The following is a 60,948-nucleotide window of genomic DNA, read 5'->3' as shown; positions in this document are numbered from 1 at the left end:
CAAAATTGTACTTAGGTGCAGCACGTTTTACTTCTGTATCTCTATCCTTACGATGGACCTAAAAATGTTTCTATTTAAAGAAGAAAAGCCTGTGTATTTTCTCTCTATTTGAATACTTGCAATATGCGCAGTCCATGGTGCACACTGATCTGTGTACAATCGTGTGAGACAAATGCATCTTTGAAATTCCTGCGTATTTAATGTTTTCAAAACTGCAAACCCAAGCAGATGAAGACATGAACACGCCTCGGTAGAGTCAAAAGAAAGAAGCTTATTTTCTTTCTCTTAAATATGTGTTTAGACACCAGTAATTAAAGTGAATCGACAGTGCCGCTGTTGTAATGAGGTTTATGGTACAACGTTAGTTTGATTCTCAGTTGTTTTGCTGGACACAATGTCAGTCCAACGAAAACATTTAGCAGATGTCTGAAATTTGAAATGGCTCTTTGTATGACGGCTTTGATGACCAGTGCTCTTTCCACAGGTGTCATTGGGTGACAGCATTTCAATCGTCGCCAAGCCAGGTAATATGGAAACACACGAACCACAGACCTTCCAGTGTACACCTGGCATTTTCACTTCGACAGCAACACAAGAAAAACACAGTTTCTACTTGACATGAGAGCCTTTCATAGCCACTCCAAATGACCCTTCAGCCATCTTTTCCATGTTAGAATATTTATAATATTTCGACATGGGACTTGTTCTTGGCAGGTTAATGCTCACAGATGTCTGCACTGCTCAGATGGCTTGAGGGGGCAGGTACCATCTGAGCAGTGTCAGGGAAAGAAAGTCATTTTAACAGCACCTTACACTTAGCCTCACACATCATTTCATAGTACCAATGAATGTGTTAATGAGACAAAATGTTTTTCGATAGAACAAATCTTGGCAGGCGTCTGTGAATTATTCACTGGACCCGATAAGTTGGCATGTTTCGACTATACAATTGGCGAGCGGTATTCACAGAAGCAGCATGCTGCATGAAATCCCTGCTGTCTAATGCATGTTAGCCATCGGGGATTATCATTGTCCTAAAGTTGGCATCTGGCAAATTAGTTGCCTGTAAAATATTCTATAGACACAGAATAATCAGTCAGCCACTAGCAGAGATGACATGAGAAGTGAGAGTGAGCTCGTTTGTCAAAGTGGAGAGAATTCAATGCCTTTTCCCTTTTATTCACAACTTAAAGTGATGGAAGTGATGAATAACGTTTTGTCACCGTGTATTTATTTCCTGTGTTTGTGTGCCATCCTTGATGGACCGTGACAGTGTGAAGGCAGCCTTCATGTCACGCAGCAGACATTTCAGTTGCACAGAGAGGAAGAATGCTGCGCTGTTTGTGTGCCGGGTGACGTGAAGTACGACATGACAGAATGATTGAGCCAACCTTCTGCCTGAAATGGGCACAAAGGAATTGTAAGAAAAGCACAACTGTAACCATGTGTGTGTGTGTGTATGAATGTGGCTGTGTACAGTACACAGGCGTCTGTGCCAGTGTGACAGTATGTTTAAAACACACATAGATAATTGACAGACATGTGGTGGAATAGCAATAGGATTATTTGCTTTGAGAAGGCGCTATATGTGTCAGTGCGTTGTCGTGTTTGAATAGTACGTATAGATCCTCTTTAGAGATGTGGACATCTGCTTTCCTAGCTCGTATGAAGCCAGTTTCTCATTGTGTAGTATCTTTACTTCTCTTGTAGTAGCGGAGGCCAAAATCAAGTAGGGCGGTATGTTCTAATTGAGACACCAAGAACCTCCATAAATGAAAGCATGTGCCCCCCCCCCCCCCCACAATAAATTTGATTTCAATTGTATTTGACATCTATGACAGAAAATGTCATAATACATTAAAAGCGCAGAATGACTCTCACACTGACAGCTTATTTTAACACGGAGCCCTTCTATGTGTATTTGTTTTACACTTTAAAGCACTCAACAGCTTCATTGCATTAGCCTCAGAAAATATAAATAACGTGTTGTGAGTTTGGGGTTACAAGGGTAGAGCTGTTTTAAGTAATGTATTAAAAAGAGGGCATATTGCAAAGTGCATAATGTTTGTGAACAGGTTATATGTTGTACCAACCACCCTTACAGCTCTCAGTGAATACAACAACAACAACAACAGATAGTTTATAATTTAATAAGTTTGTGGAGCTCTAGAAAGTTACACTGTAAGACATAATTAGACATAAATAAAAGTCCAAAAAGCTCCTAATAGATTACATATGATGACCCACTCTGTATAAAGAAAGCGATTACATGTAAATAGATTATGTATTGTAGCCTATGGTGACATGTTCTGATACAGACAGAATGTCTAGCCTAGTTGTAATGTGTTCATTTTGCATGCAGATATAAGCTATATTAAAACCAGCCATTAGCATGGAGCATTGAGAGGTGCTTAGTTTGTATGTCTTTGTAATGCAGTGATAGGAAAAACAATATGTATGTTATCCAGCAATACTCATGATCCACATATTTCTTGGGAGGGGGGCAAGTTGTGTAATTCAGAAAGATCCAAAAGACTTAAAAACAGCTTTGCTTATTAGCACCGAGCACCCAGTGCCAGTCTGCATAATGTGTCCTTAAAGCTCTCATTCTATCCTTCAATTCACCTAAAAAAAATGACAGATGAATAATAATTATGTAATTTGCAATCACGGAAACACTGTCAACATTCCTAAAATCACACATTAAGAAGTGAGCTGTGTTCCTCATGTTATGTTCCTCAGCTTCATGTTCGTGCTTGTTGACACCCTTAAAGTATTGTTTTGTGTGGTCCAGGATCTATTATTGGCTCTCGCTGTAAGTGTTTTCTGTTCCATAACAAGATGAATCCCCAACTTGGCATTAGGTTACTAAGCAACAGTGTACACTCCATCGCTTGGTTATAATTTTCTTTGTATAGTTATGACGCTTAATAGAAAGTGACTACGTGGCAGTCCGCCAAATTGAACCGCTGTGAGCAGAACCCGTAGAGCCTGATATATGTCAGGAGGCGTAGAGGCTAGCGGGCTATATTTGGCAGCTCTGTTCCCTTCAAAGAGACGAGTTCTAGGTCTGGACTTGACATTTCTCTTAGACTGGAAAAAATGGGTTTGGGTCAGTGAGTTTTTTGGGGGAGGGGGGGGGGGGGGGGGGGGTGTGTGTTGTTGATGCCCAGAGGAAGGTGCTGGTCTCATTGTTATGTGCTCTTCATCGGTGCGGTACAGGAGGCTTAAATGGCAGGATAAAACTAGCCATTATATGTGTGGGAATACAACACTCTCTTTGTTACTTAAAAAAAACTCAGAACAGCAGATTACCGTTACTATAATCCACATCTCTTTTGTGTGTGTGTGTGTGTGTGTGTTGTATGTGTTTTGAGGTTAAACAGAAGCATGAGTGTAGTACTGGCCTTCATCTGTCATGAAAAAGAGATGAAGAGTCACATTCTCACCTTTATTTATTTTACTGTTCTCGGCTGCTTTAGCTCCAGTGGCTGTACAGACGTTGCACAGACGATCTGAATGTAGCTCAGGTGCCATGAAACTAGGACATGAATACGTTTTTTCCTCACCCACACTCACAGTGTTTGTTGTTTCTGTTCTTTTTGTTTGAGTCACAAGTCATTAACGGCAACTCTGTTCAAGGCCGTTGCATTGCATATGCATAAAACATTTGAATCAATCCTTAAACCAAACCTGATGACGTCTCTCCTCCAGCTCACCTGCAGGTTGAAAAAGTCCGAGGTGAGAGGCTGAAGCTGTTGGTGAATAAAGGAGTAGGTAGTGGTGTGTGTGTGTGTGTGTGTGAGGAATATCTTCTCTCTATAAAGGTAGTAGGAGGAGAACAGCGGCCCAGAGGGGGAATCTGGCTCCTGTTGCAGCTAAAGACACAGAGCCCGGTGTTCTCAGTGTTGTTCATGCAGCTCCACCGTAGACCCCGAGGCTCTCTGGGGGGGGGGGGGGACCTACCTCCATTTGTTTTCACTTCCTGTCCAAATGGAGATGGAGAGATGAATCATTCATGTCTTTGAGCGGCCTCTTGTGTGGATGTATCGAGTATTCAAGATAGATTCATATGCTTTTTGCTAAAGCCACATATTTATGACTTCCATTCGCGTTTTTTATTTTTATTCTTCTGTAAATTCTTTAGTTGAGGGCTTACTATTTTTCATGGTTATCTTTTTACCTGAAATAAATGTCTTGCCTATCTACTCTCTATCTTGTATTTGCCTATCTACAGACCCATCTGTCAGTGTGCCCATTGACAGGTGTCATGGGATCTCTTTCATATCTGTATGGTGGAATCAGAGCGGGGCCGTTCTCCTTGATGGCAGAAACAGACAAACTTCAGACTTCAAGGATCCCATTAGCTGTCACTCCGTGCCATCCCATCATCCTCCGTGGCCCCGACTGTGCCGCCGTGCGTCATGCTAAACATCTCTTTGTTGTTACCTTTCATCTGCAGGCACTCGCCAACTCTCTCAGCCCCATCCTATGAGTTATGGGACGGCAGGAGGTCATGGCCGCAAACCCCCCCTCCCCGCTTTGCGTGAAATGTGCAGAACAAACGGATCCAGGAATTACACAGAGATTGGACACACTGGCTGGATATCTAAGAGCAGAGCCCTCGTAAAGGGCCTCCGTGGCCAGATAGGTGTGAAAGGGTTACCAGCCCATCTGTTACCATAACAGAAGAATGTACCTCCTTTGAGGTGACAACCTTACAGCATTTTTTAAATTCTGCCTTTTATCTGCCAGTGGCATTATCGCAGCGATTGCTAACAAAATGAAAGGTTTCCAAAAACAGCGAGGCTCCTCTTTAGACTGGAAAAGGAAGTTTGAGTCATGATTAACATCAATGAATGGCATCTTTTAACAAGCGAGCAGACAAAAAGGAAGCCTGGAGTGTTTTTCATTCTCTCGTTTTTTACATCTATTTTGCTCTTTTAAAGGTAGGAAACTCCCCACTTTGTAGTTCAAAAGGAAACACGCACGTTCTGAACTTTGTTCCATCTTTTTGATTGTTCACACAGCTTTGAGGAGATCACACAGTTGACACAGTTTCTTTCTTGCGCTGGTAATTTCTACATGTGTTTTGAAAGAGCCAGCCAAAGCTTGTTAGGCCCTGTGTTATTGAAGGGGCTGGGTTGAAAAGTCACTTTGGTTACTGGATCCAAGATGAAAGACAAGAGGTCAGGAACGCTGCAGCCACTCCCAAAGCACAGCATGGTGGCATTGCTGTGTGGAATTGTGTGCATGCGTACGCATGTGTGTGTTAGTTTGTCTGGGCATTTATATTTGTTTGCAGAGTGAGTGTCTTGATTTGTGTTTTTACAGTATCTCTGCTCCCTTGGACCTCTGTGCTGTCCAGTCGCTGTAGCAGAGTGTTTGTTGTGTGTCACAATATTTGTCTTCCTGGTCCTTGGAGTTTGCTGGAAAGTTCACAGTAATATCTCTCACAGTTCTAGCCTTCACTTCTTCTTCCTGTTTTAATCAACCTGCAGGGTGCACTGTTGCTGAAGGATCCACCCGGGGGTTTTACCCCGCTTGGACAGTGTCCCATATCTGTCTGTCTGTCTGTCTGTCTATCTTTGCGGACTCAATCAAGCAGCTGAAACTCACAAATAGGAGAATTTATTGTAGATACAAAAAGACGGAAAAATAATTTGTAATATCTTCTGTTATTCTAATATTACAACCCATGCAAGTGGAAACTTACACTTACACAGAAAAGCATATGTAAACTGCAGTTATTATCTCCCCACCAAAACAAAATAGGGCGATCCCTCAATGCTTTTGCCTCTCAGGGGAGAAAGGAAATAGGGAGCTGTTTGAGTTGTTTAGGCACTCGCATAGGAATTGCAAAAGTATAACATTGTGTTTACAATATACTCGGGTGTTTGTGTAATATAGGCCAGTTCCAGTGCCAGACTTCCACTGCATACGGGTGTGACAGCTCACCGCAGTGAATTTGTAACTATGGTGGAAAAATGTAGATATGATGCTATAATAAAATCCAGAAACTCAAGGTCGCCGTAGCAAAGCATTTAAAAATACCACTGAAGCCCCCCCCCCACCCAGGTTTATGCATATCATGGAGCAGCCCAGACATTAGCATTGTAACAGAGGTGGTGGGTGCACTGCGGGACATTTCCCGGTATGCATAGCACTACCTTAATAATCAGAGGAAGAGCTATTTTTTTCAGAGGTATTGTTGTGCCCGAGACCTTTGAGACACCACAGGAGGCGAGTACTGTGACTGTGCTGTGGTCAAGTTAAGAAGTGGTGGCGTAGGTGGAAGTGGCTTGGACAATAAGTGTCAGCCCACCCTTCCCATAGTAAAGTTTATTTCCTTTAAAATCCATGAATGGAGTTTTACTTTGTGTTTAAAGGTCATTGACAAATCCAGAACAACAGCCAAGCTGTAAGCATAACCTATTAAACAACGACAGCGTTATTTTCGTTATGTTCTTGTCCCCTGTGCTTGTTATATTTAGGTCACTGAAGTGAGATTTGCCCCTTTAAATAGAACATCTGGTACTGACATAACAGTGCTGTAATTTGTCAGAGGACAAACAAGCCTGATAAAATGTGTTTAGTTGTAATACCATATTGGTAATACCAAAAATATATATTTAGTTATCACATTAAGATAGTGGCTCCAAGGCATGAGGAATGATGCTATGATTACCCACTCATAAACGGGCTCCACTAGCAGGATGTGCCTCTGAACAGAGAACCTTTGTTTTCATTAATCCCTCGGGGATTTTCGAAGGTCAGCTAAACTTGGCTGGATTCCATCAAAGTCACATGTGTCTGTTTGGGTTTGTGTGTTTGTATGCTCTAACTCACACAGCTATTCATGTGCTTTGGAGATGGTGTGGCCGGTAAAGCCCTATCCAAGAAATGCCTGATGGGATGGATTTGCGAGTGCATCGACCAAACCTATCGGCAGGCAGGAAGAGACCCTCCCACTGTGGTCCGTGCACACTCTACATGCAGCGCGGCAGCATCAGTGGCTTTGTACGTGGGGTGTCGAGGACATATGTACGAGGGCATCATGTTCAATGTCTTGTCCGTTCATATGGTTCTTGAACATGTCGGGCTCCTTTTCAGAGTCTGTGCTCACTGGAACGACACAGGACAAGGGAAAAGGGATGGTGTGTGTCACTTGTGTTGCACCTGACCCCCTGTCTGGGCTTGGTATACCTACATGTCCCCGTGCTCCTGGTCATGTGGTGTACACGGTGTCTACTGCTTTTCTTTTTGACCCCTGCAGGGTTAGGCCATGGCTGTACCCAGTTCAGCTGCATACTACCTGGGTTTGCCGGGGCCCCCTACTTCTCCGCAGGTTATAAAGAAGTAGGCGGGCTGCGCCAACTAACCTTTCGTCGGTCAGGATCAGTATGGTTGGGTCAATATTATGCCGCGTCAGGGCAGGCATTCATCTGGCTCCACCCACTGTTCCCATAGAGTCCAGTAGAGAGCAGTTTGAGTAACAAAGGTTACGTTATTGTAACCCTTGTTCTATATGCACAGGCTAAGCCATCTACCAAGTAGGCCTTGCTGCTCCTTTGAGGGTGTGGGATGTCAACAGGGATGTGTGCTGCCTTTTATACTGTGGGGTTTGCACGTATTCGGGTAGGCACATCCTGATTGGCTGGCTACGTTTATGCAAATCCAGTCCAGTAGAGGGCTCCACCTGCGCTTATAGAACCAGGGTTACAATATCGTAACCTTCGATACAGATGACTCCTGAAGGTCTGAGAGACACTGATGCAATGATTCTGCACGTTGGTTTCAAAAACGTTTCATCTTAATCCTACGTCATGTTCAGTGGTTAATAGCTCGCTAAAATGCCAGTTTACATTCAGAATAATCTTTCAAAGGCTCTAATCAATGCTAAGCTTTTTGGTGTTAGAATGTTGTGAGAAGATCAATAGTTTTGTGTTGCTTTGAGAGAATGCGCTGGGCAAGCTGGACAATGTGGAACATGAAGTGGGCTTGAATGTAGGGCAGACGTAAAACGACAAAATGGTCAATTTGATAGAGCTGGTTTCCAACAGAGATGAGCACATTGATCAGTAAAAATACCGAGAGCTGCCCTCTGTTTCCAGTGTGCCTTTGTGCTCCATATCTATTTTTAGACAGCCTATGGCAACAGATGATGGCACGGCATCAGGGATCTATTCACAGTTAGAAAGTAAACTGACCCCAAGGTCAACGCACAACAAGTGGATGCTTCTTGAAACTCTGTTATGGTTCAATCTGTTCCTCACGTCTCAGATCGAGGGTTCACAGCAGAATTTTAAGGATATATGTTGATTCACCTCTCTCTTTGAAGAACAACCATCGCTATCTTTTTTTATATCCGGCCTCTCTATCAAGAGAAACACATGAAGCTGCATGAACTCAACCCAACAGTGGTATTAGCTGCATTGCAAAAACTTTGCTGGCAATGTTTCAACATTAAGTACCAAACATGACTGCCTTTAAATGCTTTTCATGTTATTTGATCTAACCTGTTAAGTGCATTCTATATCACCCCGAATGTCCAACAGGAAATACCGCAGGACGCCAGACAGAGTAACCCAATAAAAGCAAGAGTGCCCAAATCATTAGTGGGGAAACGCACTCGCATAACACATCCAGATGTACAGGCTAATGGGATTTTTACCATCAAATCAACAGTTGTAGCGCCTTTGTGCTTTTATGAGACTGACCGCAAGGTGAAGGGAAAATGGGCTGTTTTAAAAACTCTACCTTTGGCTGTTAGCAGGTAGAATGGCTGGGCTTGGTTGCTAATAGAGCATGCTGTACTCCACACTCAGAGACTGGGGCAGCATTACGCCATAGCATCACTCCCTAAATTGATCTAGAAACTATTTCACAGTTGGAAATGGGGACTCATCAGCGGCTGATGTAAGTAAGATGGCGGGCATTGAGGTAATTGGTGTGGAGAGGTAATTTCCCTCCTGTACCAGGGCTGCCCACGAGAGCTGTGTGGGGGGGCACTAGAGAGGAGAAACTCAGGGACATTGAGCTGCATGGTTACGTCAGAAGTTGCTGTTAGTATGCGGGCCGCTCTCTCGGGAGTAACGTCCCATCTGACAATGATCACATCCGCCACAATCCTCGCAGGGCGGCATGATGAAACTCTGCATCCACACCGGCAGGAAGAAAAGCAATAGGTAGGGCTAATTAGATTAAAGCCGATTCTAATAAACATATTGATTAAGATCATGTAAGGTAACTAAAGGCACTCTGAGATACATGGATACATGGGGGCTTTAAAGTTCAGAGAACTACAGAAAAACAATACATGGCTGACTCATTGCCTCCCACACACGGATCACCCGTTACAGAGAACAAAATAATTTTCTAGCAGAATCAGATCAGTTATAAGGAGCACTGTTTGTCCACCACTCCTATTTGTTGCAACACTTAAGTTCCCTTCCTTCTCCGGTCTGCCTCCCTGCTGGGTTTCATCATGCAGTGTGTGTCACACGGCAGCAGTGCGATGATTAAGCCACAGAACTTGGTAGTTGATTTGTAACTGGTACAGTAATTGTAGTAATGCGAGGACGCTTATTTGGTCGGAAAAAACATGTACCCAGGTTATTACCGTGGTTTCTCCAAATGGAATGGAAAGAGCTGAGGTACCATGACGGGAATTATCTCTTTGTTGTATTTCTAGTAAAAGTAGATCATTTAAATTGACAAAGTTGAAGTAAATAACACGTGTGTGTGTGTGTGTGTTGTGTGTGTATGGATGCATGTGTTTGTATTTCCTGATATCTATAATGGCCTCTCTATAAGTTTGGAAAGTGCTCGGGGCACTTCACTGGTCTGACCCACTTGTTCTCTCATTTCTAATATTCTCCCACTCCATGTCAGTGCTCTGATGTCAAAACACACACACACACACACACATGCAGGTACACGCACACTTGCACACACACGCACACACACACACAGTTTGTCTTTGATCTGAGGGAGGTGACAGACAGTCGAGTCCATGCCCTGGGGAGCAGAGTGGAGTGGCTCTCCAGCAGGGACACTGACGTTCACACTTAAATGCTTTAATAGGACTAAAGTAGACAAAGGCCACCAGTGACGCAGTCGGGGCTATAACGGGCTTGCCACATTGCAGGTTTACTGAACCCTGCCTATTGGATGGAGCTATTTCCAATCCCACAATCCCTCATCAGCCTCAGGAAGCTCGTTATAAATAAAAAGTGTAGGTTAATCGCTGCTAACTTGTCCCAGTGAAAGGTCGCCTTTTTATTTATTTTTAAGGAGCAGTAGGTCAGGTTGACCAAGGGTATTTTCTGGGAACACATTATTCATTTGTACACAAGTGCAGACAAAGGAGTTTTTATTGTGTAATAGTGAAAAATCACAGAAACAAAACCCCTGTAAAAACAGCAAGAAACAGGAACATTGCAAAATGTTGTCCTTTTTTATTTTAGGTCTAGGACAAAATCACATTATCATGTCATATAAATAGGGATTCCATTGTCATGATAATTGTTGTTCATGTGACGGCCGCATACTTCCTCTTTTGATCAATCATGCCTGTGTTCAGGGAGGCCGGGTCAGAGCCTGCCCGCTCTGACAGAAACCGCGACAGATGGAGCTCTGGGTCTGCAGCCATCATTACTTTGGACTTGAAGGCGTGTTGTCTCTCACACTATCTTACCCGACTTGACTGCCAAAACTCATTTGCAAAGATCAGGAGTTTGCTAAATCTGTTCAACTGAAATGTGTCACTGAGGGGAGATTGGAGTAATCATTTCTTGATAGATTTTCCCCATGTTGCTCCATGACTCCCTCCCTACATGTTTGTGTAAATCCATCTCTCAGCTATTAGAGTAAACAAAGATGAAAACTACATCATTTAGATTAAAAAAAAAAAAAAAAAAAAGTTTTAGTTAGGAATCAAAACAAATGCATGAGTTATCTTGCTTCTGTTTATGAATAATCAAGTAGCGAAATATTATGCATTAGCTTCAGAGTTGTTCTTATGTCTGGGGCGAGCCCGCAAGCTGTGCATTTCCTTCTCGGCTCCTTAGTTGCGCTGTGATAAAAGGATTGAGGGGTTAAATGTTTGTCCAGCTGAAACAACACGGTAAAACTCCTTCTCTGTGTCTCTCTAGCCAAGTCGTCAGAGCTCAGGACCTAAAAATAGCCGTGCTGGCTCCACGCCCCTGGCTGGGGGACAGGTCAAATTATGAAGGAAGATGAAAAATTTAAAGGCACAGGCTGCTCGGCCGCAAACCCAGCCCTGCATCCGTGGTCAGATAGAACATTTGACTTGACTTTTATGAGCTGGAGTCACATTATATTAACTACAGATCTCGGCCACTTTGGGAATGTAATATTAATTGAAAAAGTCCTGAAGCTACTTGGTGCTTCAAAATTCAGTATTCAAGTTCTTGAGATGCTCTTCATGTGTACTGTAGTGCTCTGTTTGTAAATTTTAAAATCCCTGCTTTACACTGTATCAAGTGTGTTTCAAATGGGACGTGTAATCCCGAAGAGGTGTTCTTGACACAGTTTGAGAGGTTTGTGTAATTGCGTTCATGCTGTCATAGCATCTTACAGTTGGCTTCTTTGGCTAGCTGAAAGCATGCTTCCTGAGCAGCAGTACTGATACACACTGAACCTCACACACACACACACACACACACACACACACACACACTCGCTAATGCAGTGAGGTTACACTCCGAGTCTTTAATGAACACCGTGTTCATCTTGGTGTCTGGCTTGACTTAACACATCTTGTTGGGTTTTTGTCACACTTGCAGATTTTCACCTAAATGCTATTGCCATTTGTATTTTTTTGTAGTTTTGTGAATCATACAAAAGACGAAGCTTGCAACACCTTTGCCATATCGTACACTGCACAGAGGTGAACGTTACATGTGCATCTTTCAGTACATCAAGGCAGACACGGATCGTTCCACCCATGTACCTGAGAGAACAAAATGCAGACATAAATAGAGTGAGTGAGAGAGAGAGAGAGCGAGAGGGAGAGAGGAACCAAGCCTCCATCTGCAGAGAGGGAGTCAGGAGACGTGCCTTCTGGCAGGAGCAGAAGAAGACAGCTGTGTTTGGTGTGGTATTTTTAAACGCATCAATGCTGCTCCAATCCCCGCGCCTCGCCTGACCTATTTTTAGCCAGGGCTGGCCATTGTTCTATTTCTGTCACCTGTGGGCCACGCAGTTGTTGATTCACATGCAAATGAAGCTTTGCTCCCTCCCTGGCTTGCATTCACTGCCTCGGCGAGGTGCTCAGCGCACAGTTCACGGCTCAGCTTTTACATTTTTTTTCTCAGTCTTTGCTCAGACACTTTGTCGAGGAGAGGAGAAAAGACCACAGACTGAGAGAGGCAGATACGACTTGGCCATCTTGTCCTGTAACTGTGTTAGTGTTTAGGCACGGGAGAGCGGCAGCCCTGCAGAGAGAGAGTGTTGCTGCTCTGCGCTGAGAGCGGTGTATCAGAGGAAGGGAGAGCGTTGCCTGTTGTCGCGGTCTCTCCCCTGAGTGGCTGAGGGGTGGCTCTTGGTGACAGGAAACGCTCGGCTTGCAATGAGACCTGAGCGCTGAGTGGAGTATGCTGCAGACGATTTACGAGGGCGAGTCAAGTTTCTCCACAACAGAAAGGCGCGTCGGACACCAGCAGTTCCCCAACCAGAGCAAGATGCACAACGTGAACAACTCAGGTGATCACACAGCCCGGCGTTTCTCCTCCTTTTGAGGAATCTCCGTTTTTTTTTTATCCTTCTTTTTCCCTCCCTCTTTGCATTCCAACCTCTCCCTCTATCTCTGAATCTCTTCCCTACTTCTCTGCTATTTCACATCGTCTGTGCCTCTCTCGCACACATTCACTCTGACTCTCTCCCCCTCTCTCTCTCTCTCTCTCTCTCTCTCTCTCTCTCTCTCACGTACTCTCAACTCTTTGCGCTCAGCCAGTCTCTCATTCTGTGTGAAAAGAGAAGTCAAAGCTTCTCAGCACAGCACAACGTGGTGGGATCAGCCGCTTCTTCCTCAATCAAGGTATTTGCTCTTGTGATGGTAAACGCTGCTTCATGAGTTGTCTTTCTCAGTGGGACTGTTAACTTAATCTGTGTTAAAAGATGCCATGGAAAGAGTTAATAAAGTGTATTTAGGATGCATAGAGTGTTGTTTTTTTTAACTAAAATGAGGAAATGTGTGAACACTATTGCCATGCTCTATTTGCCTGAAATGAGTCACTGTGAACATGAAAGGGATGTTGTGTTTCGCGAGCTTCCATGTCAGCGTGCACTTTTTAGGGAACAGAAAAAAACAACTGTGACAGAAATTGTGAAGGCACAACTGAAAGGTTTCTCTCAGGACATTTACCACAGACTGTTTTTTGACCCGAGGATTGAATTTGAAGAGGACATGGCTGACATCAGTATGAGTAACATCTATTCACTCCGGATGAGTCACACCTTTTCAGCATGTAAGCTATTGATAAAATGTGTAAATTGTCTCTGGAAATGACGTCAGCGTTGAGGCATTGCGCTCCGTGAAAACATTATCATGTGAGGGTTTCACTGAGAAGCATTGTGAGAAAGTGCGGATGAAGTCATGTGACTAATTTACTGAACAATGTATTGTCACTGCAATACCTACAATTAGTCAACAGCAAAAGGGGGAGTTAAAAAAAGCACAACCCTAAGCCTGACTTCAGGAGAGCAACACGGGTGACTGAAAACATCCAGAGGCAGTGGGCTAAAAACGTGAGGAGATTTAAAATGGGATGACAGGGAGATGACACATTCCCTCTGTGATCTCTGTCAATAGAGCGCGTTATTTGACTATCAGGCTACAGGAGCAGCAGAGGAGGCTTTCTTCTTCTTCTTCTGCCGTGAGCGGCCTGTGAGCCAAACAACAGACAGACCGAGCGCCTGAGTTCAGGCTCCTTGCTTATTCTGTGGGTCAGCTATTCTTAGGTGAGTTATTTTCAGCTTATGGCATTAGCCTGCTAAGATTAGGCGTCTGTGCGTTATCATTCCATCTCGGCATGCTCCCGATATAACGGCGGTTTGGAACAGATATTTATAGAGAATTCTGTCATTTGCCTGTTTTAATTTGTTCTTTCCATTTTATAGTAAATCACGTGACAGTGACTCCAGAATGCCTTTGAATGAGTTTGCTGGATGTCATGTGAGTGTTGTTGGCAGAGCAGACACATTGTCTCTAAAACAGACCTGGTGGGTTTATTATGTGCTGTGTATTATTGTTTTAGGATATGAATCTATTGTCACGATTGTTATTTGGGAAGTGATCCTTTGTGAATTGTTTTCTGAAGCAAACTTCTTGACATTTTTATGTTTTACATCTTTGTTGTTACATTTCAAGTGCAACATGAAACTAAAGGGCATATTTTTATTTAGATTAGTGTCAGTAACATCAATGGTTTCCAACAAGGGAAAACTGATTATTCCCCCCCCCCCCCAAGTGCAAAATATGTAAAATAGTACAACAAGCTCCCTTCAATAAGGACCTCTCAGATAATAACAGAGCGGCTCTTTTCAAGTCCTCTCGTCTCCGTCCCGTGTCCGTTCAGGCGGCCTCACTGTGTGTTTTAGAAGAGGCCGTGCACAATAACACACATGAATATCAGATTTGGTTTCAGTATTGCTTAACAGCTTAACAGTGGCTCATTATACAAATGATTAAGTTATTGTTTTAAATAATTGAATAGTGTGTTGAATAGAAAGCCCAACTTAAAATACAGTATTTCTTTCTGTTGATGTTGTATTAGGTAGAGCACAGTTTATGGCTTGTGTTTCATCAGTGGGACTAAGGATACTTTTCCTTTGGTTGGACGGTCGGAGTGTTTGCTGTTGCTCAAAGCATTAAGGCTATTGACTCTTTGTGATTGATTTATTAAGATCTGATGCCAATGTTGTCCACAGAAGGATGATGATAAGATATTGTCAGAGGGACTTGGATAGAGATTTGATCTTTGTCCTTTAGTGTCTGTGCTGTGAGACGGTTTGGCATGATGGCGGTGCGGGAGACGGCTGGACCCCTGGCTCCCCTCAGCGAGCGGCCCGTTGTGGTTCAGCTCGGCCCTCTGTCTTTAGTAGATAGCCTGCAAGCCGCAGCTCTGGCTCAGCTGCAAGGACGAGCCCGAGACTTAAAAATAAAGACCTGTTTTTTTTGCTTCCGACATGCCAGCTGCTCAAAATAACAAGGCACTTAATGAGAGATCCAGCGCCACATTCCAGTCCCAAGCATCAGCTTATTTTTGCCCTCAAACATCTTCTGTATCTCTGGTTCTATTTATACTGTCAGACGGGGAATTTAGATCAGCAACAATCTCAAGTGCACACTGAATGCACACAACATACAACATGCTCAAAGTGTAAACACAAAGTGGGCCGTATGTTTAAATCTGTGAAAAGCAGGCTACTCAACCATAACCATATTTTACACTGTAATTTGGTACATTTTATTTGACTTTTTATTTGGTGATAAGATTTAAACAACAAACAGAACAGATGATTGTCAACAGTGTTGTTTTTTTTAACTTCTTGCAAATGTAACTATTTCTATTACTATACTTCAATTACTATTCATCAATTAAATAATCAGAATGTTTCTGGATAAACCTTAGCTTTCACGGTATGTATGCAAGACGTTCATTATTATTACCCCAAAACACCTCCAAGGAATATTTATGATTGGAAACATTACTTTTGTTCAAACACCACAGGGCCCCTTTAACATCCTGTGAGACAGTTGATCAACACTAAACACAATGTGTTTGTTGTGCTAAAACAACTTAATCTGAATAACGTTAGCCTAGTTCAGTGACGCCAAACATTATTTCTAGGTGCAAACTAACGTGTACGGGTGTAAGAATAGCTGCTTATATTCAGCAGGTTATGTTTACAATGTTAATAACTCCTTTCTCAAAATAGTTATCACTTTATGGTCTAGCGGGAAAGAAGTGATAATATTTAACGATGTGTATCTATGTATTGCATACTCCTCACATGTGATAGTAATGTCACAGGCGATGTGTGTCTATTCTCTCTCCGGGGTGGGAAGCCTGTTAATGTGGCCTGAGGCAGAAAAAAGACAGCCATCCAACATCTCAAATTAAGGCTGTGATTGTCACTCCAACCACCACCAAGGCTAATGAGAGGCACATCGGTTATAGAAATAAACACTTTGGGGACACTGGCGGTGCGACGCTGCAGTGGGAGTGTGCTCACAGGCTGTGAGTCACCCTATCCCCCCTCGGCAGGCCCTCCACAGGGAGGAATTTGGGCATGGGGTTAGGGTGCTTGTTGCTCCCTTGTGCTAAAAACAAATTTGGGACCTGTCATTCATAAATCTCCTGTTAACCAGGGCCCAGAGACATGTCTGTGCACTTTCCACCAATCAGGAAGCACCTCACTTTCACCCCCCCAAAAAAACTATTCATATCAAGGGTCAGGATCGTGAATGGCGGCGTAGGACCAGGAGGTGACAGGCTCTCGTTTGCGAGCGATCATCTCAGAAAGTGGACCAAAAGTTAGATAAATGCAACACTGCGCTTTTATTTCTGCCCGTGTTAAATTGAGCAGGCGGCCTCGCAACTGTGACAGTCTTTCGCACATTGTCTATATTAAGATCCTGCTCAGAAAAGCATTTATATTTAGCCCTAGTTACTGGTGGTTCCGTATTCTCCTCTGCCTCAGGAGTATTTCTGTAATATAGAAACAGCCAATTTGAGTTTCAGGTAGTTTCAGCGCGTTTTTGTGGCAGTTGATACAGAGACAGAGGCATATTTTTACCTTTCCTCTGTTCCAATCAGCTCAGAGAATAATCGCGTCAGTCAATCGTGGGGAATGTAAGTTGTAAATGATTTATTAGGTCGGGGCTTCAGTGGAGCTACCTTTAGGACCTTACTATGTTTCTTCACCGCTGTCATTTCATCCAGCGACACAGTGGACACGAGTAGAACAGCCACACGAGGTTGTTGTGGTTTCCTCAAGGGCCATCTCATACAGTCTTGGTTATCAAAGGAGGCTTAAGCTTTCACACTACTCCTCTTCCTCCCCCCCCCCCCCCCCCATCCTGTTAAACCACTGTCTGAGATTTCTTGATGGAGGCTCAGCTTGATGTGCTGATCAAAGTGGAGATCCTTAATGCCAGTCACAGCGAGGGTACAGAATGAAATACGAGATTAATTAGATATCTCGGTGGTGAATTCTCCGAAGACAGCAGGTGTTTTTTTGTTGTTGTTGCTATATTTAGGTCCATTAGGCAAAAGTATAGCACTACGGCTGTCTGACTCTCTGATCCCTTCAATGGTTCACAGGTTCTCATCGTGCCCCTGGAACAGGAGAGTCCTCTGTCAAGTACTTCCAAGCTGAGATTAATATTCCCTGTCAGGAGAGAAGGGTTTGTTCTACAGGTGCCTGCCGAGACGCTGCCCTCCTCTGTCATTTCATGGGAGCTGTTTTTAGAACACAGAAAAAGAAGAATCACAGTACGGGAGTCCCCTCGAGCTGTCTCCACTCTTTGAACATGTTTTAAGACAAGTTATCACTGAATCTCTGCAGTGTGTGTGTGTGTGTGTGTGTGATGCTTTCTATCTCTCTGTGCTGGGGACTCCTTTCTTATATACGAGCTGAAAAAAGCTGATATAATAGTCAACATGTCACATTGCCCACTGTAGACAGGAGATGACATGCGGTGAGACTCGATATCTGCAGGATGGGGGGGGGGGGGGGGGGGGGGGGACGACATAATTACGTCGCCGGCGTTGCCATGGCAGCGGCAAGTTAGGGTGGTGGATACAAGGGTGTGGGGGTTGTCACAGACCAGGATTGCGCCACTTGCTTTTATGTTTCTATTTATAATCATCACCGCGCGCATACACAAGGAATGGTGGCAATGAAAAACAGGCTACAGGACAAAACAAATGGGCGCCAGTGAGCTTCACAGCATCAGTGAGCAGGAGGGCACTTCTTCTCAAGTGATGGCTACTGTAGACTGACTACTTTTGGCAGGTTTAAACTCCTTTTTATTGGCATTTCACTGCAGTTTATGAGGGTAAATGCATGACAGGATTGCCACCAGGTTTATTTATGTCAACATGTAAATTGTTAACATGCTAGTTTTTCCTCTCGTGCTTCCCAAATAACAGGTGGTGTAGTAACAGTGCTTGTGTTTGTTCCCTCAAATGTGACCCGTGAGAAGATTACAGCAATGAATGCACTCAATAAATCCCCCCCCCCCAAGCCACTGGAATTTTAAGTAGGTTTGAATATTTCTCTGGTCTCAAAATGGAAGAGACATTATAGAGTCCGGACACAGCGTACCCTTCCTTGAATGTCACGTCACGTTCAGCATAATTAACATGTCATTTTGACATTTGACATTTTTTTTAAACAGTTCAAAGATGTGATTCTGTTGAAAGAAAAGCTGTTCTTACTGTAGCAACTAAAGACAGTTGAGAGGTTGAGAACAAGCATGGAAAAAGATGAAGAGAAATAGTGTACAATCACTAATCATCCTCTGTGGACTAGAGAGATGAAGTAGCCCTGTCTCCTATGTTCTTTACGGGCAATCGATTTTCTCCGTGGAATAACCTATATATAGAGCTCGGAGGCCGCAGGGATGCCCTCCCACTTTGTATCTGGCAGTTACTTATAATGGAGGTAGTTGTCAAAGACAAAGGCAGTTCTTACAGATGCACACATCGCAGCGTCTGCACTCAAGAGCAGAGATGGAAAGATCACAGGAACATGAATTCAGGCTCACACTACTTCGCCTTGAATCATTTACGTTAACAAGGGATAGCTGCATGGCTCATGTGGCTGAGAACAGGGAAAAGGACTCTCTTTATTTGTTTATCAAACAGTGGGAAGATAGGATTTATTCAAATACTTTAAAGGACCACTTCAACATTTCGTGCCAAACGTCTATTGAGTCTGTTATAGAGCTGCTCCCAGTAGACTGTACTGACGGATGTGATCCCATGTTTGTTTATAGAAACTATTATAATTGCAGGTTTGTGAGGATCATGAGAGAGAAAGCTGTGCTCCTCATTTCTGACCCTTTTTTTCCCTCCCTGCTCTTTATTTATTTTTTCATTTTTAAAGCTCCAACTCTCTTTTTCAGAATCCTAATTTCCCTCCTGAACCTAACTCAGTATACAAATATACTATAAACAGCCACCTCTGGTTGCATACAGAGAAAAGTGCTAATTACGGGACTGACCCATCTCTTTCTCTCTTTTATTCTCTCTGCTCTCACAGTGGACATTAAGCCAGACGTGGCGTTGGCTGTGGAGTCCTTATCTCCATTGGACCTGCGTACAGATCTGAGGATGCTAGGGTCCGGCTCTGACCCGGGACTGTGGGAGAGGCAGCTGCAGCAGGAGCTGCTCCTCATTCAGAAGCAGCAGCAGATCCAGAAGCAGCTACTCATCAGCGAGTTCCAGAAGCAGCACGAGAAGCTGACCCGTCAGCACCAGGCTCAGCTCCAAGAGCACCTAAAGGTCAGCGTGGCACTGAACTGTTTGTGTGGAGGACAGCACAGCAGTGTGCCCAGTGGCTCAGCACATCAGCACAGTGTACAAAACAGAAGAGCACAACACCACATGGCATACTGCAGATCAGTGGAAAACATTAGAGCTCAGGACAACATCACAGGGTGCAGAAAGAGAAGAAACAACTCAGCACAGCAAGGCAGGGTGTTGAGCAATACATCACAGAACAGTGTGAGTTGTGTTCTTACAGACGAGCACAGAATAGTCCATCACAGCAAAAATATCTACCGAAGCTCACATAAGCCACTGTAGTTTTAAAAACTGTATTTGTCAGTGTGCTCTCTTCATGCTGAGTCGAGGCCTGCGTTTTTTTCTTCTCAGCTCCAGCACGATCTCCAGGCCATGAAACAGCAGCAGGAGCTTGCAGAGAAGGAGCGTCGTCTGGAGCAGCAGCAGCAGAGCCAGCAGGAGAAGGAGCAGGAGAGGAATCGGCGAGAGCAGCATGTTTCCAGCCTGATCCTCCGGGGCAAGGAGCGCTCCCGAGAGGGTAAGAGCTCGACGCAGCCATCATCACCATCTCCTTAACATCAGGGGGGGAATTAGGTGTTTTGAGAAGCCCCGAGGCAAAGGAAGCATGTGGCCCCAAATCGTAACCCTCGACTATTTCCAATATTCTTTTAATGCATTATCATAGAGTGGGGTCTAAGCAAAAATATACATATAACAGCTGGATGTGAATGCTTTACTGTAGCTCAATGCTCCACTCATATATTCACATTGGTTCATGTGCATGTTCAGTTATCATCATTATCACAAGGATGATAGCCATCGAGTCATGTGGCAGGATCAGTATAGCCTTTGTAAGAATGTTAGCCATAATTTAGCCATAACATTCTATTTTATTGAAATAAAAGGAGGGTTTTCAACTAACATAGCCTGATGTTAGATTGTGTAACAGCAAAAGCTACTCATCCTGTCGTCCACATCAATATATTTACTAAACGTTATTGAAACACCCACACAATATTTGATAAAACTACCTTCAAAGTGCTAAGATCAAAATAAAACAAATAAAGTGTTAGAGGATCAGCCCTCCAAAATAAAACAAGTTTCTCTCTTTTAGATTTTATTTGCCACGGTCTTTAAATATCCAGTGGAGAGGCAATTTAGGTTCATATCCAACAATATAATAATGATGATGGTGATGATGACATGGTACTTAACCAGTTCATGCAACTGATGTCATGCGGTTGTCCAATGACATTTAAGCTGAGAGTTTAGGAGAAAATGTCTTTCAATAGCACGATGAAAATAGCCTCAGATATAGTGTTTCATTTCTGTTTTTACCTTATAGCTAATAATAGAGATATTTATGACTTTGTCAAGTCAGGTAATTCGAAACTGTGACCTGCAACTGTAACCCTCCAATGGGAAAGAATATCTCTGCAGTATCACTGTAGCATTTGAAACTAATATAGTGCTCTCAGACCACCAGGGGGAGATCTTCATACATAAATTGTGGCTGCCGGGGGAGCTATTGTAAACTCAATTTGAAGATATAAAAGAGGGAAAAAGAGAATGAAGTACTTCAATTCCAGTAAGTCATTTGTGATACAGGAGAATGAAACAGGTGAGGGAATCTGTTACAATATGGTGGATGTTTGATTCCTAACAGGCAGTAATATATCAGGAGTCAGAGCCCTAGGGTAACCCCAATCCCGTTGGTTCCGTCTTTTGGCCTCACAGGGGCTGTGGCAAGTACCGAGGTGAAGCAGAAACTCCAAGAGTTTCTGCTGAGCAAATCAGCGAAGGACCCTGGAAGCAATGGAGTCAATCATTCTTTCATCCACCACCCAAAACTCTGGTACACGTAAGTATTTTCTGTTGCTTTAGCGTGAAAGAGTGCGATACAAATACAGAAAGTACATGTAAATCACATAGAAATACGATCCACATCATACATGTGATGTGTTTTTGTGTGACTAGGTCCTCTCACCACACATCACTGGACCAAAGCTCTCCACCTCTGGGCGGCACATCCCCCACCTGCCAGTACCGTCTGCCGTCACCCATGGAGAGCAAGGACGACTTCCCCTTGAGAAAGACAGGTTTGATGATTTCCTCACACACACACACACACACACAGCACAGACATGAAAATGCAAATATACATAAATCTACACAGACCTAATTAAAGAGATGTGAGCATGAAGATATTGCCTCGTATTTGTCATTTTCCATTTCCTACGCTGCGTTATAAATACACACGTGTGCGTGTGTCTTTATGACCCTTGTCAATCAAGAGGTCGGTGTACCCATGGAGTATTTCCTGAGGTTGCTGATGACCTGCTAATAACATCAGTTAGGCTCATTATGTACCCGGCCCCTCCTCCGCATCCCTCCAGGGCTCTACACTAAAAACTTTCATAAGAGGTGACGCATGCCAGAAAAGTAACTTAAACCTTCCTTATTCCTATTTGGATTACTCTAAAACACACATGTAACGACACAGTTTAATTGTATGTTTTCACTTCACAAGTTAAAATTTTAATTAGTGTTCGCCATTATTTTTAAAGGAACTACATTTGTCCCTATGTTACAATAATAAACCAAATTCCTTGGCCTCTTTTAGCGGTTTAGTGGGTAATGGGAGAATTAAAGCGGATTAATTTCTCCTGAGTTATGGGCTTTAAAAGCTATTTTGAAAAGACACAGGTTCCCACCAAAAAGCAGCTCAGGTTTGTTGGTTTAAAGTTTGAGCAATCCTTTGGGGATGCTTGTATAAATAAGAATAATTCCTGCCTCTTGGTTTGAGCGAGCACAAGCTCGCTAAGCTAAATACTTCATAATTCAGCAATGAGGTCACCGAATTACTTTATGTCCTTTTCCTTTCTGTGTCTCTTTAGATTACATTGGAAAACAATTATACTTGTTGAGTTATTTAACTGCAGGCTTGTCATGTTGCATGTATACACAATTTAGAGATCGGGCAAAGGAATTATGTCTTGTAAAATAAAGTCACTGCATGGCAGGACAACACATTAGAAAGGTAAAGGAAAGCTTTGAGAGCTGTGTAATCTATTTCAATCACACCACCTTCAGAACATGCCTCCTGTAAATACATATTTACATTTCTGGGACATGTCTTTAGATCCCGAAGGTAATGAGTTGCTTGATGAGTATAATAACCAGTTAAAGACAGAGCGACTGTAAGTGGTAGGAGTGCTTGCCTTTTGCTGTGAACACAAAGAAGCAGGTTTAAACAAATAACTGGACGGATACAATTTCAGTCTCAACATTTTCATCCTTTAATTCATGGTGAAATCATCTCTCCATTTCTGTGCCCGCCTGTCTTGCACTGATAAAACTATTTCTTGCTCTTCAGATTCCTGAATCTATATGTGGTCATTTCCTGCTTAGGCCTTCCTCCCCCACTTCCTGTCTGTCTTCATTAAGGTCCTCTGAGAGCTTGGCACCCGAGAGGGACGCACAAAGGTAGTGTTGTTCCCTGAGCCACGAGCTGTCACTGATAGCTGATTGGCAGGTGTTGCAGAGTTAAGACGGGAACAGGCAGGATGAACCTCGACAGGACTGTTTTGTTTAAGCAAAGATAGCTCTCTCAAAACAAAAGTGGAGATGACTCCAATGCTCCACGTCAGACTCCCCACTGCTTTATCTGGCCTGAGGGCCGAGCGCCACCTTTCTCTGGTTGAGGTTCACAATGATGTACATGTAATATATATTGCTTAACACTTGGTGGTCAATAAGTATCTTTTAACATTGAATAGAAAAATAGCCTCAATCCATTTTAAGCACACTATTATTATGTTATGTTCAGGTGTAGACATTATGATAACAATTTCAACTATGGATCAGTACGTCCGGTAAATATCCCATTAAAGGAACAATCTGTGCTTTGAGATTTCATTTGGGTGTCCCATTAATAGTTATGTCATCCTTCAAAACACAGTTTAGCTGTAATGCCCTTGGCTTTACTCCACCCATTCAAAAAGCAAGTTAAAGAATTTCACATAATTAACTTGTTTACTCGCTACATATCCTCTTTGTTTCGCTTCCAGGGCCCAGAATAGAGCGCACCGAGGGCATGCGATAGTCTGTTGCAAGAATAGTTGCAGCTTAGCAGCAGGAAGTGCAACACCCTCTCTGGTCTTGACCCGGTTAGCCAAATGTGTGCATTCAGCAGGTGCAGGGAAGATTTTCAAAAATAATCCCATGAAAGTGTAACTGTAAAGTATATCAAAGTAAATTGTGTGTAATATTATCTGATCTTGTAAAGAATAGAAACATTTAACTTGCTAATCTTAAAACACAGAATGCCTCAAATCTTAGCTTTGCGTTTATGTTGTTAAAGGACCAGCAAACACTGACCGTTAATTCATCAATTTCAGGACCACTTTAAACCAGAATGTCAGAAAAATGCGTGGCAGGCTCTTTATGTACAGAACACACACCTCAGCTTTCCACGCAGCCATCTGTGCAGGTCCAGGCTCTAATGGACGAAGGCACCCACAGTGACAGCACGGTTTCTTATTAAGCGGCGGAAGCGTAACGCATTCACTTGCACAGCCACCAGCTCTGCAGCACCACTTTCAGATGTAATAAGGTGATTGATTTATGACTCTGGTATATTGGCGCCATCACTGTCTGTTTTCGTTCACTGAGAAGCTGGAGCAGAAACGACCCAGGTGTTCAAGTGTATGAGCTCTGCAGCCGCCATCGTTGCCTCCTGTTGCATCGTGCATCGGGGCATTTTTTATTTTATTTTTTCCACGGAGACCAGCGAGAAAGTGTTTGTTCCCGAGGTGCTGTCTGGCGTTCCCGTGGCGACCAATTGGGATGCATATATAGCTTGGTGGCAGCGGTGTGTAAAAATAGAAAGCAATCAAGGCAGCAGTGCGTGAAGTAGATTCATACGACTCCCAGCAGCATTTTCTCTCCATTTATCTCTCCTGCCTCTTTTCTTCCTCCCTCGCTCTCTTTCATTCTACCTCACACCCACAGGATTAGAGGTCTGTGCCACGTATTAGGGAAGAGGGTTTTGCTGCTTTTGACAAAAGCCAGAAATAGCAGCATCCAGCCCACTCTCCTATAGCTGTGCCCCCCCCCCCCCCCCCCCCCCCATCACCGCTCCCTCTCCTCCTCCCTGCAGTGCTCCCACGTCACAGCCCCACTTCCCTATGGATCGCTGTATGCTGTACACATCGCAATAGACCTATTTAATTATTGATCTGAGCTAAATAATTGAAACAGGTTGGCTATTGTGTAACAGGTTTACATAACTTGAATACAGCTTTGTGCTCTGGCTTTCAGTCAAAACACCAGCTGTTATTCTGCTGGTTTATGTGAGTGTATAAGGCTAGCTCTGTGATTTCATGTCCACAGGGTTGATGGGAAGTCCATATGAGACGTATTGACCCAGTGAGTCACTGTCACTGTGAGCACGACTCAACTGTCAGGCACAAAAGCATTCACATAACAGATGCTTACATTATTAAAGATGATTTCTTTCTCTGGATTCAACCTCATTGCAGCTCAATGCATTGTTTGCATTATATATAATATGTCATGATTTACCTTGTGCAAGACACTCATTGGTCTGTAATATTATATATTATGTAACTCAAGCCTAATCTATAGTTATTGTTCATTACTTACACCCTGAATTACATTCACCAAATTAAAGGGGAATAAAGAAAGATAACTTAATTAGTTCCTGTTTATGCCCCTGTTTAGTAGTTACACTTTAGTGTTAGTCCCGTTCAAAGAATGGCATAAGTAAATAAACATGAATAAATAATTAATTCTTTATTGAGCTATTCTCACCGCTTTGTTCAACCTCTTAAATTCAATGTCATCAAACGAGGCTTTGTTTTGGTACTTGAGAGGTGTTACTCATCTGTTGTGTGTAACAGTGTGTGTTCCATTGAGGTTTAAAAAATGATTCAAGAATTTGAAATGGAACAAAATGCGAATTTTTGACAAATGTCCTTAAATCCATCATTCATTAATGCTAGTTGAGAAGTTTGAAAGCAATATGTCTATTGTGAAAAATAGTGCATCGGCATTTCTGTTAACACTGTATAGGTCAAGCTGTGCGTGTGTGTGTGTGTGTGTGTGTGTGTGTGTGTGTGTGTGTGTGTGTGTGTGTGTGTGTGTGTGTGTGTGTGTGTGTGAGACTTTGGAGTGTGTTCAAACTCTGTATTTGGGTATCTCTGTTTTGCATTAGGAGGGGGGGGAGAGCTTGAAACATCTGCCATGTTTTTGTGTTATTTTAACTGTTGCTACTGTATCAGACTGTGGTCACCAGGGCGGCAGGTAGCGGACTATTTCACTTAGAGCCTGTGTGTTGCTCAACCTAATTTAGTCCAGATGAGGTGGAAATGGGCCCAATCCTGACTCATTTAATTTATCTGAAACATACTCTGAATTTCACTGAAACTGAAATCGTTACATGTCGAAGCGTGACAACATTGCTTATTTTTTAACTGACTTATTCCTTATTTCTCTTTTAGTCTTCTCTTATTTTACGGCGTCATTATTTTCTTTGATAAGGTTAATTTCACTCAGGCTGTATAAAAGCACACCGTTTGACTCTTTAAAAATTATCATAACACACTCTCACGTTTGTATAATTTATCTCCATGTGATGGGGCTTCTTTATTGTCCACATAGTGTGAATTGAGACTAACGTAAAAAAAATGTCTGCTCTTTGTCTTTTAGCCTCTGAGCCCAACCTGAAGGTACGATCCAGACTCAAGCAGAAGGTAGCAGAGAGGAGGAGCAGCCCGATGCTCAAGAGAAGAGATGGAAACATCATGACTCCATACAAGAAGAGGGCTCTGGAGCTAATGGGTGCGTTATATTTGTTGAATTTTCTTTTTCCCTGTTATCACATGTGCGGAATATTGTGTCCATCCTATTATCTGCTGTTTAAAGTGTTCTCTGAAAACAATACAAGCCTGTTCTTTAGTGGTATTGTTGCTTAGCTGCATAGTAATCAGCCAATTTGCAATTCAGTAGCATATTATGGTCATAGCATCTTTATGTAAGAAGGACCATTGTAATCAGGCAGCCATGACCGTACACATTAAACTGTTGTGAGGCCGCAGCTGTTATGCAGAGCCTCTGTGTGTGTTGTGTGCGGAATGTGAGCATGCATACTGTGTCTAACTCCTTGATGTTTTCGTAGACCCTACGCCCACTAACAGTGCCCCTGGCTCCGGCCCCAGCTCTCCCATAGGGGCCTCTAGTGCCTTGGGGGCAGAAAATGGACCCTCCTCTCTGCCTACTACCACAAAAACTGAGGTATGTTTATAAATCATCAGCACTGCTATCGACTTGCCAAAATACGAAGCAAAAGTCCTACTGCTGATGTTATTCTGCAATGGAAATCATTTGAATATCAAAACTATATACTTTTATGTCAGGGTACTAAATGCCTGTCTGCCATCCCGCTCGCAGCTATAAAAACAGCCAGTTGTCCTCTTGTCTGTTCCACTCCATTGACAATGACTCCCCACACTGACGTTAAAGAGGCACAGCTTGACCCACATGTCTGATTACCCCAAGTTTACTTGCATAAAGATGACACATTATGTAGTGCAAAAACAACAGTAGGAATTAATGCTGCACATTTTATTTTTTCTATCCAACATTTTTCTTCCAGATGTGCTGCACAATGAGTTTTATGTTTTGCCAAAAACAAAACAAAGAAAAAACATCTTTAGTTTGGCTGCAAGGTTGCTGTTGGCTTGTCATTGTAGTCCTGTCATTGGCTTGGCGGCGAGCCTCTTTTGAGTTGTTCGGAGGCGTTTCCCAGTAGATTCACGGCTGAGTTACTGACCAGCGCTCCCCTTGGACCGAGCTCACAAAGCAGACCATTATAGAGGGTGGCAGATATGACACATCTCTGAACAATCCTAGCAGAGCAGCTGTGTTTTCCTTAACCGTCGCTGTTTACTCTCCCAGGGATGTCCAGCGACACAGAGAAGGGGGGAGACGCCCTGACATCGGGCTGAAGGTCGGGGCTTGGGGGGGGGAGACGGTTTAATTGATATCCCAGGCACTAGTAGCCAAAGACACCCACATGCTAACAACACAAATACACACGATTGCTATTGTATCAGCCCCAAGCTGAAAGCCATTGGTGGACGGTGGGGCCTGCCCGTAGACCTCATGCCTGTTGCAAAAGCAAGGCATGTTTGTGCACCGTTACATTAGGTATCCTTTTTCAGAGGGAACGGGTCCCCTGGGTCAAATATGGGCCGGATATCCACATACAGGTCACTGAGTACTGGTAGGGGTTGGAAGGATAAACATGGCTGTTCCAAAACCACATGCTGGTCCGCGGCTCTGCTGGGTACAGGAAGTATGCCCCAGTGCTGATGTTCTCTGGGAGAGTAGCCTGAGGGTGGGGACCACGGAGTAGGAACAGGCAGCAGGCCGACTGGGGGCTGAAAAAACTGAGGGTGGAGCGGTAGATTTAGAGGTTTGCAATGTTTTATATATATATATATATATATATATATATATATATATATATCAACCTCCCTGGTGCCATTCTGTGAAGCTCCAGGAAACTGTTGCTGCCTGCCACACCTTTTATATCTATTACAAAAACTCACACCTTTCCTTCTGGAGCACGGAGGGCTTGTTGTTCGTCATAGTGCATTAACGTTTATGCCGCTGCTCGTGTTGCCTTTTGAAATTGTCCACAGTGGGATTTCTAAATCAGCCGCCTTCTCCTAAATCTCTCTGTCTTCCCTCTGTCCTGTGTGTTTTTCGATGCAGAGATGGCCTTCACAGCCGAGATTGTTCCGACCCGAGGGCTCTGTGTCGATGCTGAGCTTATACACGTCTCCCTCTTTACCCAACATCTCCTTGGGGCTTTCAACTGCATCCTCACCCATTAGTGTAAGTACAGACTTCTTTTATTCAATATCCTTAGATAACCGTGTTTGTTTTACATTAAATAACATATTGTTTAACACACCAGTCTTGTGGTTCAGTGGTGGTCTAAGTTGTAAAAGCTGCCATCAGTGGCTGCCTGAGTTCTCTGTGCGGCCACAGGTCACTGACCTGTGGCCCCAAATGATTTTATCACCCTTAGATAAATATTGTTCTGCAGTGTCTTGTGTCAGGCGTGCGCTTATCTTCCCCTATTACCTCATTCATCACAGCGTTTAAAGAGGCCAAGTCCATTCAAGTGCAACTCCTGATAGCACAGCACATGATATATCATCTTTTAGCTCTTTGGCACATTCCACAGAGGCCTGTTCATCCGCTACAGGAACCTCTTACCATTGAGTGAATCATTTTCATTCACAAAAAAAAAAAAAGCAGTAGTATTGAATTTGAATAATGAAATGTCACATTTCCTACAAACGATAATAAGTAACGAACAAGCCCAATGCACAGCATATGTAGCATGATTTAAAGATTAACCGTTACTTTATTATCTTTGATGCTTCTCTCAGGCCGCCATGGGGTTGGGGGACAGATCGACAGAAATTAGGCATGGGCTGCCCGGGCACCTGCTGGGCCCTGTGCCCCTTCAGACAGGCCTGGAGTCTAAAGTGAGCCCCAGTCACCAGGCCCTCCTCCAACACCTCCTGCAGAAGGAACAGATGAGGCAGCAGAAGATGCTCTCCTCTGGTTAGACTGCCTTATTTCATGTTATACATTACATTACGTTGCACTACACTACATATTGCTATGCTATAAATTAAAAGTACAATATGACATCAAAAGAAGCCTAATACTAGTTTTGATTGTTTTGTTTTTCAAGGCCAGGGCACCATGTCATCCCACCCTCAGTCCCCTCTGGCCATGAAGGATCGCCCCTCCAGCAGCCGGCCCAAACTACCAAAACACCGGCCCTTGAACAGGACCCAGTCAGCGCCGCTGCCTCAGAACACTCTGGCCCAACTTGTCATCCAGCAGCAACACCAGCACTTCCTGGAGAAGCAGAAACTGTACCAGCAGCAGATCCATATAAATAAGGTATTGTGCTGTTCATCGAGGATTTTGACTTTCAGATTTCTTTTCGCAGCATTCTCTTTTTCCTCTCAAGGTCTCAGGAGGTCTTATTTTACTGCAGGGAGTCTGATTTAATCATTTTAAGAACACAAATGCTGATCTATTTATAGCGTTTTGTAAAAGCATTCTGCGGCAGCTCAGGGTTAGAGACCCGGGCTGTTGTCTGTTCTTCCCAGGAATCCCGGTGTTGTTTCTGCAAAAGCAAAGAACTTCTGCCTTGACTTCAAATGGGAGAAGAAATGCTTCCCCTGCACTAATTATGTTATCATAGCTTAAGGCATCGGTGCCGTTCACATGCTAACTCTGTGAAATTCAATTCAGCTGAGTTCAAATGAACGAAAAAGTGCCCAGAATACATTTTGTTCCTCTGTGGCAATATTTATGTTTCTGTTCGCCGGCTGAGGTGACCTCGCAATACACAGAGTGTAATTATTCTGGTGAGGGACGTGTGCGAGGTGGCAGACACTGTGAAAGGCAGCATTGTGTGAGCTCTCATACTGATGTGTCCCAACGCTGGGAACCATAGAGCAACTCTCACCTAGAAGTCATAAAAAGCACAAAGCACCACAAGCACTTATTGAGCAGTACGGATACAGCTTTCACCGTAACAAACCGTTTCAGTTTGAAGTCCTCTGTAAAAACTAAAAATGATAATAAAAATAACAATGAAATCAAGTTTAATATCAGCTGTAATTATTGAAAAGTCCTCACTGAAGTCGATTTGATTTGAAAAGAGCTTTGGAATAATTGCGACATCTTGTCTAGCAACACATACGCATGCCCTGCTCTCATCACTCAGGCCAATGAGATCGCAAGTAAATCCTCTTTAAGTGGAGGTTATAAATGGCCCCTAATCAGGGATGAGCCCTCGGTGTTTATTGAGAGGGATCGCCGAAACATTGCCCTAATTAATTTCCTAGCAGAGGCTGGTCCACGGTTGTTTTTAAACGTCCTTCAGTGCCTGCAACAGTAGGGGGCACTAATGGAAGTTTACAAGAGCTTAGGGATTTTAGGAAGTGGTATGGACAGTGTGTACTAATGCCAAGCTAAGGAGGCTAATTCTTGTAGCTGAAAGGATATTTATATACATTCTGTAGACAGTAATGTTGCCGGTTAGCAGCAGGGGTAGGCGCTCCAGCTCTTGGAGCCCTCTTGTGGCCGACTAATCAAATCATAGCACCATTACATTAGCAGAGCTGCGAGACACTGAAACATCCCTCTGAGTAGAGTTCTTCTGTCTGGCTCAATTTCAACTCAAATGCCTCCGTACCTGCTAACAAATCATTAATTTGCTCTATCGGCTTTTTAACCGGCTTTGATGTCCCCAAAACTGACAGTTGCAACTGTTAATACAAATGAATACTGTCTGTGATTGATTGAAAGACTTTTTGATGTAAGTAAGATAAAACGAAAAAAAGATTTGAATGATAGCCACAATTTACATGCGAAAACACGATCTACCATTGGCAAGATCTTCTGAACTGTACACTAATCCACTTATGTGGGTCAGCGACAATTATCCAGTGTAAGAAGAGCACTCCCATTTAGCAAATTACAGTGTTCACAGTATAGTGTATGTTTCCCTCACAGTTTGTTTTGTTTCTTTTTTCAACATCAAGATAGTTTGGGGAAAAAGCTTAGAATTATTAAATGTCTATGACTGTTTTTCTGATAATCTTTGGCTGTATTTGCGTGCTTAATGTCGTTCATGTGGCAGAAATCTCACTGGATATTCTTTTTTGCTTTGCTCTGATGAATGTTTGATTTGTTGAGGATCACTGGCTGCAGGTTATCCTCATTAATGTGGAGCCAATGTGTTTTGCAGCTGCTGTCCAAGTCCATTGAGCAGCTACGTCAGCCCAGCGCACACCTGCAGGAGTCGGAGGAGGAGCAGGAGGAGCAGCAGCACCACCGAGAGCTGACGGAGAGCATGCAGGAGGACCGGCTGCCCCCTGGAGGAGTCATCCGGAAGCACACGCTGAGCAGCAGCAGCAGCAGCGGCTCGAGCGGCGAGCTGCCCGACGCTCACTACGGGGTCATCAGGGTCAAGGAGGAGCCGGCGGATAGTGAAGACGAGGCCCTGACCAATCAGGGCTTAGAGCCAGAGCAGAGCGCCTATCTCCACCAGGTCAAAGGACGACTGGTGATAAGAGCCATGATCTGAGAAGGGAAGAGGATGAGATCACACACTTGCAACATTCGCAGATAAACAAGTCTCTACAAAGATGTGCATCTACATCCCTTCAGTTTACACACACACACACACACACACACACACACACACACACACACACACACACACACACACACACACACACACAGTATACACACACAGAGCAGCCATTGCACAGTAGGCCGGCTCTCCCTGTCACGACATATGACCCCTTTTCACTCAGCTGCAGCCCACACTCTAAGACTCTCTGTTTGTGATTTTTGTGTAGTGATCTCTGTAAAATATGTCACTCTTATGTATATAATATGAAGACAATTTAGACCGTTCTTTTTAAGAGCTGCTTTGATCTTAGAGTCCGCTCAACTGACAAAAAGGCTGTATGTACAAATACTGTGGATTCAGCATCAAAGATGATTTCTTGAGGGAATGTTAAACAGGTGTACAGCTTTGAAGAGCCAACTTATGTTCCCATTCTGTACATTTTTTGCCATGAAACATTTGAATGCTCTTCTATCCAACTTTGGGAGTCATCGTAGAGTCTGTTAAGGAATTTGACACACTACACACTCGCTGTTCTCAAATATCTGTTATGATCTTCCACGTTAAGTGGTCTCAGAGCTGGAACAGTAATGAACATCTGTCTTAGAGAGAATGTATACTTAAATCCTAACTGAGGACTCTCCCTTAGGGCAGACTTTTGCGCTAAGAGCGATATTGCCGTTGGAATATGGTCCACTGCTCATGTTGAAATTTGAAGGATAAAGCACTAAAGCCCCGCTTGGGTGTGCAGGCATCTCCAAACACACCGCGTGTCTCCATGCCTCTCTCTCTCTCTCGGAGCGGTCCCAGAGCCGGGGCTCTGTGTTAAGCCGAGCTCTCCTCCCTCTGGGTCCGAATCAAAGCTCGGCGGGTTCCTGCCCAGCTTTCAGCAGAGGAGCCAGACAGAGAGAGAGAGAGAGGGCTGGGCAGGAAATGCCTTGTAGAAGCCAGGAGTTGGAGTGATTCATGTGTGCAGGAATGTTGAGAGAGGAGGACCTCGGGTTTGAGGAGTCCAAGGGGCCAGGCTTGAGAATTGATTTACTGTCGAGGCGAATTACAAAGTGAGTGGGGATATGGTTAAGGGAGTCCCTTTTTAAAGGGAATCGCTTCCTACGTATTCCCTCGTGGCATGCTTACCTCAACATGCAGGTTTGATGTTACCTCAATAAAAAAATAAAAAAAGACCCCGACAGGACCTTGCTTCTTCTTTTTCTTTTTTGAGCCTGTTTTCCCCTGAAAGTGCCCATTGCGACATGTATAGTCCGTCTTAAAGTGATGAATCAAATGTATTGCATAGCCGTAAACCTTCCTGTTTCATTTGTACCGTTGACTAAATGTAAAAAAAAGCTAGTATGAGGTTCTGTGTTTGGTTTCATGAGAAAATCAAAACTGTCTAATGTCTAATACTGTACATTCAGATTGTCCGGTTTTAATGTTTTTAGTGTAAGTAAACCCAATCAGAACAATGTGAGTCTTGTTGTCTTGATGAGAACCCCTTTGCTGCCGGGGGGTGGGGGTGGGGGGTGGGGGGTTGGGGAATCCTGTGGTCTGTTCATAGCAGTTTGCATTTCTTCTCTTTCTTGCCTTGTGTGATAAACCGTTCTTTTTTAAAAATAAAGTTAATTTACCTCTGACGTTCTTTTGCAGATTATTTGTGCATATGTACATCGTATTAAGAAGTTGCATACAAAATAAAGAAAGCAAAAAAACTCCATTAAGTCTTTCAAAAGCATTCAATTCACAAATTACACTCTTCATACTTCTGACAACATCATCTCAAATGGGCTGCCTAAACCTTTAGCCCAGCATGCTTTTCCCACACTAGGTCCTATAAAGCTATTTATTTTCAGGGGATCTTTGTAACCCTTTAAAGGGAGCTTAAGAGGCTTTCAAAACACGTCTTTGATGTTAGCAAGCAAGGCTTCTTGTGGCAGTATTAGAGCAGTCAAGATAAGGTGAGCTGTGCGAGAGGGTGATATATTACTTGCGCAGATTCTTTCAAACCAAGCTTAAGAAAATTTCACAGCAAGCTTAGTTCATGGGACTGGCCTGATATGCTATACACGCAACGATGAGACTGGAAGAGTTCACTCGCAGTCTAATGTTGCTCTCTGCTCAACACCACTCTGAGAACATCTTTCAAATGACAATGGGGACCAAGTTATGTTCATAGAAAGTCAGATAGCCTGCTCTGTGCTGTACATTGTACATGATGGCTCAAGACTTTAGAGAGAGTATTATATAAAACAAAACATTTTGTACAAACTTATTTAAAATTCTTTCGGAGCTCCTGAGGTATTTTCACAAAGGTGAAGAGTTACTTCACAGTCGGAAGTATTTGACTTAAATGAGACACTGACTCTTTCTTAAGTAGTTTCCATCTGTCTTGGGCTTCAGGCCCTTGTGATTTTAAATGAGCTGTTACAAAGGCAGAAAAAATAACGAAGCCCAAATCCATCTGCGCTGCCCCTCCCCAGCTGCCCACAGAGCCAGTTGTAAAAGCAAACAAGCATTTTTTAAAGGCGTAAGGAAGTAAGAACGCCATAACCCTACCTATTTCCTCTAAATGGAGTAGACTCTAAGTGAGTTTTTCTCACCTTAAGTGCTATAAAAACCATTTGGATGCAGTGTGCACATACATACAAGAGTATGTCACAGATGATGGCAATGATCACTTTGTAATCGGAGTCTAAAATCTCAAGGCGTCAAATCCAATGGCTTTATTTCTAATTCATGAGGATCAACAAGAAACATATTCTTACACTCAAAAAGCCTGTTAAATCATGACATAATGGGATGTTTCCAAGTGAGAATAAAATGCACGCTTTGCTGACAACACTTAAAACCAGGCTTCATACACAGGAACTAGACAAAGCAAAACCCTCACGTATTAAGCTATTTATTGTGTCAGCTTTCTACATATGATGCATCACAACCTTTTCAGGATGATTTCATGGCTGAGAATGTAAACAGATAGATACTTATAGAATATTTTAATTAATCTTTTTATCTAAATTGTAATCTAAGTGCGTTTAACAAATTGTCTCTTTTATCAGAATTCAATCAGGATTTTAGTCTTCCTGCAACTGCGATTTGCAAACATGGCGCCCTTCTGGTTGTTCATCCTTCTGTAGCAATCTGATTTACACCAGATGATTGCCACTGACAATGCTAACTATTGAGTACAAGGCATCAATCCTCAAACTGCAGATCCCTCGACTGGTTGACTGATGTAGCTGTGAAAGCTCACGCTGTAGGCTGGAGATTTATTGTTTCAGCATCATGGTAAATACATGCCTCGCACCATAGCCTCTAAGGAGAATACTGTACCACAAGACGACAGCTCTCGAATTTGGAACTGACAAATGTTTCAGATTTCTTCTCCCACTTTATCTCTCGGTGTATCCACTTGTACTATACATCCTCTCTGAGTTGTGTCTGCTGTCATCAGTTGCTAGCAATCACAGTAAATATGAAGAACATTGCTTCATCCAGAAAAAAAACCCCGTTCTGTACGTACGCCTCTCATGGTATATAGACATCAACATTATCAACCAGAGCAGGTCAGCTCCACACTGAAATGTACAGCTCACTTGCTATTCACTGCTCGTCACATGACCACCAGAGGCAGTAATATAAACAGCGTTAGTACTTCTAGATACAGTAATGCAAGATCCAGAATAACACTCAAACACCATGCATCCTGAAAGGGCAACTTACTCTGTGCACCATAATGTAACTGGACAGAGTTTCACAACAGGCTCTTTCTGACTCCAGCTGGATTCCAATAAGTTCAAGGTTTAAATAAAGTTATGACAGGATGTATAGGACGTATGTAAGTTGCGTAGGATTTGGTGATGATGGATTGTTGCGGTGCACAAAGAGACACTGATGGACTTGCTACGTGTGCAAATACAGTTCAAATGCAATCTTTCCCAAAGTAGTAATATGTGCAAAGTTTAGGGTTTAGATTTTTTGAGTAATAACTAAATAAATGCAAGGAGAGTTCAGAGAATAAAGCAGCAGATCAACTCACACATGATGATGGAGATAAATTGCTAAAGTAGAAGCCTTGCAGCCCTTGACATCCTGACCGAGCAAAGTCCCAGTTAATATGCTCTCCATTTTAATCTCTGAGAATTACTGGCAGCTAGGACACACAGAAATACAGTTTTTAGGAATTCACTGGACCCGCACTTCCATTGCATCAGTGTTTCCATCTATACACATGGACCCTGAATAAGAACAAGCAGATATAGAGAATGGATGTTGCCCTCTCGCCTTCTTCTTCTTCTTCTTCTTCTTCTTCTTCTTCTTCTTCTTCTTCTTCTTCTTCTTCTTCTTCTTCTTCTTCTTCTTCTTCTTCTTCTTCTTCTTCTTCTTCTTCTACCTGTGTACCAGTTGCAACTGATGATTGGCAGGTGGAAGTGAAGCCTTGCTGCTACACCTCATTTTCTCGACCTGTCAGGTTACTAAGTCCCAATATTGAAGGCAAACATACAGCAAAGAAGTGGTATATTGCCAACATTGTGATATATAACCATTGCTGCCATGATTATAAATGAACAAGTTCAAATTAAGTGCCATCTAATAAATTATGACCTAAAACGTTTATCACTATTGGTCTTCTTCACAGTCAGATTGCAAAGGGATGTTGAGGGAGCTAAACTCTATTCATGACATAAAGCTATTACAAAGAATGTGTTTGATGTTAGCTGCAACAAATTAAATTAGTTTAGGTTTTATTATTTGTCTGATGTTAGAGTTTGACATATAAATATGTTTGCCTCATAAGTCGAGGTGAGTGAGGAAGCCATTTGTTTGATAAACCGTTCAAAGCCTGCGCACCAGAGTTGAAAATGACAGAGGGATGAAACAGAGCATCAAGGATATTTTCCAGCTTTTTCATGTGCATGTCAAGATGTGTGTGGATCTGGCATCTAGTAGCACATCGTGGTGTTTTTCTTTCCATGTGCTGTTACCCGTGCTCAGGGTACAGGACAGCACTGGCAGCAAACCAAGGAGACTGTTTTGTGTGCTGGTGTGAAAAAGTACACCTCAAAAAAGAAAAGAGAAATAACAGGAGAGATGACAGATGGGTGTGCAGTCGTCTAATTTCTGCTGGATTCGTTGTGGCCTGTGATTTCTGTGAGGCCAAGATTTCTTTCTTGTGTTGTGTTGTTTCACACTTCATGTGAATCACCCTGAAACGCAGGAGACATTTTTTCAAGAGCAGAAGAAGAATTCCACATCCTTTCTTGTCTCCTGAGATGAAACATTGAGGACCCAACATATATAGCGTCTCTATGACTGGTGTTATCCATATGGTTATCTTAGACTTTCAAGGATTAATATACCTTTTCAAGTTTAATGAGATAAGAGGCCTGGGGGAGTTCTCCCCCTGCTGTGTTCAAAGACCATCCGGCCTGAGGAACTGCTTTATCTCAGCCACTGATTGACCTGGCTGATAGGTGATACTGAGGAACCACAGTGGCCCAGGGAAGTGGCCTCTCCACTGAGGAGATGGGGACTGGCAAACTTGGCCTCTGCTGTCTGAGAGAATCCCATCAGTGGGGCTCCGGTGTTCCTGAGATGCCGCCTCCTCCCTTTGATTCCTACGACCAGGCACTTTTACGTGCCTACCTCCCTCACACCGTCCAATCCAGAGCCCATAAAGCAAGTCTGCTGCTCTCAGCTATAGTTGGACAGGACGTGTTGTAAGTGTTGCCTGAATGCACCGCCGGGCAAAATGACACCCAGAAGGCTCGTAAGACTTGTGATTTCTTCTCCAAGCCGGTGCCAAGAGACCATTTTGAGCTCCAGCTCAATTCTCCTAAAATGTTGCCATTTGTGGCTTGTGACCCTGGACCTCTGGGGTTTCTCTCATGATCTATATGGCAGGGCAAACACAGTGTATTATCTCGGATCATAATCGTAAGGGAAACACAGAAAGCCAATAATAATGATCTGAGTGAAACACCACATAATAACCTCCCTCTTCAAAGAAGATTGTTCCCGAAAAAATATTCAGATCTACATCAAATTCTAACCACTTAATAACAATAATTCAACACATATACGTTCAACAACACGTTGTCTATATTATGGAAAGCATGACACATTTCTTATTCTGTGGTTTATTTCTACATTTTAAGAGGAGCTTTAAGACAGATAGTAGAGGAATGCAGCCTGAGGGAGCATTGCCCCGGGGAAATATTTTTCAACGAGGGTTTAAGGGCTCTCTCATTATCAATATATATTGAGAGAATAAAAATGTAGGGGCCCCTGAAAAAGTCCCCGGGGGCATCTGCATGCAAGGGAGATCCCGCAGCACTATATCACAGGTTAATCTCTGAGGGAATCATCTGCGTGTGGATACATGAGGCACATGTCGGTGCAACTGAGTAGCAGGTCGGAGACAGTGGGAAAAAGCAGGGCGCCAAGCTCCATTAATGTTGCTGCTGCCATGTTTGCTCATCTGTGCAATTTCCAAATAACGTCATCACTCAAATACACTGGAGGATATGCCTGATGCCTGAGGCCTGTCTCATGTTAGATTTACTGCTACTTAAATATCATGGTCTAAGCTATTCATTGATATTAATACTGTTTTTGAACAGTTTATTTAAATATAATGTTTTATGTTACATTTGTTGAAATTCTCTTTACACCCTGACACTAATTATTAAATAAAATGCTCTGATGAAAAAAGAAAAACAATGTGACACCTGTGGCTGTCGCAGGACCGTAATGTGGTGATTGGACGGGCTACCTGCCGCCTCACCTGCGCGCACCCTGCGCGCACCCTGCTCGTGCACACGTTGCTCGTCACCGGAGTCTTCTGCTAGTGAGTACTAAAAAAATATCCATGTTCGTTGTTTACGCTCATTTTGACATGTTTACGTTGATAATAATAATTTTGGGGGAGAAGCTTTGGAGGGAGGCCTGAAGAAACTTCATTGTTTTCCGACTTGTGACTTTGTCTCTACATTTAGGGACTTTTGGAGTTGGTGACTATAGCGAAGTTACAATCCATTTTGGGAAAGAAAGTGATATTCCAAATCTCTCAGTTAAATCGTAGGTGTACAATCTTCTCCCATGAATTTATATTGTCATAAATGAATGTTAGCTGTGTTTTCAATCGTCCTGTAAATGTGGTATTTATTTATTTCACAAACTGTGGACTTATAATTGAATACTAAAATATCAAAAGTAATGTTCTGCTCTACAAGTTTAAGAATGACAACACACAAAAAGGGTCTGACTGATGCATATTCAGTATTCGGGGAATTGAACAGTGGAGCTTATAAAGAGAAAACAATCTCAATGTAAATCCAACTTACTTGTCACTGTGCACCACAAGAAAGGTAAGTTGGACCTTGTGTTGAGATTTTGTGAAACTCAGCAACTCTTAATAGATGTTTAATGTTTAAAACTTTAGGTTTGCAAATGAAAGCCCGACGCTAAATTATGGATCTGTTCTTCCAGGAGATAAATCAAATTAAGGCTGCCGTGTATTTATTTTATGCTTCACTTTGGTAAAAGTTGTTTATCTCTGCTGTGTGAAACCACAGTGGGATCCAGAGGGAGCATGAAGTAAACATGTCTGAACAATATATGAGAAGTTTTAGAAGTCAGTACAGCCGTGATAAGCTCTGGAGAGTCACTGTATATTTCACATAATTTATAGCGAGGAATGAACACGGTTTCATGTTGAGTGACTGGTTTGGGTAGAGGCCAGACTGTGAAACAGCACTGTGACAGATCCACGGTGCTACATCACAGTTTCAACAGAACAGCTCAGTGTAGGCACGCTGTTGACTGAACATAACGCACCACCAATGTAATGTAAGAATGTGTTACCCGACCAGAAGGGAATGTGTGCCCACGCTGGCGCTAGGAGTCGTGACAGAGCATTTCTTTTGACAGAGTGGGAAATCATGTGATCATGTGATTTAAATGCATAGGATGCCGCAAATTGTGGTACACTGAAAGTTAATGGCAGTTCCCCTCACGTTTTGAAGTTCAGCTGGCACTGCCACCTCATATGGCCTGGTGTTAATCTGCCATGAACAAGCCTGCATAATGCCAAGAGTGTAGTAAAAGTGTGTGGGAAACAGGTGGCCTGGACTTTCTCTCATTCCTGGTCTCAGCGCTGGCTTCTGGACGCAAAGTTGGACAGCCTGCTCTCTCATGGGGGGGGGGGGGGGGGGGGTATTCCTCCCGAGCCTCTTTATTAGTGAGTGAAAATAAACTTCAAATATTACACTAGTGTTTACATGTGGATTTGTGCAATGCAGAGTCAGTTTTAGTGACTGGGTTTAAAGGAGAAGCTCATTGTTTTGGAAAAGACTTTATTTGCTTTCTTGCTGAGTTGTATGAGGAGGTTGATAGTGCTCAAATGTTTATACGGTAAATATGACGATACCGCCAACAGCTTACCTTAGCACAATAACTGAGGCGCACAGCTAGTTCTGTCCAAAGATCAAATCTGCCTCTAAAAATGACAAATGAATATGGAATTAGTTTAATCTGTTTGAGGGTGCTAGTAGGCAGAGTCAGGCTGTTTGTCATCTGAACACATCTTTGACAGCTCAGAAAATAATAAGAGAGCATAAATATCACTTTATAAAAATCACCCCATATATACATGAAAGACAACAGACCGCCTCTTTTGAAGGAATGCCTATACTTCTCATCTTCTAAAGACCTTGTCCACTGCTATCACTTATATCTTGGCCGCAGCACAGAGCGTAATTCCATGGATTTGAAGAAATTGATAACAGATTGTCTGCGAAACTTCTTCTGGCACCAGACAATGGGTATAACACATCACGACTGTGTGTTTTCTTCATAAAGTGGTTGAAAAATCTGAATGCTCATTTAGTTTGTGGCTCGATGAAGATGAAGGGCTGTCGCTGGATTTTGGAAATGTTTCAGGTGGAAACTTGATGAAAAAGGGAAACGATATTTGACACTATATTGGTCGGAAACCATACTGAGTTACAGGTTTAAGGTTATGCCTTATTTGACTGGCTGCTCTATGAAAAAACTCATTTCTATCCCTCTGAACTAAGAAGTCATTGATGATTACTGATACCAAGCAGTTCTTAAGCGATAATTGCTTTACACTCGTCTCCTGCGCATCATGTTTACACGGGTAGTATCTTGTAACCCCAGTTTTTCACACTAATAGATACAGTCAGGTGTCAGTCAACAATACACAGACAGCCTGAGGAGTCACGGCAGCTCCAGTTCTCTGGTGCTGCACTTGGACAGAGATGAGAGAGCGCGGAGAGAAAGAAGGAGGCCTGCTTTCCATAAAGTTCTGGTATCCTGTGAGGCAGCTCCACTTCATAATCATAAATCGTCTAGATGGAAATTTGGGGTTCGTAATATCCCAACGTAACGGGGAAGTTTCAAAATCAAAAGATGAACTGGCGTTTCTTGTGACAGTTTAATATCAACGGAAAGATTTTGAAATTTCCCGAGGTTTCTTTTCAGTTTTATTTGAAGCTTAGCAGCGAGAGAAAGCCGCTACAGAAGGTTTGGAGTTCAGTGCGAGTTCAGTTTGCAATAAAGACCTTTTCTTCCTATGATGGACATATATTCTAGCTCGTTTTCTCTTATCCTCAGAGCTAATGGATGTAAAAAGTTAGTATCTGTGATAATGTTTTTTTTTAATTCTGTGATTCGTGTGATCGACCCAGCACTTTCATCTCTCTCCTGGAGGCTGTGGAGGACCGAGGTCCCCGGCCTCTCCCTGGCTTGTGCTCCGGCCAGCTCCAGCCCATGCGTGTAATGCTGTTTGTAATGAGAAATCTAAACAGGGAGCAGCAGTGAGGCATGACAGGAATGTGTTTCCATTGGAGGGAGCTTCATGCAAGAAAAAGAGAGGAGAAAAAAAAAAAGAATAAGAAGAAACGTTGAAGCAGAGTTGTGTCCAGAAGGAGCGCTCACTTTGGCTCCAAAGCGGAAGACTAATGTTATTGTACATTGGCTGTCACTCTGCCAGCCCTCCCTCACCAATTGGTTCCTAGTCCCCTTACCAGTTTCTCCCCCGCCTCTCTCTTTCTCTCTCTCTGCTTCCCCGAGACTCTGTTTGCTCAGGTGGACAGTGACACAGTTCTGAATGAGCCCCAGTCGTCCCCCCGTATGAACGCATGTCTGTAGACTTTGTCATCGACTCAATGTCCGGAGGGGCCTGCGGAGAGCTGGAAGTTGACACTACAACCTGGGTTCACTCTGGATGGGGGCGGGGGTGGGGGTGGGGGGTGGGGTGGGGGGGGCAGGAAGTTGAGGGACAAACACTGTGAGGAACTAAACAGAATTCGGGGGAAAATGCAAATTCAAAGAAGTGAGTGGCATAAACAGAGAGAATAAACAAAGGTTTAGTAGAAGATGGGGTGGAAAAGGCGGAAAAGAAAGATAGAGAATGAGTGAGAGCGAGATGTGGAAAGAATCCGACCACCCATTTTGAAAATTAGAGAGGGGTGGTTGTAGACTGTGGAGGCTGTCTTGGTTTATAGTCCATGGAGGACGTCTTGAAACAGCCCTGTTTAGAGTTTATTTGATCATGCCACGCCGTCTCAGACCCGCTGTCAGGAATCTCATTCTGCAAAGACTAATTACATGTAAACACTACATTAAAGTCTGCAGGCCACTCCACTTTACTATTTACCTTTTCTTCCTAACAATCCTGACATCCCTCCACAGATTGTTTTTTCTCCATAGAAACCTCCTCTGCTGGTGTTTATTTGTTTTGCAACTTGCATGCAATTCATGCTGGAATGGAGGGATACAGATTTCAGCGAGAAGATGAATAACATATCTCAGTTTGAAAGGCTGCAGAGTCAGCCCCACCTACAAAATGCAACTACATTTCACTCTGAGCATAACCAGGTTTTCCAGTGAAAAGAAGAGTTGAAAATATCAACGTTCAAGTTGCCAAAACATTTAACAGATACAGTATATTATAGAACTGGTGAGTGTCACTGTCAAAGTGGTTCAACACTCTTTATAAAAAAAAGACAACCAGGAAATTCTGCTTCATTAGCACATGCATGGGTGCTGAGGAGTGGTCACTCAGTGTCAGTCACCTGCATGGCCGAGCCGGAGAACGTAATTACTACCACATGGGAGCCAAAGGGCCGGAAGAGAATGCTTTTAAGGCGGCCAGAGAGTTATGGCCCCCCAGATCTTTTAGCGTATAAAATAAACAAGGGAACTGCTACTGCGTGCAAGTGTATGTGCGTGGGTTGCTGTTTGTGTCCTTTTCTATTTTGTTTTTCCATTTTATGATAATGATAGCTGTAGAATGCCTGACCCTACCTGCTATCCTTGTTAAGTTAGTTACAACAGTGGGGTGAAAAGAAGTATTGAAATATTTTTACTTTAGTAAAAGTCCTGCATGTGTATCATAAAGAGGGTGCACAAAAGTATTACAAAATTGACTTTTAGTATCAAAGGTAAAAGTACTCATTAGGGGACAGGAAGGCCTGCAGCAGTGTTGTATTACTGACTCTTTATTGCTTCAAGGTTTAAGGTTCAAGCGGCTAATTTGAAATGTACCAATTTATCATATCTTATCAGCTGACATGTAAAATCTCCAATTAACGATATCAAATACATTTAGTGGAGTAAAATGAACAATAATAGTCTCTTGAATGTAATGAAGTAGAAGTATCTAGTAGCATAAAATGGAAATCTTCAAGTTAAGTACAAGTATCTCCCAATGGTACATACTTGAGTACATGCTCTTATTTACATTTCACCTGTGTTTAATCAGGATTAATATGTAATCAAAACAATGATAAAACAGGACACACGTTTACACAATTAATGCAGCGTGATCACTCTGTATTCGTCAGGATATGACTTAAAAATAGGTGACTATAGCGTTGTATGTTGTGTGATTCTTACACTGACACCTGAGGAGTGTTGATATTCAGGCTGGGCCAGCAAACCCGGCAGCTGCCTGGGAGGTGTAATAGGTTGTCTTACAAAGCACAGACAGGAAATGAACCCTGGTATCAAGCTTGAATCAGCTACATCTGGACTCAATTATTCATCCTGGTTGTTCTTGGCTGGTGATAAATGATTTAGTCGCACCGCTGACACCATTTCTCAAGTACAAATATAACTCTATGATATAGCTTAATGAAAAAATATGTGGGAAAAAAAGCTATTTTTTTGGTCCTTAGATGAGGAGACTGTTTCCACCTGCAGCTGGGAGAAGGACTATTCAATTATATTAATAAAATATATTGTTTTGGCTTATTGGTGATCAAATATTTGCAAAGGTTTATCATCACAAAGCCTTTCCAGCTGCTTGATTTCTCTCCTCACTATGTTTTTTCTAACATTAACTGATTAACTGTGTTATTACACAAGCAATCCACACTATGACTTCTGTCATTTGAAAAATAAAAGCAAACACATTATTATCTTTATCTTGACAAAACGATCTGATATTGAGGCAGATGTGGGTATTTTGTTGCCCTTGCACGCAGGGTGGAGAAGAGTGAAAACATTCAAATATCTTCCCAGTCCAAATCAAACACTGCCATTTCTGCTTTGACCACAGGAGGAAGTTTAATAGCTCCTTGGAGGTTATGAACTGTTGACAGTTAATAAGTCATAAAATTCCCCCTTAAAGAGGATGCTAGATTCCATCTGCAGGGTACCCAGTACAAAGAGCCGGAAAGTAAATATCTCGCAATGGCAGTAAGTGGACTGGAATCTCTCAATGGCTGCTCATGGAGAGTCTCTAGAGCATGTCCCTCAATGTTTCCTGATTTCTAGAGGCATGAAGAAATGACCACATTACTGAGTAATTTTCCCTCAAAGTACACTGACTTTTTTCACTTTTGGAGAAAATGGGGCCTTGAGAGTAGAGGCAGCACATTGCAGGCAACTGACCCTTCGTGATTACACCTCATATTATTGTACTTGTCATCTATTTTCTTTGGCCCTTGGGATGTTTGCCATGGTAACAGCACACAGCGGGCTGTCTGGGTTGACCCATGCTGTCCTTTGCATTTCCCAGCTTTGCTGTGATGAAGGGAAGTCTCTGCCCATGATCCCTAACCCCTGATGAGGAGGGTTCTCAATTTCAGCTCCAGGTCCTGCATGGGCCTCATATCCCTCTCTGCTCCTTTGCCATCACCGTTCCACCCCCCCCCCATTCAACCACAAAGGGCATCCCTTCCATGAATAAGCAGCTATTTTCTTTGCCAAACTGTAGCCTTCTAGATTACCTAAACTGTCCCCTCTGGCCTCTTAGAGAGAACAAGTGCTGCTCGTCAGAGCCTGAGCACGCTTAACATTTCGCTTGAAGAATTTGTTAGACGTTTTAGGAAATACGCTTCTTCACTATCTAGCCAGTTAGATGAGAAGATCGGTACCACTCTCGTGATTGCAAGGTAAATATCACGCTACAGCTAGCTAGTTAGATTAGCTTAGCATAAAAACTGGACACAAGGGGCTGTCCTAGGGAACAAAATCTGCCTACCAGCACCTCTAAAGCTCAGTAGTTAACACTTTGCGACAAAAGGGATTGTCATTTAACAATTAGCAGAAGATACATTTGCTATCAACAATTTGTGAGTTGCCAGATTAATTAACAGTAAAACATAAAAGCGTTGATTGAAAAAAGAATATGCAAAATAATCATGTGGCGTAAGGTTCCTTAAAAATCAAATGTCCTGCTTCAAATTAGTTATATATAAATGTAATTTTAAGCTAACATGGTTGGCTTTAGGGATAGTTTTTTTGAAGCAAAATTAAGCTAATTTACTCCCGGCAGTCGCTACATATCGAATGGAGGAAAGTGGAATTAATTCTTTTCATATAATTCTCAGCAAGAAAGACTGTATTTCCTAAAATGTCCTTTAATAGCGCCTACTAGGAAGCATAACTACCTGAAATCATTTCTTAGAGTTCCCCATCTTTCAGCAAAGACTGGTGCTGTTAAAGCTATAACTGTACATGCTGCTTTGACAGGTGTCCCTGCCATAGGCCTTAAACAAGCCCGGAGCACTGAAGCAACCAGGCTCCACGTTGGTGATGAAGTATACAGTCACAGATTGTAAAACAAAAACTAAAAACAGGGACGCCCATGAAAGCTTCACCTGAGAACAAAACTAACAATGTTTTGGCTGACTCCTCTCAAAACTTTGGACAGCCTTATCCTCGGATACACAGAGAAGAAAAGTTGTGTTTTTTGTGTCCTGTGGGGTTGAAAGAAGAAAATCTATTTACAAAAGCATGAACATATTTTATCACTAGCAGCAGGGGCAGGAGTGTTTTAATGACCTGATCCACAGGCCTCTGGCTGGCTGCAGGCTTTCTCAAACTGCAAAGAGCCCACTGGTCTGCCTGCCAACCCTTGGGGCAGCATTGAGATGAAACAGATAAGATGATTGTCTCTAATGAAATCCAGATCTTTGGGTCTGTCTGGAGGAGAACTAGCTGGGCCCTTTTCTCCCTTTTCTCCTTTTCTCCTTTTTTTTGAAGGGGGTGTTCCATATTGATCTTGAATTTGAAGGGAGACTGTGGAAGTCGCTCCCTAATTCAAACCAGAGCTCCTGTACTAGCCCCGGTGGAGCTTTGATACCGTTTGAAGTTCTGCAAGCGAACACGGCACCGTCAGCCTGCTGGACCCTGTTGTCATGAAAACCCTAATTATCTTCCTTTACGGCCTAGTTTTTACACAGGAAGGGAGCCATTATGTTCTTTTTTTGCATTTGCATCTCTCTGGGGCAAGTGTTAAAGGTCAGGGAAACGCACCCAAATACCACATAACATGAATACAGCAGGGCAGACTTATGCGTGTTTGAGAAAAGGTGACTCACTGCAACACAAGCAATACTTTGGCAGGCATTTCTTTTGTTAAACATTTCTTGAATTACTTACTTAAACACATGTTCCCAAGGACAGTTGAAACTCACAACGTTTTGCAGTATTTTGACACGGTTACAGTAAAGAGCCTCTTTGTACCGTCACCTGTGCATGTTGGCTCTTTTGATTGTCACGCTAACTCACTGTCCTCTATTTTTTTAAAAGCACAGGAAACTGCATGCGTTGTGAAATAATGAGCCACTCTCCTGCTTCAGAGAATTATTTTATTAACTCTTTGAGTTTGGTCCTAGAAAAAAAATAGCAGTCTAATCACAATACATTATTCATTCTTATAATGTGATAATACACGTTTAATACAAAGTAAACGCAGCGCTGTTTTTCCTGATGGTTTTCCAGTTGTGTTCAGACGTCGTCCGTGGAAAATTGATGTGCCACATGTATTTCTTTGCTCTTGGATAATGTACGCTGGAACCAGACTATTTGGTACAAAAACAGCAGAACATGGCCCAGACTAAACTGCTGCTTTTCACGCAGTAGATCTTGTTCATGTATTTTAAAAAGGAAATCGTGATTGGCTGCCAATCACCTGCATCAAATTACTCAAATGATAAGCTCGGATTTAATTCATTGCACGAGAGAGTTTAAGCTTTATAACCTGTTTCGTTTACTTTGGATGAATACAAAAGAAACACGTCAACAGCTGAACTCATGCACAAGATGATTGTAATGAAACTCTCAAACAAACTAAATTAAGAAAAGAGAAAACAATATATTCAGTTAGTCTGCCCGTGAATTTATTATTATTCATATTCTCAAAATCTAGACAGGCAGTGTTGAAGTTAATAAAGGTTGAGTGAAAATGTGTTTCAGTGACAAACTTATGTGGTTCTACTGCTCAGGAATCCAACCACTCACATTTACTGCTTCATGTAACATTTCTCTAATCTGATTCCTGTCTTTTACTAGAGTGTGACTTCTCTATAAAGGATTTTCTTGCTGAATAAGTTATTGAAGGTCAAGTCAGTTATCACCCAGATCTTATCAGACGGGCCAGTGTGGCTGAATGAAGGGCCTTAAGTGGTGTCGCTCTGCCAAGGGGTCACAGAGAGCTGCGAATCAAAGAGGGAGCCAGAGGTTGACCAAACACTGTTCTCCCACTGCCCTTATGAAAAACTATCTGCCAAAGACTAGCGGTCCTCTTTGAACTTGATTTAGCACTAAGGTCACAAACAGCCGGTGTTCTGTTATGGAGGACAAAGCCAGCACCCTGATGACATGGAGATAGAGGAGATAAGAAGAGGCTTATGTTGATTTACACTGAGATTATCACTGGGTTCTCAATGGGGTCACACACCGACTTCATTGTTATAATTTATAACTATTATAAAGCTGCTCAGGCTATTCAACTTGAAGTTGTCACTGTTATGCAAAGGGGAGAGTTAATTTCATGCGTGTAAATATAAGCAATGATTAGATATACATATTTACACAAATTGTAGTAATAATACTTTATAAAACTAATACATTAATGACTGGCTGTTTTATAATATAATGCATCAGACTTACATATAAGTTTAAATTGGAAAAATACAAAATGCTTTTAATGATTAGCATGAAAAACCATATTTTTTATCAACTAAACAAACCATAAAACTAACAGCTAATAGCTTCTTATTTATATCAAACACAAACAAACAGTTTTTTCATATTGTTACTGTTGTCGTTGATGTCATTGTCTTTGTCATCTGACCAGGCGGCTCCTCTGTCGGTGGACTGACGGATCCTGACGCAGAGTGTGAAGAGTCAGCGTGCAGCATCGACGCTCCTGTTGGGATGTGAGGAAACACTGGATGAGCCATAACTTGTATAAAACATTAAAGCCAGGTGTGAACTTGCCTAAAGTTCACACCTGCCTAACGAGATTCTTGTTGGTGCCATATTTGATTTTAGCACAATTTCTGTGTTCTTATACATTTTAAAAAGCCACTTGACTTTTTATTTAAAAAAGGAAGAAATTAATTGCATCTTTAACTTCAATGACAGGCGGGAGGGAGGAATTTGGATTGATTCTTGACAATTCTTGACAACAATTAAGTTTAAGTTTTGACTTGGCATCACCTTGATGTCCCTCAACAGGGTTTTCATTTAGTTTTTATAATGCTACTGTTTTGTGCATTTTGTGATTTTATGCATCACTAAATATAATAGTTGGTTTGTTGTGCATGTTCCTTTTTACTCAAACAAAATGACCACAGTCTGTGTCAATGATGCTCCAATAGACTCTCCCTGCATCCACATAATGCTCTCTAAGAATTCACCCAATTGGAGAAGAATAAAGTATTTAAGATGGTTCACAATGAATAAGGAGATCATGGTAACTCCAGGTAACAATCCAACCATTATCAGCGCGACGTTAGAGTCCCGGTATTCAGTGTCGGTGTGACTGGTGGGCCAGCAGGTTAATGAAGGCAATGGGATTAATACCCGGGGAGTGGTGGAGCGCCCTCGGGACAGGAGCAGGGATGCTGCCTCATTAGAGCCCTATTAGCCCCCGGGCAATACACTCATTGGCTCAATAAGGGACAAATTGTGCTCTGCCTTCATTCACATCCAGGAAGACGTTAAATCAGTTGAAATTTAAAAAAAAAAAACTTTTACACACATCACATATTTTTTTTATTATAAGAGAACTGTATTGAATTTATAATTATATAAATATTTTTCAACTTTTCACAGTGTGTTGGGTAATTACCTCAGGGAACTGATGCAGTTGCTTTATACGCTTTACTAAATGTGTGATTCAGTTTCCATAATGAGTGAAACGCTCGTCAAACAGTTTACGTTCTGTAGTGAGGTATTCTTTTTCTCTCTCCCCTCAGAAAATAATCCTTTGTATTTCATGCTCAAACTGGGGCTAAAGTTATATACTCCATCTTGATTGAACATAAACAGGGATGTTTGAAATCACTGCGTTGGACTACGACTGCCCTCCGCTCCATCTGTATGTTTATACTTCCTGTGAGAGGCCCTCTATTTATGGACAACTGAAGAACACAAATAATCATTCCCCTCCAATGAAAAATCTGCTTTTATTATCTGCAAAGTTTTGCAATGTCTTTGTGTACGCTCACGCTGCCTTCTGATTGCCTGTTTATTATTCCAGCGTTTCTGCTGAGCCAATGGGGATCCGGCCAATTCCAAAAGGTGCCAAGTCTTTTCCAACCTTTTTCCTGTCTGTGACATCATTGTGCATTCCCCTAAAACACACTGATCCGTGCCTTGTCTGCAGCCTGGGTGGCACACATCACACGCAGCAAAGGTTCAACACAAGGTGCACACGTTTTGACTGCGTATCAAAGGACATCTCTGGTCCTGAGAGCACATCGCATGCCTTAATCATGCCGTCATTCTTCATGACCAGTGCACCTTTCACTGTGATGAAACGCTGACCTGTTATGGCTTCACATTTTCAGTTGAAATCTGTAATTTGCCAACTTAAACATTGTGTGTGTCCACAAGCCTTCAAAAAGATTCAAACAAGCATCTATTTAACATTTACTCAAACAGCCAAAGGCGTACAATTCCTCCTGTGGTGTCAACTTTTCTCCAAATATTTCAAGAAATAACGTGTCAACGTTACCTAAAGGGCCTCACAACTTTCTGGTTGTTTTATAATCTCAGGATGAAAATCGTTAAATGTTTGCAAATTAATGTTTATCTGAAAAAAAGGAGACACATTATTCAGCACTTGAGGATTTTGGTGTTCTTTCTGCAAGTTCACCTTCATTCCTAAATGCAAAACCATATGATCAAAGCAACATATGATCAAAACTAGTTTTCTTTGTCTTTTGCAAGATGAAAGAAAAAAAAATGCAGTTTGAGATGATCTGAACGCATAAGCAGTAATCAGAAAATCTGCCAAATACTTTTGAAGCCAAATACCAAATCACCCTTCTTTGTTGTTTTATGTTCTTATCAAGTAAGTGCAGCGCAGGTGTCTGCGCCATTTACACATCAAATCTTTTTTCAGCATTGTCTATCCTCACTTCTCGATTCCAGGTTAAAGATACACTATTTGACAACTGATTTGTATAAAGACAATGTTTTATATTCGGGGGAAAATACTTTTGAAAGTTGGATCTCCCACTGGTTTCCACAGTGATTGGATTTGTTAGTTGACAACTCTCTAGATTCAGCGGTTGATCATTAAGAGCGTAATCTGTGACTTCAGGAGATACGTTTTGAATTGATGATGAAAAACACAACACTGTCTGTAAAACTTTCTAAACTTTTGGAATTTGTTAAAACTTTCGTCACCAAATAATCTTCATTATTTGCAGAGATAGGAGTTCCGAAGCACGTTTGGTCCTGATGCATTTTCTAAAAAGTCAGTCTCCAGCTCAGTGCGCAATGAATTCTCAGAAACACACCTGTGCTTGTGCATACAAAGAAATGAAAGGCATCCACGGTTGTATGTTTTTGAGTTAAGACAGGATTGTTATCTTAAGCTTGAAGTATGCGTTGGCAAATACAGTTAAATGTTAGCTTTACTTTGCAGTTTAAACAGAATGATGTTGTTGCACAAATCTGGTGACAAAGAAACTCAATTAATCTGACAGTGGTGGTTGTTTTTCTGTTAATTTTAAATCTTTAAACCAAAACAGGTCAAAACTTCATCATCTTCCTCCTGCAGTGATCAGAGAAGGGAGTGGAAATATCCCACGTTTTATTCTTTGACCCACAGTTCTTCATAACTTGAGGCCTGATCTCATGGCGCTGTCATCTGAAAAGGTATACGCGCAGCTGCTGTCAGCTGCTTATTCTCAACAGCAACAGGTCATTGGACCTTTAACAGGTACTTATAGCTGCCATTTCTACAAGTAAGACATTTCATATTTCTTGGCATTTTGTTTGATTCAACTTTTTTTCTCGAACAACAGTTTGTTGCACCAAAAAGGGTTTTAGACTTTTAAGAGTTTTATGGAGTCGATGGTACACAATGTGGCTGTTTTCAACCTGATTTTTCGTGGATCACAACTGCTCTGCTTCTAAAATGCCCTCTCAACAAAGAGCTGCATTCTAGATGTTAATGTATTCAATACTCAGCAGACTCCATATGCAGGAGGTATGCACTGTTTCTGTTTAGCCTCTCTTGTGTTTTCTTGCCTCAAGAGCAATCCTGTACTCTGATCTTATCTGCTTATCAGCTACTCCTGGCTTTAATTTTCACTTTCTGAGGTATTGTTAAAGGTGTGGATGAAACCGAGTGTGACCCTGAAAAAGTTTGATTACCAACCAGAGGACTTTTTATTTCTCACTGAAACTCAAAATGGAAAATCTGGAATTCCACTTGTGGAAATGGTTGTAAAGTCTGCACATGTTGAGCTCAGAAATAAACTTTTTAATGCAACAACATAGAACAAACTTAAGCCATCTTGAGTGTATATGTTGTTCATTGTTTTATAACTGTTGTATAAATGATTCTAACAGGCTTTAGCATTATTATCAGTCACACCATATTATTTTAAGTAAGCTGCACTTAAAAACTATTCAAATAAATATTTTTTTAAATGCAAAAAAAATAGGAGAAAGAAACTATTGAAACTTGACATAATTTAAAAAGAGGCAAAATCTGGATGTCAAACATAATAAATGATAAAAATTAAATTAATATAATTCATGAAAAACCTGTCTGAAGTGATATATCACCTGTCAGCTGCTGATGCACGTGAATGAACTGCGATATTTGGTTACAAACCCGAGAGCTTTTATTATGAAAACAAATCTATAGACAGAATCGACAATTATGAATTGTTAAGCCAGGCGCCCATACAGCATTGTCAAGAATATGCAATAATAATAATATATGTTGTTTAATAACTTTTGATTTAAATCGCAATAGATAGATTTCATATCAACTTTTTCTAAACTGCACAAAGACATTCAGAGCAAATTATCCATTTGAACACATGGAAGCATGTTACTCAGATAATAAAGAAATAGAGAAAATTGTAAATTGTAATTTGATATAGTGCAGTCAATCTAGTCTATTTATTATCATTCAAGTTATCGTATGACACAACAGTTCTATGTAGGCTTAGTCAAGGGTTTATGTGTCATGCATTTCTGTTTTTCTCCCAATAGGATGATAAATTCTCACCCATTTTTTAGTTACTCCCCTCCTTCAGCCCCCTCCCTCCCCCCAAACACACACACACACACACACACACACACACACACACTCACACACACACACACACACACACACACGCACGCAGGCTTCAAAGAAGCCTGCAACTTTGACGGCAGTAGGCCCGTTAGTGTTGGAAGCTTTGAAAAAACATCCTGATCTGCTCGTATCTTACAGCAAAATAAACGAGTCAACATCTCGCGCAATGACTCCTACAGACTGTCCACCTTTTCTTACAGCCTACCTTTGTCTCAGCGCGGTCAGCCAGCTCCATGTTACTCCCCGCAGGTGGCCCTTTTATTAATCCATTTTAATCAAGCCTATACTGATGATCTGAATGTAGGACTGCAGACTCACAGTTCGTGTCTGTGTGGAAGCAATGCTCCTCCGAGCTCTCTCTCTGCAGAGTAATGCGCTGCACGGCGAGTCTCTGCACAGTCTGAACATCTGCTCGTTTCACGTGACTTTTTTTAAAAATACTAACATCTGTTCTAAATAGGTTTCATTCTGTGCCTCTGCATCGTGTCAATTGCCAACTCCTCTCTGCCGAAAAAAAAGGGAGAGGAAACCTATTTTAACCTATTGCATTGCATAAGAGCTGGACATTTCAAAAAGAATAAACGTTAGTTTTTTGTGTGATGTATATCAATTATTATAAACTCTGTTCATGTATCTGGTTTTGAGTGAAAACTTAAATGTATCAAGGTTCAGAAACCGCTGTTCATTAATCTGGACTGGGTATGTGACGCGTTTCCCCCCCAACATTTCAGTGAGAATAGCCTCTATGTACAGACCTACAGCCTATACCTCGACGGCCTCCTTAAATGTCATAGACATCTGGGAATTCCATACATGCCTCGCAAGCCAATTACACACCTTCAAACGGGCACACACTTTGATTCGGACAGTGAGAAACACTTTCCCAGATCGCTGAGATCAATCACAGCACGATAACAGTTGCCTATGAAAGATTTATTTAGTGACAATAATCGGGAATATTTTGGTTGTTATGTTGCAAATCTTAAAAATCACAAGAGGCTATTGCCATTTTCCATTTACGATTGCAGCATTTAAATTGTGTCATCATGAATGCTATGCTGCATTAAAACAGAAAAACGAGTTAGTTTGACAAAATGTCTAAAATCCTGAGCACTTAACTGTCTCGCTGTTTATGTTCAACTGCAGGCAGAAGAGAGACTGTAGCATGGGTCCAACAGCAGGTTGACATGACCCCAGTGTAACTTATTTACTTATAATGGTGAGTCCCAGGTCCTTAATCCAACTGTAAACAAATCCAGGAAAAGGGAGAGTGAGAGAGAAACTGGAGCCTGCACGAAGCTTTAACATTTTTAATTAAAATGGAATTTTACCTTCGTTTACACAGACTTACTCTGTTTTTTTTACAGCTGATTTTTTTCGATAATACTTTTCCTCATGTTTAAACTGTGTCTTAAATAGTTTTAGTCATGACAAGAAAAATGTATTTTTCTTTCTTCCTTTTGGATGTGTAGCGGTATATAAAAAAATCTCTGCATGTTTCTCGCTTTCACTCAAGCCAATAATAACTCCATTTGTTTTCCCAAGTGACTGGCGATATAGTGGAAGCTTTTGTCATTAAATCTGATGTGAAGTACAGGCCACGTGATGCATGCATGAAAGGTATTTCATTTAATGTGCAATTTACGTTGCCCACCATTTGTTTTTGCCTTAGGAACAATTAAATTAGCTTTGCAAAAAAAAATATAAAGAAAGAAAGTCAAAGGCAAACACTTTAATCGTCATTTTGTTTAATGCAAAACATATACAAACATTTACAAAAAAAACAATAGTAAAAAATAGGAATGCATTTTGTATTTCAGACACAGGATCTATTCCTCAATGTAACACGTTTCACCAATAAATAAATAAATGTATTTTTTTTTTCCACAGGTTGGATCCACACAGTCAGTCTATAATGTGAGCTACACCACCAGTTGACAGTCTCACAACTGCTTTGATAATGCACTTTGACCTCCACAGAAATAACTCCTAAGACATGCATTTAAAATGTCTTTTCCTTCAGAAAAAAACACATGTTATTTTTTTTTAGCATTCGTCGTCAACAACATGAAAACGCTTCAGAATGGGAGTGTATGGAGCTAACGCGCGGCTGCTGGTCCCATATCGGGCCTCTGCAAAATGATCCCCCAGAGCTTCTGCCGTCTTTGGTTTAAATAGAGGGATCCCATGTATCCAGCATTGGACTCCAGATTTGTCCCGTCAGAATGTGATAAGTAGATTCAGCAGTCACCTGTAGGTTAGACAAGGCATTCATTGATTAAACTGTGCACAGGGGTCCACAACATACTTTGGTTGCATTACGGTACAGCCATTAAATAACATTTTCTAGCGGGGTATTCCCCCCCCCCCCCCCCCCCCCCCCCCCCGCCCCACAGTTGAAGGCTTGGATCATGCGTTTTAAACTGAAAATCAAGCGTACCATTTAGGGCATCATTTCTCCAGATGTTAGTGAGACGTTGACATGGACCAAGCGCCCTCCATCCTCCACACGGAGAAGGCGTAGCTCAGCCTCTCGTGAGCCACATAACTACAACTAGACATTTTGGCGTCCAGCTCGTCACTCTGCAGCACCTGGTACAGGAAGTCGATGTATCTGGATGCAAGTTTTAGGGTCTGTATTTTGCTGAGTTTGTCCGAGGGCAAAGTGGGGATAATTTTCCGCAAAGACGTGAACGCCTCGTTGAGAGACTGGGTCCTCTGTCGCTCCCGGACGTTGGCCATGACCCGCTGCGACTGGAGATCCTCGAACGACTGGGGGCTGCTGCTGGTGGACTTCTTCCCTCGTTTCCCAGGGGTCGGGCTATCTGAGTCCTCCCCGTTTTTCCTGCTCGGTCTCTTCTTCCTCCCACACCTCTTCGGCTGTCTGTCCAACTCCCCCTCGCTGTTGCTCAGGCTGTCCACAGGAGAGACAGGGGAGCTACTCGACTCTTCCCCCAGATTTTCCTCAGACATCTCCTCTTGGGTAGATGGCAGCGAGAAAGTGTCCCAACACTGATATCCCTCTCATGAAGTCACGGAACTGGTCCACCTGTACGTCTATCTGGCTTTGACGACACCAAAGTATCCATAGATGGGTTCCTGGGAGGACAAGTCTTCTGTGATACTTAAGAAACTTAGGCAGTTCTTATAGGCTGCATGGCGTAAACTTTTTGGGGAGGGACACGATTGGCCAAGAAGATGAATTACGTGAGGCGAGGGGTGGGAGCATCCAATGAACTATCAGAAACGCTCCTAATACGAAGTCAGAGAAAGAAAAGACAACTGAGTAACGTTGTTTTATTCCCACATCATTATTACAAAAAACAACCAATTAATAATCATGACTCTAAAATGATTTTCGTCACATCTTTTTATATCAAGTTCATATTGTCGAGGGGAAATCGAACTGGAAATTGTCTCATTATGCATGTATGCTAAAAGGGCCCCCGAAACGAAATCGCGTGTAAAAAAACGCCAATTATAAACTAAATTAACACATTGTAACAGCTTTGCTTTTGCGCGTCTAAAGCAATGCATGTTTTTTTTTTATCCTGAATCCAATAAAATGCATTTTGTCCATCACATCGTTGCTGCTATATGTTTGCTATAGTCTCCAGTAATTGTATGAGCTGACACTTCTTTTTTTCAAAACAGTTTCGTGCAACGTTAATTAGTACATCTCTGCAGACCAAACCCACACGGAGTTTGGATTTATGTTTCCATTTAGTCTTTCTTAAACCAAGTGAGATCAAAGTACTTTTATACATAGGCGACACATGATCCCAATCTAACATTTTTGACATGCAGCCAGTATACTGCAGATTTTCAAACTTTTCCTTGGAGGACTGTTGAATGCTCTAATTATGTTCCCCACAAGAGGGCATATTTTTTTGTATACTGTAATAAATCAGACCATAAAATATTTGGAAAACTGTCGTAAAATAAAGTTTATGTTTCTTTTTTTTATCCATAAAACAATACAATCAGTGATTATTCCCCGTTGGTTCTAGTCAGAGATGAGGAAAGAGCAGCTCATGTGTTTAAGAACCTCTGGTATTTACTAGTTTGGTGATACAATATCCATCTTGTTTAGTGGAGGATTACTTTGTTTAGGTTAAGATGGCTGTGGTCCACAGGAGCAGCATCTGGTTCAGGAAACAGGGGGGCAGTCCGGGTCAGAGGTCACAACACCAGCGAACATCTATTTACATCCTCGGACAGGCCTGAGAGTGAAGTATTGTTCCAGGTGAAACACGGGCATTTTTATGTGTAACATTTGACATTTTCACCAAAGAATTTGTCACATTTGTTACATTTTCTGGCTCAAAAATCCACACTCATTCATGTATATCAATATGCTGCAAAGTAAAGGTGGAATTTACTATCTTGAAGTTTGTAATCTAATTTATGACTGGAAAAGCATGAAAAAGAGCAGCTCAAGCCTCTTCAAGGTGAGTGAACCTGTTTGCTGGCCCTGTCCATGGTGCTGATCTCAGCACCCACCACTCTCTACCTGCTGCACCTCACAGGTAAGCAGGTGGAGCTCCAGCCACCTTGTCTGAATCCTTTTGCCATCATTTTTCTGCTGTATCTGGTGACAAATGTAACAACAACTTAGTAGAATTTACTTTTTATGTTTAATCTCGACAGCTTTTCACAGAAAGTGTGTGATTCTGTGTGCTTTTTAAGCGAGCCTTGAGTAAATTGTCCTGCATACTTTTTTTAAAGAGGTGAGAGGGAATGAGGTGAGATGGCATGCAACTGTGGATAGTCAACATGGAGAAAATCTATTATCATGGTATTTTTGACGGAATACCTCGATATCAATATTGCGACGATAGAGTTAATCATTGGTGCTAATATAAAATATTTACAAAATTATATTTTTGATGACTAGATGTGGGTGTTATGACTGAATGGGTGCACGTGATAGAAAAGCCTGAATTATTTAAATATATCAGTTGACTGTAATGCAGCCTTTACAACTATAAACACATATGTCACATTACGATGTTAGGATATCCAAAATCTAAGACAATATTTATCTCGTATCATGAAATCACTATAATTATTGCCCAGTCCTACACGCAACAAATGTCTGTTGTTTCCTTTATTCTTGTTATTTTTGTTGTTTGTCTCTTGTTGAGGCATGTTTATGATTACAGCAAATAAAAACCATGAACCAGTCCGTCCAGCGATGTTTTGACGGCCTGGTCAACATCTTAGACCCCTCGGCCATTAGGGAACACCATCATCCCTTACTTTAGAAATGATGATAATGCAAAAGCTACCATTAACTCCTACATTTACATTTCTTGGCAGATTGCTCTGTTGAGTTCAGCTCTTTGCTGCTGAAGTGACTCTGAGAAAACACAGCTGCTTCTCGGGAATATGATGTCACCACAGGACAACTCCTCCAGTGTTGATCTTTAATAAAGACGAAACCTTCATCAGTCAGTCACAGACTGTCAGTGCCTAACGATTACAAGTACACGAAGAGGAGATAAACAGCGCTGATTGTTTTTCGGTGTGTTTTACCGCACGTTGCCGTCCGCTCGGCCTGGAGTGGTGGCTAATAATTGATGAAGAAAGCCTTTGTCCTTATCAATGAGCAGTGAGTGGGTGTTATGATAAAGTCAAGTGTATATTTCTGACTCATGCAACTTGACACACCAGTCATGAGTGACCCCGGAGCATCATTAACCACCCGCCCCCGAGGTCACATCAAGGCAGACACAACTCAGGCTCTCACTCACTAAGTCCTGAGCCACAGCCAGATCCACAGAGACCTGTCTATTTTCTCTGCTCGGGCCTTGGAAGGCAGTGTTTCTCTATCAGCCTCCTCATATCTATTAAAATAACAAACCACAGTCCTCCACATATACGAGGCTCCCACAATTGACCGTGATATTCATGTTCACTCCATTAAACTTTAACCGCAATGAGTGCGCGGCCAGCTCGCCAAGATGGATCAACTGCATGGGATGAGAAAAGACAGCGGTGCGTTCTTCAAAGAGCCAGTCCCAGATAGCCTCTAATCAACCCTCAGGACTAACAAGGTCAAGCAGTTGAATGACAGCATGTTTCCTCAGCAAAGGTCTCAAAATGTCCCATTGTGTCGAGAAATCCAGACATCATATCAGGGGATTTCTGATAACAGCAGTCCAGTGGTGCACGATGAGAGAGAGGATCTGGGATGTTGAATCAGGAGGTGAGGATGAAAACAGGCCTTTATAAGCTGTCTGGACACATAGGAGCCAAGACTGCTGAAGTTAGCTGTAAAAGAAAGCCTTTGAAAGCAGAATGCTTTGATGTTACAGGTTCTAATCGTGGTTCAAGTCCCGTATTCTTGGAGCAGAGCACAAGTTCACCATGTCAGAGAAAACTGAGCTAAACCTGCCCATTCCTGGAATCCTATCTCATAAATAGTATTGATTTTTGTAGAGCGAATGGCACGTGAAGAGCCGCACATGTCTGTATGCACATGTGTGGGTGTGAGAGATGTTCTGTTAAATCTATTCACGTCGCGCTAATGACTCTGTGGGATATTAGACAGCTCCACCGCACAATGACACCTTATTAGCCACGAAGAACCAACAAACCTCCAGTATGTTTTCACAGCTTGGAAGCTCAGGGAGATGTGGGGTCTGTAGACGAACTGGCATCCAAGCAGCACAATCTCTGCTACACACACACACACACACACACACACACACACACAGTGCGTCTCACTTGTCGAACTTTACTCACAAAGTCACTGAATTCTGCATTTAACCCACATAACCTCGCTTCCTGTCAATGAAGATGAACGTCCGCACATACATTTTGTGCCCTGGCCACTGCTAAAACGTAATTCTCGAGACCACCGAGCCGTGCCTTCTGCTGCCTATAAAGCTTACTGCCACCCAGCAGACCACACACACATTCACCAAGGCTGCTGCAGCATGGAGACCAGTGCACTGACCCATGCAGTGAAAATATCTGTTCACAGAGTTACAGTAGCTTTACCATATTGTGACGGGACTGTAGGAGCTTGACAGGTGCTGCTGTAAGTTTAGAGATATCGTCTGCATCTCGCTCAGAAGGAAATGTGATTCATTTGTCACTGTTACATGGGTGAGAATACAGCTTTTGATGAACAGTCAAACCGATACGATCATTTTGAGGGCTGCAGTTTATGGTGCTGCTGAAACTGTATTGCGTTATGAGGTGTTTCTAATAATTTGTCCACCCTGTTTATATCAAGAAGGGTAAACTAAACAGAGTTCTAGCACATATTAGAAAATGAAGAAAAAGGCCTACAGTATAATATGTATAATTAAGAAGTCTGCATACACTAAAAGTAATGTTAGATAGGAAAAAACAGTGAATAATGGTAACTGTGGCTGCATGTCAGTACACACTATACAGCCAGTCAACAAATTGTTAACTGTTAAAAGTTAAAAGTGCCTGTTTGCACGATCAAAGGATGGACGTTTGGGTAGTAGACCGCCTCTCATCCCATTCCTTAGGTTGTTTCTTCTATCCATGGCACTGTCTGTAGCATACTGTATATATCTATATATATATATATATACATAGATGTATACTGGTATCTATACAGATAGTTTTGGTTTTGGTATCTGTTTTTTTGTGACATTTGTCGCCACCTTAATACAATGCAGTTTTGTTTTTGGTGCTCATAACATTGAAAAACGGCTTTTGTGAAACAAAATCTTTTCAGAAACAATGCCCCAGTTGCCTTTGATAATCCACAGACCTCGTTGTTTTTATAGGAACAATTTCATGCCGATGAATCAGTCTCGATGAAATGCATATTGAAAGTAAAACAGGTCACAAGTCCTACACAGTTCATCTGATGCGGACATGAATGCTCTCAAATAAAAGCTAAAGGTCAGCACCTTAACCTCACATTTCCTGCTTTAATATCAGATCAAACGTGTTGGGGAAGAGAGCCAAGACGACACATATGTGTCACTTCCCTGACTGCACTGTATGCGTTCATAATAGTATAAAAGTCACAATATTAAACATGCCTTCAAATATACAACACA

The 60,948-nt window shown here is 42.2% G+C and overlaps 2 protein-coding genes across 3 annotated transcripts; one reads left to right on the top strand and one right to left on the bottom strand.

Annotated features, from left to right (window-relative positions):
• Window positions 1-11,848: 11,848 nt before the first annotated feature.
• hdac9b (histone deacetylase 9b) lies at window positions 11,849-33,517 on the top strand. 2 transcript variants are annotated; one of them, XM_076109310.1, is made up of 11 exons: window positions 11,849-12,729; window positions 19,300-19,541; window positions 19,914-20,079; window positions 21,279-21,402; window positions 21,519-21,640; window positions 26,274-26,405; window positions 26,743-26,858; window positions 28,344-28,466; window positions 29,030-29,207; window positions 29,341-29,555; window positions 31,417-33,517. In XM_076109310.1, the coding sequence occupies exons 1-11, from the start codon at window positions 12,621-12,623 to the stop codon at window positions 31,753-31,755; spliced, it is 1,866 nt and encodes a 621-aa protein (XP_075965425.1). In that variant the 5' UTR covers window positions 11,849-12,620; the 3' UTR covers window positions 31,756-33,517. The 2 variants fall into 2 exon arrangements, with proteins under 2 accessions (XP_075965425.1, XP_075965424.1); XM_076109309.1 differs by having other exon boundaries at window positions 19,914-20,080; window positions 21,271-21,402.
• Window positions 33,518-55,360: 21,843 nt separating this feature from the next.
• Window positions 55,361-55,867, bottom strand: twist1b (twist family bHLH transcription factor 1b). Its single transcript, XM_076109472.1, has one exon. The coding sequence runs from the start codon at window positions 55,865-55,867 to the stop codon at window positions 55,361-55,363; it is 507 nt and encodes a 168-aa protein (XP_075965587.1).
• Window positions 55,868-60,948: the final 5,081 nt, after the last annotated feature.

The sequence above is a fragment of the Anarhichas minor genome, unplaced genomic scaffold (genome assembly GCF_050575085.1).
Source record: "Anarhichas minor isolate MPS153535 unplaced genomic scaffold, ASM5057508v1 ptg000041l, whole genome shotgun sequence".
NCBI classification, from domain to species: domain Eukaryota; kingdom Metazoa; phylum Chordata; class Actinopteri; order Perciformes; family Anarhichadidae; genus Anarhichas; species Anarhichas minor.
This window is presented reverse-complemented; position numbering and strand designations above follow the sequence as displayed.

Coding starts and splice junctions, on each gene's coding strand:
- hdac9b (XM_076109309.1), top strand. CDS start 12,621: ATGCTGCAGACGATTTACGAGGGCGAGTCAAGTTTCTCCACAACAGAA. Junction 12,730..19,299: donor GCACAACGTGAACAACTCAG/GTGATCACACAG, acceptor CTGCTCTCACAG/TGGACATTAAGCCAGACGTG. Junction 28,467..29,029: donor CTGCATCCTCACCCATTAGT/GTAAGTACAGAC, acceptor TGCTTCTCTCAG/GCCGCCATGGGGTTGGGGGA.
- twist1b (XM_076109472.1), bottom strand. CDS start 55,867: ATGTCTGAGGAAAATCTGGGGGAAGAGTCGAGTAGCTCCCCTGTCTCT.